The following is a 72,089-nucleotide window of genomic DNA, read 5'->3' as shown; positions in this document are numbered from 1 at the left end:
GAGGAGTTCTGTAGAACTGTGTAGTGTAATTTATTGAAATAATCATCACCCTTACCAATATATGTTTTCTTCCCTAGTGTCTCCTTTCCACTTAGTCTCCCCTCATGTCGCGATTTAGGAACACCAATCGGGTTAATATCATGAATGAAGCCAACACAGAACTCAATGACCTCCTCTGTTCCATAGCCCTTGGCGATACTTCCTTCTGGCCATGCACGGTTGTGAACATATTTCTTCAGGATTCCCATAAATCTCTCAAAGGGGAACATGTTGTGTAGGAACATAGGATCGAGAATAGTAATCTCCTTGACCCGATGAACTAGGAGGTGTGTCATGATATCAAAGAAGGAAGGAGGGAACACCAACTCAAAGCTGACAAGACATTGAACCACATCATTCTGTAGTTTTGCTAGATCCGTTGGATCGATTGCCTTCTGAGAAATTGCATTGAGGAATGCACATAGCTTCACGGTGGCTAGACGTACGTAGTGCTGGGCAATTCATTATCCTTCGGAAGCATCTTCTTTTGGATTTTTAGTAACTCCACGAATCCCTTGTCAGATACACCATTCTTTGCTTTCCATTGCAGCAATTCCAATGTGGTACCTAACTTTTTCTGCCCCGCATCACAAGTTGGGTATAGCAATTTCTTGTGATCCTCTAGCATGCGGTCGAACTTGATCTTCTCCTTTTCACTTTCACATTCTCTTTGTGCGTCACGAATGGCCTGACCAAGATCGTCAGTGGGCTCCTCCTCTGCCCCTACCTCTTCTTCAGCGAGCTTCTCCTCTGCACCCACCTCTTCTTCAGCGGGCTTCTCCTTTGCCCCCACCTCTTCTTTAGCTTCCCCCATTGCAGTATCATTGAAGGCACCATATTCAGCAAAAATGTCATCATCGCCCCATTGTTCTTCTTCACCTTCTTCCATTACAACTCCGGTTTCTCCGTGCTTCGTCCAACAAATATAGTTTGACATGAAACCCGACTTGAACAAGTGTGAATGAAGAGTCTTTGAGTTAGCATATTCCATCGTATTCTTACATACGGCACATGGGCAGCACATGAAACCATCGCGTTTGTTTGCCTCGGCCGCATGTAACAAAGAATGCACGCCGTCCATGAACTCTTGGGAGCGACGATCAGCATTGTACATCCAATGCCGACTCATCTGCATTACATGACATAAATACCGTATTAAAACCTAGAACATAATTAGTTAATTATACAACATGCATACCACCACAAAAGCTATAAATTTAAGAAAGCCTCGCTATAATGTAGACAATCCCAACTACTACTAAAAACACTAAAGCTAAAATATACTTCAGTAGCACAAGGATTTCGCGACCAATCCCAACTAAAACAGACAGATCCCCCGTTTGTTCAACATCTTTGGGCTTCTTCGGCTGGTTCACTGCCTCATTAGCCGCCAAATCTGCCTGTTGTGCAAGATATTTTTGCACGAGGTCAACATACTCTTCCTCCCAGTAGAAGCCTGAACATCCAGTGCCATCCCACTGAAATTAAAACAGAAAATTAGAACTTTAATCACAACCATCATGAAAATAGGTATAAACTAACCATAGTCATTAAATACGATAAAATAACTTACATTGCGATCCGGACACTTATAAAAAATGCGACCCTTGTTGGGACCATCATTCTTCACTCGGTACTCCATCACAATCTTCGTCTCATCACAACACTTGCCGCATGCAATGAGTGGGAGGCCCGGCCTAAGTCACTTTGGAAACCCATGAGAGGACGAGGACCCGGAAGCAGTTGCCATCTACTCTCTATACTCATTTTTTAATACACTATAAATTTCTCATTTTATAAACAAATAAAATTAAAAAAACTCTAAAATATCTATATCTCTAAACAATGAAGTGTGCTATGCATGCTACAAATGAACGGTGAATACTAGTTTTTAATAGCTACTTTAACCTTCCTTCATGTAAATATGCAAGCTTGAAGTGATTTTGAGCTCAAATTGCTTACAAATGAAAAAAAAACCCACAATAAAGAACCATATATATATAGTGAACAAAATGAGATAAGACAATGGTGAAACATGAGAGTATGAAGTTGGTAACCTTTAGAACCGAATAATCGATGGAGGAATCGAAGAAATCGATGGAGGAATCGAAGAATGGATGGAGAAAGAGTAAGAACACTGCTTAAATTTGAACTGAAGCTCTCGGGCGGGCTCGTGGAGGAAGAAGACGGCCAGCAGGATTTATAGGGGGGACCTTTAGTCCCGGTTGATGGATCCAACCGGGACTAAAGGTCAATTTCTAGTCCCGGGCCACGCCACTAGCCAGGACAAGAGCTTTACTCCCGGTTGGAGCCACCAACCGGGAGTAAAGGTCGACCTTTAGCCCCGGTTGGTGGCTCCAACCGGGACTAAAGGTCCCCTGACACAACGGTCTGGCGCAGGAGCCGTTGGGCAGGGACCTTTAGTCCCGGTTGGAGCCACCAACCAGGACTAAATGTCTCTCTAGTTTCGGGCGCAATATTTCCTAGGACTAGAGCCTGGTTTGGCCCTTGGATCAAAGGTCTGTTGTCTACTAGTGAACACTCGGCAAAGAGACGTTTGCCGTTACTATAGATGCCGTGTGTTGTTTGTCGAGTGTTACACTCGACAAATCCTTTGCCGAGTGTTTTTAGGCTTTGCCGTGTGCCTGTGGCACACGACAAAGCTACTGTTTCCGGTAGTGTTTGTTGAATGTGAGCTGCAGGAGTTCTACAAAGGTAGATAGTAACGGAGTCACAAATATTTTTTTTAGGGGCAAAAACTGTGGGGGAGATCCCCAGTGTTTAGAGCTTTTTTTATAAATTTAAAAGGGGTCCAAGGGACTTACATAGGGAATTAACTAAAATTATTAGTTAATTAGAGTCACAAAGATTGCTCAATAAATTATTAGTTACAACATTTCTACGAGTGAGAAGTATTATGGAGGCTGCACGGTAATCTTGCATGAAACGCTGCATTAACTTCACACCAAAAATGACGTGGTTTGATTTTCAAGAATAGTTTTAAAAAAAGCATAGGGTAAAGTTAAGTGGGAATTCTAACAACAAGCTTTAAAAATGAAAGTTTCGATCCTATTTGGTGCGAGTAATGTAGCGATAAAGGTAAATGGCCAATTGCGGTCATGTTTCCGAACCAAGAAGAGCCTAAGACAAGATGATCCACTATCCCCTACGCTATTCGATATAGCATTAGATATTCTGGCCATCATTGTGGCTAGAGCTAAGGAAGATGGTAAAGTGAAAGGGCCAGTGCCTCATTTAATTGAAGATGGCTTGTCTATTTTACAACATGCAAATGATACAGTTGTCTTTATGGATCATGGTATTGAACAAGACAAAAACATGAAGCTATTATCATTTTAACAATTATCTGGTCGTAAAATTAACTTTCATAAAAGCGAAATCATCTGATTTGCACTACAACACAAAATCTTTTGCACGACGTTTGGCTTTGGGCCTCCGAGGCGGGCGGGCCAGTTGCCCGCCTCCGTTATTCGGTGGCCGGGCAGCCGGCCCAGCGGCCGCCTCGGTTAATCATTAACGGAGGCGGGCACTGTAAAACGTTCGCCTCGGTTAATATCGATTAATCGAGGCGGTTGTCCTAATGCATCCGTCTCGGTTAATACATTAACCGAGGCGGTCGTCTAGAAACAACAGCCTCAGTTAATCGGTATTAACCGAGGCGAGCGCTTTACCTTGACCGCTTCCATAAATCCACTTTCGGAGGCGGGGTACAATAAAGCCCGCCTCCAAAAATGGAAGGCCCAGCTGAGACCCCGTATCCAATCCTCCTATATCGGGCTTATATATACGCTGGGTTAGGGTTTCACCTCTTCAATCCTCTACCTTACTTCTCCCTCCCTCAGCCGCACGCCGAGCTTCCTCTCTCTCGTTTGCCAGCCCGGCGCCCCTCCCTCCACTCTCTCTCCCCCCCTCCCTCGTTGCGGGCCGGCGCCCTAGCCCAGCGCCCCTCCCTCCCTCATCGTGGGCGACACGCCCCTTCCTCTCTCGCCGCGTGCGACCCATCGAGTGTGCGGCGCGGGACGCGGCGGCGAACGCGTTGCGCAGCCCCAGGAGCACGGCGGCGGCACAGGTCCCTATGGCCGGATCCGGCGAGGAGGCGGCGGCAGCGCGGCCCCTACTACTGGATCCGGCAAGCAGGCCATGGCGGTGGTGCTGGATCCGGCGGCGGCGTGCTCACTACGGCGGTGGCTCCTTCCCTTCCTCGCCCACGGCGTGCTCCACCACGGCGTGCCCCTACAGCTGTATCCGGCGACGGCACGGTGGGCGCCCTCACTGGCGGCCGGATCCGGCGGCAGGGTCCAGTGAGGTGGGCTCCATGGCGAGCAAGGCGGCAGCGGTGGGCTCCACGGCGAGCAACACTGCGGCAGCTCCTCCCGACGGATCCGGCTCGTGGTCTGTGAATGGGCTCATCGGTGGGCTCTGGAATGGGCTCATCGACGGGCTGGTGGATTTATTTTGTTTTTTAATCGATTAACCGAGGCGGACGTTCTAAGTGGTCCGCCTCTGTTAATTGATTAACCGAGGCGGGCAAAGCAACCGCCTCGATTAAGGTCCGATTTACCGTGACCTTTCGACCGAGGCTGTAGTGATGCCCGCCTCGATTAATCTGTTTTGCCCGTCTCGGTTAAAATTCGTGTAGTAGTGTTGATCAAGCAAGAGATTGTGAGTCACAATGCTCAAAGTTATTTGGCTACAAAATATTCTCTTATCCTTCTAGTTAGGTATTCCATTGCACTACAAGAAACTAATAACAAAGATTCGAAAACCGTAGAGGAGAGAACCGAGAACAGGTTAGGTGGTGGGAAGAAAATATCTTCTCAGTTGCTAGAAGACTTTCTAATTATTTTGATTTTGTCTAGTTTACTGTTGTCATCCTCTCTCTTTTTGTGGTCCCCCATGGAGTCCTTAATAAAATAGAGTACTACAGATCAAAGATTTTTGACAAAATGACCAACATAAAAAAAGAAATATCATTTGTTAAATGGGACATTCTATGTCAGCCAAAAGAACATGGAGGGCCAAGAGCATAGAACTTAGACATACAAATCAAATGTCTTTTAAGTAAATGACTTTTTAAGTTGCGCAATGTGGATGTCATGTGGCAAAATTTGCTCTAAAACAAATATCGTCTGAAACCTAATACTTCAAGAAAGTTAGTAAGAAAGCTGAGGACTCCCATGTTTAGTCGAGTCTCATGGGTGCGATGGATCATTTCCTAAACCAAAGGTGTTTCAGCCTGCGGATCAGTGGACAAAAGATTAGGTTCGCGAAGGCAAGTGGTTAGGTACCTAAGCTTTCAAATTCCAATAACCTTCATTATTTAATATTGTTTGTCGAAAACATGCAATAGTTGGAGAAGTGCTTAGTTCGAGTCATGTCAACGCCTCCTTAGGAGATCTTTACTGGGCAACAACATAACTCATAGGCACAACATCGTTGATAGTTTGTCTTTTATTAACCGGAATCAAGGTTTGGATCCTTTTGTGTGGAGTCTTCACAAAGATGGCATTTTCAGAGTCAAGTCTATATATATAGCTATGTTGTCAATAACATAAACAAAGTTAATGTTACACAGAACATTGGCATTTGAAATTACAACTCAAAAGAAAATGTGTTATGTTGTATTTTAAAAAGGGGTTATCCTTATCGAGGATAATTTAGCTACAAGAAATTAGAATGTTAATACGTAAACCGTGTTGCTTTTGTATTAAGTCTGAATCTATCTAAGACCTTTTTTTAGTGTCATTAGGACAAGCCTTATGGTGTGCTGTGCACTTTATTGTAGGCATTAAACCTCCACGGAGTATAAATCATCTCTATAATTCTTGGTCTAAGCAAAGGGGTGCTAAAATCTCAGATCTCTGTTATTGATAGGAACTACATTAGTTTGCTGAGCAAGTTGGCTTAGTAGGAATGATTTTGTGTTCATTAATGGCTAAACAAAAACATTTTTATGGGTTCGATTCTGGGCTTTGTTGCAGCATATTGATGACCATGTCGATTGATAAAGTTTGGCGTCCCAGCTTCTAGAAATGTCACTAAGCTGATCCATGCTCTTGCTGTTGGCGAGCGCGTGGGGGCATTGTCGTTGTGGCCGTCAGGTGCTCACTAAGCTGATCCATGCTCTTCCTGTTGGTGGAGTCCTTTGCTTTCAGCGATCAGATATTCATACATCTTCGAAGGGGAAATGTGATCCGAATGCTGTCTTGCTCTGGCTTTTAGGTTACTTTTGCTGCGAAATTGAGCTATCCACAGCAATGGCAAGATATGTTCAGAAAAAAAAATGTGCGTACGAAGCCACGAACAAAGACGCAAAAACAGAGAAGTGGAGAGAGTACTAACCTCTTTTTTTTTTATCGAGGAACGGCGGCAGTCGCTGGCTGTAGATGGCCCATCAGGAAAGGGATTTTGCAGCGACAGATCCGGACGGGGCTCTATATTTCTGCGGAAATGCTTACTTTCGAGCGCGCACGATCTGGCTGCTAGGAGCACACACCCGTCGCGGCCGTCCGATGCACGTTGCGCGCGTCGCGGCCGTCAGATCACAACGCCCGTGCCCACCAACTCACACGTCGTCGCCGCCGCCAATGAAGAAGGCACCACCCATGCCCCACCACACGTCCGCGCCGACGAAGAAGACGACGTCGGCTAGGTTTCCTGCGGCCCACACCATCCCCTTCTTCCCCCAACTCTGATGGGCTTAGAAGAGAAGGGAATTGAGGGAGGAGGCTGGTCAGACCGTGGGGACGGTTGAAGGACAGCTTTAGGGTCCTAGCGTCAGTGGAGAATGCCGGGCCACGTTGCGGCAGGGCGCCCATGGCCATGGCTAGGGCGGAAGGGCCGGGGAGGGGAAGAAGGAGGCCACCGCGGTACGGAGGTCCGGTGAAACCCTAGCGCGCCACGCCGTGACGGGGCGGTGGGTGGCGGGCGGTGGGCAATCCATCGGAGAAGAAGGGGAGAACGCTAGATCTAGAGGGCGTCGAGGGCGGCGGCGGAGATGACGTCACCGGAACCGGGCACAAAGAGGTGGGGAAGAGGCGAAAGGTCGGGAAGAGGCTGGCGTGCGGGTAGAAGAAGTCGCTACTCCGGCGCACGCGGGCGGTAGCAATATCCATATTTCTGTACACAAGAGCTAGAAAGAAAGCACCACGTGGCTGTAACAGGGCTTCCTTCTAGGCGGTGCTTCAGAGTTTAGCTATCAGCTGCTTGGAGCACCAGCGACGTTGACCTGGCGTTTTGTGATTCCGTTCCCGAGCCGAAATGGCTTTTTTTAGCAAATAGTCACCCTTCTTTATTTATCGTTATCTCTGTACACAAGAGTTAGAAAGAAAGCACCACGTGGCTATAACAACGCTTCCTTCTAGGCGGCGCTTCAGAGTTTAGCTATCAGCTGCTTGGAGCACCAGCGACGTTGACCTGGCGTTTTGTGATTCCGTTCCCGAGCCGAAATGGCTTTTTTTAGCAAATCGTCACCCTTCTTTATTTATCGTTATCTCTGTACACAAGAGTTAGAAAGAAAGCACCACGTGGCTGTAACAACGCTTCCTTCTAGGCGGCGCTTCAGAGTTTAGCTATCAGCTGCTTGGAGCACCAGCGACGTTGACCTGGCGTTTTGTGATTCCGTTCCCGAGCCGAAATGGCTTTTTTAGCAAATCGTCACCCTTCTTTATTTTATCGTTATCTCTGTACACAAGAGTTAGAAAGAAAGCACAACGTGGCTGTAACAACGCTTCCTTCTAGGCGGCGCTTCAGAGTTTTAGCTATCAGCTGCTTGGAGCACCAGCGACGTTGACCTGGCGTTTTGTGATTCCGTTCCCGAGCCGAAATGGCTTTTTTTAGCAAATCGTCACCCTTCTTTATTTATCGTTATCTCTGTACACAAGAGTTAGAAAGAAAGCACCACATGGCTGTAACAACGCTTTCTTCTAGGCGGCGCTTCAGAGTTTAGCTATCAGCTGCTTGGAGCACCAGCGACGTTGACCTGGCGTTTTGTGATTCCGTTCCCGAGCCGAAATGGCTTTTTTTTAGCAAATCGTCACCCTTCTTTATTATCGTTATCACTGTACACAAGAGTTAGAAAGAAAGCACCACGTGGCTGTAACAACGCTTCCTTCTAGGCGGCGCTTCAGAGTTAGCTATCAGCTGCTTGGAGCACCAGCGACGTTGACCTGGCGTTTTGTGATTCCGTTCCCGAGCCGAAATGGCTTTTTTTTAGCAAATCGTCACCCTTCTTTATTTATCGTTATCTCTGTACACAAGAGTTAGAAAGAAAGCACCACGTGGCTGTAACAACGCTTCCTTCTGGGCGGCGCTTCAGAGTTTAGCTATCAGCTGCTTGGAGCACCAGCGACGTTGACCTGGCGTTTTGTGATTCCGTTCCGAGCCGAAATGGCTTTCTTTCAGCAAAGTGTCACCCATTTTTATTCATCAGGATAACTAATACACACTCCATTAGGAGAAGCAACAAATCAAACATGCCTTTCTACCAAAAAATTTACAGAACTGCTAGGTAAACAACGAGCCGAAATGGCTGCAAGCGCCTGCCGGACTCTGCCATGGAAGACGGATCCAAATACACTCGGAATGGCCCAACACGACGCAACGACGTCGTCGGCACATCGAAAATACGCTGGCGGGCCCAACTGGATCCAGTTACGGCGGGCCTCGCACGAATGGCGCGGTGGCGCCACAATCTTCAATGGGCTTTGGTATTTGGATAGGAACGAGGGAACCGTCTTGCGATATAGTACAACACCTCAGCCTGGCTTGGACTGGGCTTGTGGTAGAGCTCTGGTCAAGCTGAGCGTACATGTCTTTGTGATTCCCCCCCCCCCCCCCCCCCCCCCCTCCTCTAAGTACAGTTGTAGTATCTGTTCAGATACAGACATACACCACCACACACACCTCACACACACGGTATACAAACAAATCTACAACTATACTTAGACAATGAACGCAGCTGAGAGATACTCGAAGATCATCAGACTCCGAGCGGGACGGTCACGTTACTTTACCATTGTGGCACATCTGTGCGAGGCAACTGAAATTATTAATAGAGAATAAATCTCCGAGGTGAGGCGCCTGGGTTGAATCCAGGAATCGAACCCAGGACCCGCCGCTCAAACCACAGCGAGCAAGCCAACTGAGCTACTGCTCGTCCTCATGTCTTTGTGATTTGGTTAGCTAGGGCGTGTTTGGATCTCTTGCTTGGCAGTGTGTAGCTTTGCTAGGCAAAGGTGTGAATGGGAGCAGCTTGTTTGGTTCATCAGCTAGAGAGCCTCGTGGCCTGTGATAGCAAGATTTTCCTTGCTAGCCCAGCCAAAATGTCTCACCTGGCCTGGCAAGGATGGGTGAGTAACGCAAGCGAGGTGAGGTAAAGCTGGTAACAAAACCAAACAGTGAATATGCCTTAGTTGTACTAAGAGCTTGCCCAAAGTTCCACCCAACTGTTGATTTACGGCTTCAGTCTCTTGTGTAATTTTTATGATTTTTTTCCTTTCTTTTTTTTGTTTCGTTAAACTTGTACTTGGCCTCATCTTTTTAATAAAGTTTTCCCAGTAGGGAGCAACCCCTCCTGTTACCATAAAAAAAACAAAACCAAACAGCCCCTTAGCCTTGCATGATCTTTCATAATTGAAAGCATGTGGGCTCCCTTTGTTCCTAAATAAATCAATTTCTAGAGTTGACTGAAGTAATTTTTTAATATTTGATCGAATTTCTAGAAAAGGGCATCAACATTTATGACACTAGATTAGTATTGTCGGTGTTTTTGGACCACCAACGAGTAAATTTGTATTTGTGCGTCTGGCTCGGATGGTGTGCTCGGAGAACACAAGGGTTTATACTGGTTCGGGCGGAACGTCCCTACGTCCAGTTCGCTGATGTTCGTGTTACCGACACTTGGTGTGTAGTAGGGGTTACAAACAGGTGAGAGATGAAGAGGATCTCAAGTCTCTGGTGGAAGGAGTGAACGGGTGCTGAGAGCTCGCTTGCCGCTCAGCCATGTGCTCGTGAAGTGCTCTTGTGTTTTTTTTCTCCTCCCGGTAGGGGCCCCCTGCTTCCCCTTTTATAGGCGAAGGGAAAGCGTGGGTTACAGAGAAGGAAAACTAGAAGAACGAGAGAGCGAAGAAGGCTTCCAGGGCTGTCGGGTCGTTCTTCTCCTTCATGCGGGTCCCACCGATCCTGTAGATGTCAACAGGGACGGCTCCACGTCGCGGCCATGTTCGTCACTGGCGCCATGCGCAGGCATCATCTGCCGGTCATGGCGTTCCACTCCGTCCCGAGAGACGTTGTGGTGAACTGACGCGCCTGTCAGCATCCGTACGAGGGATAGGCAGAACAGCACCGGCACGCCCGACACTGTTCTTGATGTGAATCCCCAGGTATGGCCCATCACGGCCACGGGTTACATCGAGGAGCGCCAGCCTCTTCCCTGGCGTCAGAGTTTTGATCCAGGCCTATATGCTTGGACCTGGAGTGGTTGGCGGTTGTATGGGTCCCCCATCAGACGAGACGGAAACCGCGTCCTTGGGGTCAGGCGAGACAGAGCCCGCACTCAAGGGGTCGAGTGACACGGAGCCTGCAGCCTTGGGCGAGACGAAATCCGCATCCTTGGAGTCGGGCGAGACAGAGCCCATGGCCTTGGGCGAGACGGAACCCGCACCCTTGGGGTCGGCGAGACGGAGCCCGTACCCAAGGGTCGGGCGAGATGGAGCCCATGGCCTCGAGGTTGGGCAAGACAAAGACCGCGGCCTCGAGGTCTAGCGATACGAAGCCCGCGGCCTTAGGTAAGACATAACCCGCGTCCTTGGGGTCGGACGAGACGGAGCCCGCACCCAAGGGGTTGGGCGAGACAGAGTCCGCGGCCTTGGGTTGGGCGAGACCTTTTAATATGTCTTAATCCATCCGGGGAAGTCAGCCTAGGCGCTAACTTCCTTGCTTTGGGTATCCCTAATATTGATACCCGACAGTAGCCCCCGAGCCTGCGGAGGAGTAGAATACTCCATTGGAGGCTTTTTTGGACGGGAGGACTCTGATGGCCTTGGCCTTCTTTTGTATCCCGTGGCATGTCCTAGTAGGATGGAGATTCTCTTTTGTCGTGATCGGTCTTCTAGGGGGCATGTAACCATAGGATTCGGGAGGTCGGAAAGATTGTTCCTGATTCCGGTCCCCTAGGATGCAATCGGTCCGTCGTCGTACTATGACTGTGCGTTCGGTCTCCTTGAGAGTCCAACTTCCCTCGAGCCCCCGTGTGTAGCATGGGTCCCGGTCGAGGGTCGGCTTGTCTTTGTGATCATCATCCCTCAAGCATTTTTTGATACAACGAAGGGGCTGAGCCATGGCCACGGTTTTCCTCGATGGAATGAAACATGGTGCTCGGTGAGCTATTAACGGGCTAGTTCGAGAGCAGCCTCAGCTTCCTGTTGTGGGGGTCCAGCATGGGTCAGCTGGTGACCGACTCCAGACTCTTGGCAGCCAATCCATATAGTTCTTAGGTCTGTTCGGCCTGGTCCTAAGGGCTCGTTGCCTTTCTTCAAGGAAAAAACCATGGACTAGGAACCGACTCAGACTCAAACATTGGCCAGGATTCCAGCGGTGATCGTGCTCCCGGGGTACTGGCTACTAGTGGGTCCATCCCTTTCCACCCCTCGCTCTAAGGGTGCCCTAGCGCGGCTATGAACCTGTCGGTGCGCTAGCCTTCGAAATCCAAGGCCTAAATGGGCCGTAGGAGGATTTTTAGCTCTGTATCCCTCCTTACCTATGATGGTTCTTGGCTCATCGACCGGGCGAACCGTCATCCGATGTGTCCTTCAAGGGTGCGGCCAGAGATGGCGTACGCACGATCTTCAGAAGGAGGTGACATGACACGGCGCAGTGGGCGCGTGAAAACTAGGCGGATGGTTTGCCTTCTCGCCTCGCTTTGTCCTATAAGTAGCGGCCCTCCCCCTTCACGTTTCTGCACACCAAAACCACAGCCTTACCTTCTCCATTTCTCCGCCACTGCCGTTCGGATCTACCATGCTTGCTAATCCACCACCGGAGCCCTAGATCCATAGCTTCCGCTTCTCCGCCACCGCCTTTGCTTCTCCATAGCCGCCTCCATCCTCCATGGATTTGTGGGTACCGCTCCGATGTTACCCATGCATGGATGTAGGGCCTTGTCAAGCGTGGTCTTCTCCACAGGAGGACCGATGTGGCAGAGTAGCTTGTGCCCAGCCGTGAGGATGCGCTGGCGTCGCCCGATGGCTATGTCGTCTCCTTCACGACCTTCCATGAGCACAGACTCACGGTTCCTCCCACACCCATTCTTCTGGGGTCTGCTGCACCACTATCAGATCGAGCTGTAGCACTTGTAACCCCAATGGATCTAGCACATCGTGGCCTTCATCGCAATGTGCGAGGGGTACTAGGGATCGAGCCTCACTTCGAGTTGTTGGAGATATTTTTTCTCTATCTCCTTGATCAAGAAGAAGGAGAGAGCCGGTAGACCCCGGTGCTTGTGGGATGCGTGGGCATCCACCTCTAGGGGCAGCGGGCAACCGAGTACATGCCCTGCCAGTTCCCTAGATCCAAACAGGGGTGGCACTCGCATTGGTTCTACCTAAGAACGACCCTGCCGCTCCCTTGCCGGTCTTCTCTGGCATTGATCGAAGAGGTACCACCGTCATGGCCGTGGGGGCCACCCGTTAAGGACAAGAAGAGGATGTGCAACCTCCTCGAGGCCATCCGCATTACTGAAGTCCCATGGCCTCCGTAGGGCCGGCGTCCATCGGGGTGGTATCACATGAGGAGGGTGGCGCCACTGATGGTGCGCATCCTACTGCTGTACGAGATGACGCCCAACGCCACAGCTCATTGGGACGACGCTTTTGCCCAGGGACTGCTCCACGACAGCGAGGTTTGCACAATGCATCAAGGAGGCACCAGGGGAGGCTGATGCCGTGTTTCTGATCCTAGGGCATCCCATGGTGTGGCTAGATGCGGGCTCATCGAGCTATCGGCGGGGGTCAGTCTTCTAGGACTCTGTCATGCCGCTGCCAGAGCACACAGCCATGAGGGCAGCGAAACCGTGCCGTAGATGAACAAAGGAAGAAGAAGAAGGAGGACAAGGAGAAGAAATGGCGGTCGACGCAATGAGCGACGCTATAGCGAGGGAAGTGGCGTCAAGGTTCATCGGAAGAAGAGGAGAAGAAGAAAAGGAAGAGGAGGAATAGGAGGTGACGGCTCCATATCGCCCATCTCGTGGATGATCTAGCTGCTGGGGATGAGGACCCGCCTTCGCCGTAGGTGGGACCCTTCCTATGGCATGCCATGGGGCAGGAGGGGGAGGACACGCCCCCAGAGCCGGCGGAATCAAACGCCCCGCCTCGTCCAAACCTTCGACGGCGGCCTCAGAACTGGTGGAGTCTAGCCACCTCGCCTCGTCTAGGCGTTCACCGGTGGCCCTAGAGCTAACAGAAATAGGTCACCTCCGAAGTCAGTGGGAGGCAACCGTTCTGATTCATCCTTGCCCTCCGAGCCAAGGAAGGGCTCCAAGCGGCAACGTGTCGACGACGAGCAACCGGGGTCGAGCAAGTCAGCCCCAAAACATCCTCGCATGATGGTGTCAGGGTGAGTCAAGAGTTTTTTCATCCTTTTGTCCTAACAAATTTTTGCCACGAACTGACCTTCATATCCCTTGCAGCGTTGGAGGACATGGGACTCTCCTACGGCTTGCTTAGAAAAAGATCCTCCTCTAGCAAATGCGCCAGGAGCCAGCTAGCGCCACGCCAGTGGTGAGCGTGAGTGGCGTCAGAGTGAGGCACAGCCGATGGCTACGTCCATGGAGAGCAGGCGGAGGAGGGCATGTCTGGGGTGCCCGTGGCGAGTGCGGCGTGGCTGGTCATGTCTTTGACATCGCGGGCGAAGGTGGCATGGCTAAAGCCATCGTCCGTGCATGTGGTCGTGTTCGTGGCAGGGCGAACGGGGGGGGCGCACCCGAGGCCTCCTTTGTGGATGTGGCGATAGGGCAGGCCTCCGTGTCCGCATCACCCGCCCCCTCTATCGCTAGAGGAGCCGCTCTGGAGGAGCTGCCATGGCCAGAGAGGTCAGCGTTGCTTGAGGTCGGTGCGGGGACATCATGGTCTATGGTCTGGGTGGCTGCCCTCGATGAAGCCGTAGAGGAGAGGGAATAGGGGAGCGTCCACACGAAGGTTGGGGATGTCGTTCGCACCTTGACCACTATGCTGAGCTCAATGCGCGACATTGTTGCCTCGGTTGGCCAGGTATGATATGACCGTGCTTTCGACCCTCATGTTCTCTTTCCACGCCTCTAAGTCTTGTCTTCTTCATAGATCCTTATGGCACGTAGCCGAGAGAAGTCCCAGTTCCTTGCTGAGGAGACGCAGTGGAGTGAGGGGCTGGTCGGACAGCTTGCTGCTGCTCGTCAAGAGGTGGCTGAGCTTGCCCCTGCCACCCGAGAGGTGGCCGACCTCCAAGTCAGGGAGAAGGACGCTTGCGATGATGCCTGCGAGGCTAAGGAGAAGTTATGGCCCTGATCGAGAGGGTGCGCATGGACGCCATAGAGCCGAGAGGCTATAGAAGGAGCAGGACAATTTGCTTTGGGCCATAGAGGAGCTCCGTACAGGGATTGACTTGGGTTGCAAGAGCGTCCCAACGCTCAGCGGTGGATCAACCACCTTGAGCATGAGCTTCAGAGGGAGAGGGACCTAAAGTTGGTAGCCGAGGTCGTGTCCACTGGGATCACCGCAGAGGTCGGTCAGCGCCAAGATGAGATCCGGTGCCTGGAGGCCGAGGTGACCCAGCAACGCGATGAGGTGCGCAAGCTTCAGGCGGATGTGAACGGTAAGTCTTCGGTTTCCCTTGTTGCCTTTCTCCCTGGAATTCATGGTAAGCCTTTTGACACAGTCGGTACGTGACTTGGGTAGGCCTCGATGACAGCTCAGGGCAGAGGTGGTGAAGAGCCATGGCCTATAGAAGGAGCTCAGCGAGGTGAAGGACACCCTCTAGAAGGAGAGCGGTGAACATGACAACCTACGCATTGCCTTCCAGCTGGTCTACGACGAGCTCAAGCTGGCCCCAGAGTAGGAGACAAGCTCGCTTGTGGTTCACGCCACCTGGATCATGGACTAGGCACGTGATATGGCAAGGGGCACGCTTCACTTTGGCGTTCACCAATCGTTCGTGATCGCCCATTCCATTATGAGAACATCATCTAAGGAACGATGAGCCAAGGCTTCGTGCCTGTCTATATCGACGCCGAGTTGGACAACATCGAGAAGGAGGTGCCCCCCCTAGCGCATGACCCTTATGCCAAGATAGAAGATGGAATCATCCCTTAGAGGGGTTAGTTTAGTCAGATAGGTTAGGCAGCGCATTGTAATAAGCGGACAGCTCCATCCCTTTTGTTTCGTTTAAACAAGTTTTGTTCTTTTGTTTCGGTTGAACAAGGGTTAATGCGTTCCGACCCTTCCTATGGTTAAGAATGTAGAGCTCGAGGTATGGACGAAAAACTCTGATCACACTAGTAAGCAAGAATGCCATAGCCGTTTTAGACTTAAGCAGTGTAGTTTACGTTTTCAAAACGAGAATGCGCATTCGGGGAACTACGCTTTGGGCTGCGGGTTCTATTCATCCAAAACAGAGGGTCTCTTTAGCTATTTGACCTCCGAAGAGGTATCTTCTAATCTCGACCGCAGATCGGAAAACGGACGGCTGGAATCGAAACCGGGGGAGAGAGAGAGAGAGGAGAGCCGGTGGCAAAGCACCGTGGCCGACGGTGTGGAGGTCTGGCGCGCGCGGTTAGGGAGCTAGGGTTCACCAAATGAAGAACCGGGAGCACCGGGGTAAGGGGGGAGTAGGAGGTCTCGGCCATGCCGATACGGTGGCCAGAGGACGAGGGTAGCGCGGTGGCCGCCATGGCCGGCGTCCAAGCGCATTCGGAGCTCGCGGCTACGGCGCTAGGAACCTTCTAACGCCAAAGAAAAGGGCCCGGGAGAAAGAGGAGAGCGAGGGGATTCTCACCGCGGGGAAAAAACGAGGAGGGAGGGCTCGGAGAAGGCGGCGACGCGGACGGCGAGGACGGTGGCCGGCGGAGCTCTTTCCGTGCGGCGTTTGTGGCCTCTGTGGCATGAGTGCGAGTGAGAAAACGGAGGGGGGAGCAGGGGAGCGCGGCGGGGGGGGCTCGGCTCCTATTTATTAAGGCGAGGAGCGAGGGGGGGGAACGCTCCCAGACGAAAGGAGAGGGGGAGGAGGTTGATAGAGAACGGGAGGGGGTGGGAAGAGCAGAGAGCGGGGAAGGGGAAGGCGAAGAAGGAGGGGCCACAGAGCGGAGGGCGGGAGAAGGGAACGGCGGCGGTTGCAGCCAGGCCATTCGGCTGGGCTAGGGGCAGGGGGTGAGTAGGCCGAGCAGCGCGCAAGGGGGAGGCGAGCTGGGCTGGCGCGGAGAGCAGTGGCCAGCTCGCCCGAGTGGGCCGGCCCAGGAAGGAAGCGGGGAAGAGGGGGAAAAGGAGGAGGCTTGCGGGCCGGCGGGAGAAAGGGCTTGCGGGCCAGATAGAAAGAGGGGAGGGAATGAGAAATGAAGAAGCCTTTTCTTTTCCAAATGAATTTTCCAATTCCATTTTCAAATAATTTTTGATCCTTTTGAGTTTAATCAAACCACTCAACATATTAAATACAATGCTCCAGCATGAGTGCATCAACATGTATCTATACTTATGATTGATTTTAATTTTAAAAAAAATTAATTTCCTATTTGAATGCACACAATATAACATAAATAAATCAAATTTACTATTTTAAAAGATTGCAAATTTTAGGGTGTTACAATTCTACCCCCTTAAGATGAATCTCGTCCTCGAGATTCGGAAGACGTCGACAAAAGAGATGCAGATTCTCTGCCTTTGGTTTCTTCTTTACTTCATCGTGTAGTTCCATCGTCTTGATAGGGATCCCACTTTACTTTGCATACATGTTGATCTTACTCCAAGTAACTTGCCCAATTAATTTCAAGATTCTGATAGGTACCTTGAACAACCCTTAGGTAACTCCAATCACTAAGCCACCCTTCCTATAATACCAATTCTCTTCAAAATATCCACCTTCCGACGAAATCCTGACGAATCTCTTGGCCAGAAGAAAATTCTTCTACCAATCTTCAAAACATTAATGCTTCTGGCTAAGTTGCTCGAACTGGGAATATAACTCTTAATCCTTGGTGTCACCCGAACCTTCTTAGCATAATTCTCCGTTGCTAAGGGCATCGGTCATGACTTTTGCTTCTCCAAGTGATAGCACTTTTCCAAGTCATAATCAATTTTCATTCCAACGAGGATATCACCAATTCAAGACCAACTTAGTGAAGATGTCCTGTAGATTCTTGATCCAAACTAACTTAAAAGCTTCTCCAGTAGCTCTACCAAAATCTTAATGATCTTGGATAAACCTTCGTTGAACCTTTAACCAAACCTCATTGAGACTCTGAGTTTCTCTCACATCTTTGGGTACCACCACGCTTCCGCTGCGCAAACAAGAACGTAGGACACTTCAGCTTGCAAATTCTTCAACTTGGCTACCCCCCTTAAGATAAGATAGACTAGGGGACACCAAAGTATAGCTTACATCTACTTCTTTTAGATGAGCTAACTTGTATCAAGATGTTCTGACATCCCAACGATACTCTTGTGTAAGGGCAAGAAACCTTCCACAACCTCCTTATATAACACTTTTCCAAATTCTGCAGTTAACTTGGTTGAAAACAGTACACACCAGAAACTACTCCAGATTCCAAACAGCACAGATGCATCGTCTTGTGATTTTCGTATCTCCATAATCAAAATAGCTATCAAGCTGATTCTTGCGCTCAGAGAAAGATATTGAAGTTTACTTTTGTCCAGAATTTGCTCATGATTTATGATCGTCCAAAATCAGAGATATAACCCGAAGAATGCAGACTGCTCCGAAAAGACAGGGTAGGGAAAACAGAAGAAAACAAAACCCGACTATTTATTTCATTAATCCTTAAACCTTAGGCCTATAAACTAAATGAAATTGTGGGAACACCCAACAAGATCATTGCAATCATTACAAAGATTCAAAACAATTATAAGCATAATGACAATTCGACAATCAATAAAGATGCAAAATTCAATCATTGACTCAACTTGCGATACAATCGTTTTTATTATGCTAGGGGTAACAATCTGAAGACTCATCTTAGGATTACGCAAGAAGGTGGTAAGGAGAAGTTCTAAAAGCATATCAGATCAAGGAGTGAAGATGAGAACAAAGACTTTAAAATAAGCACCAAGGTAGAGATGAATAGCCAAGGTAGAGATATAGTATAGAAGAAAATATCAAGGTTCATAGAGCAAGGGTTTTTATAGCAACATCTAAACCTTAAAACGGCCAGTTTCTACTAGGCTTGCATCCTACAGTCAACACGGCTTCGATACCAATTTGTCACACCCAATTTTAAGGATAAAATTAAATACACGAAACTCATGTGTGCCCAGGGATCAATCACACACACAAGCTGACAAATTATCATAATGTATCATCACGGTGTTCGTACATCAGATCCATAATATAACTTAGTCTTACATTACACAGCGGAATATAAAAAGATAATAAACTCTCGTGGGCTTCATCACAGGGAAGGTCAACTGGTTGACAACAAGCCTAAAAATCCTCCGGGAATTCCTCATACCCGTTGTCATCTGTTACCCATCCGGGATTTTTATCCAAATAAAGAAAATAAACAAGCGTAAGTACATCCCGTACTTAACAAGCTAACATGGGGTTATGTAGCTCAAAAAGGGTGACTCTGGTTTACTGCAGTTAGCATTTTTAGTACGACAAGCTTTATTATCAGATATTATCAAATTATGCTTAAGCTCCCATTTAATCCCATAAGAACATATATATCAAGGTCAAGTGTACCATATATCATCGTAGAACAACTTAAATGAGCATCATCAAGTATCCAGTTATTCTATGAGTTTTTCCGAGCCGCTCGTGACCGTGAGCACGGCTGTTATAACAGTTGTTACCCTTTGCAGAGGTGGTGCACATTCACCGCGAGTCGTGATCCCCATATGCCCGGGTTAATTACTCCCATGTCACTGCCAAGGTGAGCGGGCAGGGTACACTATGAAGCCATTTCATAGGTTTCACTAACAAGTTAGGGCCGCTAGGTTTCCTTGGCAGGCAGATGTAGGAACCCCCCTTTCCTATGGCACATATCCATCGCGGCTATACACATAGGAACAGAGGCAGCCCTATACCCAACGTGGCAAGCCCCATTTGCGCCAAAAAGGTAATCTCTAACTAGCTAGAAAAGTTCCTATTACTGAGCTAAAGTCAGAGCCATATGACTCTCCCGGTTGCACTGTCAGTCCCAGCTTTTGCCGATACATAAGTCCTTATGGAGGGCTGGGAGCAACATGAACAAAGGTCATTTGCACTTTCGCCCTATGGAACAGTTGTTATAAATCATGTTAAACTCTTAGTTCCATAGAATCATTCATCATCATGTATACCAAGTTCAGTTAGAGCACTAGCAATCTACCCATATGCATTTAACCCATAGGAGACAAGGAACAGGATAATCAATCACTAGGAATGTCCTTACGGGTATCAAAATTAGACACATGCGAATGAGTAATTGATTAAAGTGAAATAGGACATCAAGGTAGGCCCATGCTATACTTGCCTTGGTTCACAAACTCTTGCTGGTCCTGCTGGTCGTCGAAGAATTCTTGATCTCCAACGTTCTCCTCACCGTCTGAACGCGACCAACACGAGCAACATACAACATTCCAAAAGCATTCATGCAAAGCAAACATTCCTATCATTAGAACAGTACACCAACAGTATAGAAAACAAGATAAAATGTTTGTGAAAATAATCTACGTCTCGCTACGATCACGTCAACGCGAAGTTCACGAAAAACGGAGCTAAAATGCGAAAGTTATGATTTAAACGGGTATTTCCTATAGCAATATATTAATTAAATCTAACCAGGAAATTAAAATGTTCCAAACTTGACTAACAGTGATTCTAACATGTAGATTACGAAATTAAGAAGCTAACGCGATTTGAACGGATCAATTCGGAGCTAAAACGACAATTTTATACGCAAAACAGTTCAAATGGTATTTCTGTAAATACTGAAAACGTATTTTAGACTTAAGCAATGAAGTTTACGTTTTCAAAACGAGAATGCGCATTCGGGGAACTACGCTTTGGGCTGCGGGTTCTATTCATCCAAAACAGAGGGTCTCTTAGCTATTTGACCTACGAAGAGGTATCTTCTAATCTCGACTGCAGATCGGAAAACGGATGGCTGGAATCGAAACCGGGGGAGAGAAGAGAGAGGAGACCCGGCCGGCACAGTAACGCCGGTGGCAAAGCACCGTGCCGGCGGCGTGGAGGTCTTGGGCGCGCGCGTTAGGGGGCTAGGGTTCACCAAATGAAGAACCGGGAGCACCGGGGTAAGCGGGGGGAGAGGAGGTAGGCATGGAGCGATAGGGGCCGGAGAGACAGGGGTGGTAGCGCGGTGGCCGCCATGGCCGGCGTCCAAGTGCATTCGGAGCTCGCGGCTACGGCGCTGGGAACCTTCTAACGCCAAAGAAAAGGGCCCGGGAGAAAGAGGAGAGCGAGGGGATTCTCACCGCGGGGAAAAACGAGGACGGGGAGGCTCAGAGAAGGCGGCGACGCGGACGGCGAGGACGGTGGCCGGCGGAGCTCTTCCGTGCGGCGTTTGTGGCCTCTCTGGCGTGAGTGCGAGTGAGAAAACGGAGTGGGGGGCAGGGGAGCAGGGGAGCACGGGGGGGGGGGCTCGGCTCCTATTTATCAAGGCCGAGAAGCGAGGGGGGGGGACGCTCCCACGACGCACGGAAGCGAGGGGTGTGGCGGGTTGCTAGACGGGCCGGGGGGGTTGAGAGAAGAGAGGGGAAGGAAGAGAGAAGGGGGGGGGACCGAGGAGTAAGAGGCTGGAGAGAGAAGGAGAAGGAGGAGGTTGCTGCCAGGCGTGCGGCTGGGCTGGGCCGGCCGGCGGGGCTGGGCCGCGCAGCGCGCAAGGGAGAGGTGAGCTGGGCTGGCGCGGAGCAGTGGCCAGCTCGCCGAGTGGGCCGGCCCAGGAAGGAAGAAAGCGGGAAGAGGGGGAAAAGGAGGAGGCTTGCGGGCCGGCGGAGAAAGGGCTTGCGGGCCAGATAGAAAGAGGGGAGGGAATGAGAAATGAAGAAGCCTTTTCTTTTTCCAAATGAATTTTCCAATTCCATTTTCAAATAATTTTTTTGATCCTTTTGAGTTTAAATCAAACCACTCAACATATTAAATACAATGCTCCAGCATGAGTGCATCAACATGTATCTATACTTATGATTGATTTTAATTTTGAAAAAAAATATTAATTTCCTATATTTGAATGCACACAATATAACATAAATAAATCAAATTTACTATTTTAAAAGATTGCAAATTTTAGGGTGTTACACATACTCGATCTCCCCCTTTGGCGTCAAACACCAAAATCTAAGGGTCGTCGGCGGTGCTGTAGCGGACGAGTCGGGCGCTGAAGTACGAGGAGCAAGCTGAAACTGAGTGTCATCATCATCTGACCCTGAGCACTGAGCAGTCTGACCCTCTGTAGCTGGAAGTGATGCTGTAGCAGTCTGGGTTGGATCAGGAACTGGGGCTGTGTAGACTGAGCTTGTATGACAATAGTAGGCTCTGATGATGCCACTGAGGAAGGGAGCGTCTCTGTAGTCCCGGTAACAGGTGCAACTGTAGAAGATCCTGGGACATGTAGATATGGAGTAGTGGGCATCCCTGTGAACTCACTGAATGAAGCATCAAGGCTCTGGGACACGGTGGTCTCTGGCACAAGCAGCGAAGACGTCCCAGCCGGTGTGAAGCCCGTCTGAAAAGATATGGACTGCGGGGCTAGTGCTGGCGAAGCAAAGTACTGGGACACCTGCTCTGTAGGGGAAGCAAACGGCACTGGTGGCTGTCCCTGACTCTGAAGCCCACTGGACTGTAACGCTGGAATCATCAAAGTAGTGGCTGCCTAACCAAGCTGGGGCGAAGGTTGTGGCGGTGGAGCCCCAATGGCTGTCACTACATGCTGCATAAATTTAAGGAGCTGCTGCTGTTGGGAGTGGTCGAGTGCACGAGCCAATACTCCATCGTTTTTTTTATAAAGAACAAAGACTCCATGCATCGTGGCTGCCACAAGCCGCGCGTACGTACCGGCCGCGGCACACCAATGCTCCCTGCCTTCTTCAGCGTGGCATTTGCACGCCCACTCCTGCTGGCACATGCATGCATGTGTTCTTGTTAGCCTTGAGTAGACACATGCACTTCACCTACTAGGCGTTCACGATACAACGGCACAACGCTGCGTCGCTGCTGCTGCCTGATTCCCCGCCTGGTATACCGCATAGGAGTACGTACATGCAAGCACCCCCCCTGTCGCTCTCACCATCTCTCTCTCTCTCTCTCCCTCTCTCTCTCTCTCACCATCTCTCTCTCTCCTTCAATGGCAAACGGATGGCCCGCGCGTCACAAAACCGGGCAAAGTTACTACTGGTGGGGGCAAGTTAAGCCTTGTTTAGTTCCACCTCAAATTCCCAAAAAGTGCTACAGTTGTGGTCTGTGCATGGAGCATTAAATGTAGACGAAAAAAAATTAATTGCACAGTTTGGTGGGAAATACGAGACGAACGTTTTAAGCCTAATTCGTCCATGATTAAACATTAATTACCAAATAAAAAACGAAAGTGCTACAGTAGCCCCAAATTCCAAACTTCCCGAAACTAAACAGGCCTTATTACTATGGCAAAATAAAGCTCCAATTTGAATACTGGGAAAGCAACGTTTTCTGAAGGTGACAAGAGCAAAGGCCTAACGGTTCTTGACTGTTGGTTCAAGCAGGTACGTACACGTGTACCGTTGGTTAAACGATCCAGCCAGGGCGAGCCAGCAAGCAATCTTTTGGGCGACGAGTCCGCAAAGAGATCTCTCTTTCATTTAAAACCGCTTTCCTGAGCCTGTTTCGGCGTTTCTCCTTCCTCGTCACCTTTTGCGTGCGCTCATGGGAATGGGAATCAAAGATGTGAAAGGCAGTTACAGCTGCGCTGGGCAGGGGCTTTGGACATTTTGCTCGCAGTCGCAGCTCACATGTCACAAAGTGACGGGTCGATCGGACTGCATGCCGACTGAGAGAGTACACGTACACATGTTAGGCAGAGCGCGATGCCGATGCGTGCGTACAGACGTTCATCAGTCTTGTTTCCGGGCTGCCGCGGCCGCAGCACACACAGTACGGTACTCCTACTACTCCGATCCCACACAGTCATCAGCTCCTGGTAGCCCTAGCTTGCTATAGCTACCTGTAGTGTGCGGGAGAACCGAGAGAAGGGCAGGGCGTCATGATCAAGCCACTGCCGCCAGATCTTCAGAGCGAGGGTCTAATCCGGAGCCGGAAGCGTAAAGACCGGGCAAAGAGATCTCGGCCGGCTAGCTCTGGCAACAGCTTCACAAGAGGAGTCCCGGAATATGCGCTGACTGGAGCCGTTTCCTCCCCATCCGAAGCTGAAAAATGTGGCTTCAGCTGGCTCCGTCTGACTCCCATGGGCCCCCATGGCGGCTCTTGTCGGATTTGCCCATGGAGGTGGAGGCACGGTGGCTGGCGGGCGCGGGGAGGCCTGGCGTGGGACCGGCGATGGCCAGCGCGAGGAGAGGCGACGGAGGAGCAGTAGGGGAGGGACAGTGCGGTGGCGGGCCACGGGCTGGCGCAGTGGTTGGCGGGTGCACGGGAAGAGGCGTCACGGGGAGGGCCGGCGTGCGACCGGCAATGGGTGCGGCACTGGTGGCGCGGTGAAGAGAATAGCGATGCCAAGAGAGAGAAAGTGACGGGCGGCGCAAGAAGATAAGGCAATGACGATTGGGTGGAGGAGAGACAAACAAGAGATAAGGGGGGAGAAAATAAAATAACGATAATGCTCAATCGAGGACATCCCCGGACGGACAACGGCTTCCCACTCGCTATGGCGCGTCCGCTTGCTCTCGTCCGCGTCCATTTAAAAAATCTCTCTATCCAGCGGTGCTCGCTAGCTAGGGGTGCTTGCCCAGGAGGAGGTGCTCGCCAGGGTGTTCGTCGAGCAGGCCGTCCAGCTCGCCAGTTGCAGCCTCGCGCACGTGCTCGCCGAGGGTGCTCACGGCCTCGCCAGGTGCTAACCCAGGCCGCTTTGCTCACCCAAGGTGCGCAGTGCCTCTGCTGGGGCATCGGCGAGCTCCATGCGCCACCGTCGCGAGCTCCGCAACGACGAGGCCCTCCATTCATTCAAGAAGCCGGATGGTATTACGCTAAAAGCGCATGTTGCAACCGTATGTTTCAAATGTTTTCAGATGGGGCATGTTGCAAGTGTTTCACATCGATGTTGCAAAAGTAGATCGGGATGTTGCATATGTTGCAATGGTTATACACGCAAGTTGCAAGCGTGTGTTCCAAATGTTTCATCTATTTTTAGAAGCTTGTTGAAAGTGTGTTTATTTTGGGTGTTGCTATCTGTATGTTGCATATGTTTTACAATGGCCTTTCAAGTGTTTTTTCTTATGTTTTTGTAAATGTTTCAGACGCATGTTTAAGTGTTTCATTTGCCTTCAGACATATGTTACAAATGCTTCATCTAGATGTTTCAAAGTAGATTGGGGGTGTTGCAGATGTTGCAATGACGCCGTTGGCTGGCGGACAGTAGCTTTCCACATGGCTTCGGCTCCTACCATCGTGCCTTCCTAACGCGGCACGGCGTACCTCACCCTCCTCCTTTCCTCTCCCTCCCTCCCTTTCCCTCCATCTTGCCATGGCTCGGTGGGGAATGCTACCCAACGAGGCATCGTGAGCGTGAACGCTCGCGGAGGTGGTGGCCCAGGTGGGCCGATGGCTACGCAATGCCCGCGTGGTGACCCTAGGTCCGCGCCATCCGCTCGCTACGCGTAGGAAGCAGAGGAGCCATGGGTGTCCAGACGTCTAGGCGCTAGTCATGCCGATAAAATAAAGGAATAAGAGAGAGGAAAGAAAAAGGGTATTGTGGTCATTTTATCATTGTACCTATATGAGAAGTTGTTTTGCCAAATAGCCCACAGAAACAGTTTCAGCTCCCTAAGTGAATTTGCTCCATAGGTGAAGCCATGATGATGTTTTGGCTGGAGCCGGAGCTATACCAAACGGACCCTTAATAACGAGACCAAAGACCTACGTTGGGTGCTTTCGTATGCACGCACGTGCCGTTGGTTCAACGATCCCATGCATATGTTACACAAATTCACATCGAGATGGCGAGTTAAATTGGTTAAGAAATTAACCATCGATTTGCACGGTTGTTGACGATGAATTAAGTTAGGATTCATTCGTGCACAGGGAAGTAAATGATTTTTTTTCTGTAGTGTTGTCTTGTCGCGGCTCGTTGGTAGCTATTAACGGATGCACATGCACGGTATATCATTTTTGTAAGGGTGGCATGAGCCATGGTGCATGGACTTGCCGTTAATTGTTTGGTTAGAGTCGATTGGTGACTTTATTCCTGAGCCTAGGTGCTCGAAGTTTGCTGTGGGGTTACAAACGAGTGAGGAATGAAGTGTGGGGGGTGTAAAAGGGACCGGTTGGACTCTAGTTCGAGTGGAAGAGAGTGACGGGGGCTCAAACGAATGCTAAGTGTCGGAGCATGTGGCCCTGTGTGCGTCTCTATGTGCCCGAGCTTGCGAGCTATTGAGACTATTGAGACCATGTTCGGTAGCTTATGTAGCCGTTGAGTCGTCGAGTCCTCAAGTCCTCGGGTCATCGTCTTTTAGGAGAGAGCGCATCCCCTTTTATAGTTGAAGGGGATGGCCTTACAAGTCAGAGAGAAAGAGAGAGAGTGTATACGGGTGCTGCCTAGTCTTGTTGCCCATGCCATTAGGTACGGGATGGCCGTCGTCGCCCGCCATACTGTTTACGCCGCCATCGCCACCTTACTGTTCATGCTCTGTTGTATCTGGTAGGCTACACAATGTTCGTCTGGTACGGCAAACGACGGCGCCCATAATACTGTTTATGCTCTAACACGTCTAGCAGGCTATACAGTGTTCGCCTGGTATGGCAAACGACGACGCCCACAATCTATTTATGCTCTGACGCGTCTGACAGGCTGTATAGTGTTCCCCTGGTATGGCAAACGACGGTGCCCACAATACTGGTATGGCAAACGACCGTCCTGCAGGTGCGCAGGGCATGACAGGATGCAGTCCTCGGTATTGAGGTTGACTTGAGCGCCTTACCTTATCTGCTCCGACTACTCCCTGGGCCCACACCAAGCGGGCGTCCCCGGTCGGTCGTTCCTAGGTCGGCCCCGACCGTTTCGACCAGGAAAGAGCAGCGAGCAGAGGTCTGGCGTATCCTCGGTCGGAGAAAGGGGGTCGGAGTCGGACTGTGGTCGGACCACGGCCAGGCCTTCTGGTCGGGGACCGGATCGTGGTCTTGGCCTGTCATTGTGTATCTGGGCTGGCCCAGGCGCGTGTTATCACTGCGGCGCTTGCTGGGCTAAGTTTTTGTAGAGAAGCGATCCATTGGGGACCCCGGGTTTATGAACCCAACACAGATGTTTCAAAGTAGATTGGGGGGCGTTGCAGATGTTGCAATGACGCCATTGGCTGGCGGACAGCGGCTCTCCATAGGGCTTCGGCTCTTACCTCGCGCCTTCCCCACGCGGCGCGGCGCACCTCACCCTCTCCTCCCTTTCCTCTCCCTCCCTCCTTCCCTCCATCTCGCCATGGCTCGGTGGAGAATGCTACCCAACGAGGCATCGTGTGCAGACGAACGCCTGCGGCGGCGGTGGCCCAGGTGGGCGACGGCTAAGCAATGCACCGCGTGGTGACCCTAGGTCCCGCCATCCGGCTCGCTAGCGCAGGAAGCAGAGGAGCCGTGGGTGTCCGGACGTCTAGACGCTCGTCCATGCCGATAAAATAAAGGAAAAGAGAGAGGAAAGTTAAAAATCAAAAGGGTATTGTGGTCATTTTATCATTGTACCTATATGAGAAGTTGTTTTGCCAAATAGCCAAAGAAACTGTTTCAGCTCCTCTAAGTGAATCTGCTCAAAGGTGCAGCCCATGACGCTCTGTTTTGACTGGGAGACGGGAGCTATACCAAACGGACCCTAATAACGAGACTAAAGACCTCGTGGGTGCTTCCCGTATGCACGCACGTGCAGTTGGTTTCAACGATCCCATGCATATGCATGCATGTTACACAAAATTCACACGAGATGCGATTGGTGAGTTAAATTGGTAAGAAATTAACCATCGATTTGCGCGGTTGTTGACGATGAATTAAGCTAGGAATTCATTCGTGCATGCACATGGAAGTAAATGATTTTTTTTTCCTGTAGTGTTGTCTTCGTCACGGCTCGTTGGAAGCTATTTAACGGATGCACATGCACGGATTATCCCTTTTTTGTAAGGTTGGCCCGAGCCATGGGACCATGGTGCATAGGACTTGCCGTTAATTGTTTGGGTTAGAGTCGTTGAGCGGTGTTCTCTTTCTCCACAAAAGGGTGACACAACTTATTAATTTCGTGCTAAAGAGAAGCGATGGAAGCGGTACACGTACGTATACCCCATTGTATATGTACAGTAGGCTAGATGAACCAAGCCACTTGATCTATACTCCCTCAACAACGAATATGACCAGTGCATGTAGCTATTTGCTCGCTTTTGACCAGTACTCCTACACTGTATGGCAGGGGAGAGGGGACCCAGGAAGCAGGGGCCGATCCAACGGGTGGGCCGGAGGGGGGTTCGAGCCCTCCCTACCATACCGGAGCAGTGGAACCCCTGGAGCTCCTATGAATTTTTAGGCAACGTTCTATAATAGGGATGGAGATGAGCGTGAGACCTTAAGATAGAACAGCAGTCTGGAGGTATATATTGTTCAGCCCCCTAAACAATTTCCTAGATCCGCCGCTGCCAGGGAGTACTAGGAATAGTGGGATATTCCATCTCGTGTGTATGGCCATTCATACACATCGCAGGGGCAGGTGAACGAAAGCAAGGCGTTTGGTTGCTAGCTTCCAATCGCCGTGCTCAGAATCATGCGGGCCCAGCTGTACCTGCAGCTGTTGCCATATTAGGAAAGGTGAATGGGTGCTTGATGAGAGGGAAGGTGTGAGTGAAGCCTCTTCCCTCCCTGTGGCCGTGATCGTATAGACCTACTGTACCTTGGACAACATACATACAACAAGAAACTAATTGATTATTTATCTGTATGAAGAAACCGTAGCCAGAGAAGCAATATTCTCTTTTGGAGCCATTCGATACAAGAGTTACGAAATGAAACAAAAAAAAATAAATACAAGAGTTACGAATGGTAACAAATTTTATTCGCAATAAAAAAACAAATAAAAATCAAATAAATAAAATATCAGCACAAAATATATTATGAGATGCACTGCTCAGGTGTTTAAATATATTTATATGAATACAATCATTGCACGAGGACAATTCCAGGTCCTATCTATAAGGCTAACCCACGAACGAAGGCCCCCACCGCTCTATGCATATTTGTTTTTTTTTTACCTCGAGAGAGTAAGGCACGCTAACGCTGCTGCCTGATTGATTGATTCTCTCGTACACACCTGTATACATGCATTCACATTTCACGCCCTGTCATTTTCACCTTTTCTTCTCTCTACCTCCTTGCATGCAATCGCGAATTAAAGCAGCTACAGAGCTACTGGCACCGGTGCACAAGGCTTTTTGCTCCCGGTTGAGAAACCCCTTATAGTCCCGGTTTCTCAACCGGGAGCACCAATCCAGGATAAAGGTACCCTCTTTTAAGACCTTTAGTCCTGGTGGAAACACCAAACCGGGAGTAAAGGGGGCCTCTAGGCCTGGCCAGGGACTGCCAGGGGCAGGACATTGAGTCCCGGTTGGTATTACCAACTGAGACTAAATGTTCCTTTTTTTTTCCTTTTTCTGGTTCTATTTTTTGTTTCTTTTTTCATTTAATGATTAGTTTTGATATTAAAATACATTTTCGAATACGCTGCTAATAGTAATATATATGTGTACTTCGCACGCGTAAGTTTTCGTTCGAACTTTGTACATAAATAACAAACGAATATACGCGTACATGCATATATATATATGATGATATATATATACACACGTTATTTTATGTACATATAATATGTGCATACATATATATATATATATATATATTACAAATGTTTGACATATAAATTGTTTATGTCCTTAGCAATTCACTCCTCCAGATTTGGCATCCACGTTTCGTTTGGGTCATTGTAGAACTCGCCGTTGGGGTTGATGACCTGGTCATTTAGAAATCCTGCTATAGTCTCTCGAAACTTTAAGTTGGTCAAGTCGTAGGACTCTTTCCCTCAACCATTCAGTCTTCAATAAGTTAAAGGAAAAAAGTATTAAATATATATATATATATATGTATGTGTATTGCTCATGTAATTACTTATACAAATGAGAGCAATAAAGAAATTGTAAATATACGATCGAAATAATATAAAGGAAAAAGTATTTATATACGTACTTTGAGTCGCTCTTCAGAGTTCTCTTTGAGTACGCCATGATGAACTCGCAAACATAGTATCCGCAGTAGTTGTTACCCTGCTCCTGCCTTAGAACCCACTTTTACGACAAAAAATCAATTATGGTGAAATGAAATCATCATATGGTGTTAATTGAATATAAATGTGTAGTTATAGTACTTACTGTGTGTGCGATTACCCCAGGACGCTTTGCAATGTTTCATTTTTGTTTCTCAATGAACCTTTTCCAAACCCTGCTCTCAATAAAATAAAAAAAATAATTTAACCTTTAAAATTGTTGAGGAGATCGGCAGTCATGATATCTCTATGTGGTTATAGAAAGAAACCTAAAGAAATTAAATAACACCTGTAAGCAACTAGCGACAATAAATACTATATGCCTGTACTGAATCACTAGACCGTAATTGCGGTACTATGCAGTACAAACGACAGAATCTAAGAAATTGTTCAACTATTCTCTAAAGCTATATTTGGCCATATCGAGGACAAAAATCAGAATATAGTGTGTGTGAGAGAGAGGAGAGGGTAACTAGCTAGTAGGAAATATTGATGTCCCATATATATGATCGACATTAATTACTTATAATAACACTCACTTGAAGTTGTAGGGGAAGAGTATCTCCTTCTTGTCGCGTTGGTTCACTAAGAAATTCATGAGATTTCTCTCAGGTTGAGGCTTATAATCCTTCGTTGGGGGGTTAGGGTGTTTGTATACGACATACGGATCAACGAACCCAACATCATTATCCTTTCTCTTTCTAAGTTCTGTCATCTCATATCTGCATACATGAAAATTGTGAATATATATTGTGAATATATAATAAAGAAATTGTGAATATAGTAGAAAATAATCACACTTACAGACAATAGCAGCTAATGAGACTTTTGTCGAGAGAGTCCAGGTGGCATAGTTGGTGTAATTCTGGAAGCTCGACATAGATAATGTCATTGCCACGGAAGTAATGGTGGTTTCTAATTCTGACAGAAAGATAGATTTGTCCCGCATCAGACGCCGACATGTACCACCCGTTTAGCAGGTACATTTGCGTACCCAGTTCACCTAATTTCTCTGGGTTGTATAGACTCTGGCCTGGTACAAATTTCTTGTAAGGATCCACTTCCGGAGCAGATGGTCCTTCAGCGAGCACTTCGGCAAGGTTCAAACCAGTGTCCTCATAAAACCGAAGAAACGACTCATAGCCGCCTACCTCCTCCACTAAGTTTAAGTTTGAACCATATTCGTTAGGAACGACAAGGGGGGATTGATTGTTGCGATTGTTGTCCGAGTTGTGCAACACCTTTCCCTACTCTCTTCTTTTTTTGCGCCGCCTCATATGACTTGTGAGAGAGCGGTCATAGTCCGATATCGGTTGTTTCGCGCGCTCTTAAGAGAATCCCGTTTTTTTGTTCCAACTTCTTTCTTAGCTGATCTGGAGGTAGGAAGAAGTATGATGGCTCCGGGTTCTCCCTCGCTCGTCGTGCCTGTTTTGCACCTTCAAAGAAATCTGTCACTTTTTTTGTACTGCATCCTTTAATTCCTGTTCACTTTTCTCATAAGATAGTTTTTGGGGAATAACTGGATGAGTATTTGCTTTCTGCTTCTTTGCCGGCGGGCAGGGCAACGGCTTCGTTTGCGGCGGACCTCTTAGGGGCTGGCTTCCTTGGAGGGGGGGAGGCGTTGGAGACCGCCTTGGAGGCAGTGCAGACTTTGGAGGCGGCGGAGGCGTTGGAGACCTCGGCGGAGGAGTTGTGGACTTCCTTGGAGGCGGCGGAGGAGTTGGAGATGGTGGGGATGCAGCAGTGCCTTCGAAGGCGTCATCATTGCCCTGAGCACTATGATGGTCGGGAGAAGCAACAACTGGACTTTGGTTGGCGGAGGCCCTGCTTTGTGAGTACAAAAAATAATGAGATATAAGTAAATGCTTATTATTAGTCATGCCCATAGAAAATTATCAAAAAATTGTTTTGTTAACTTTTGTCCGCACCTAATGTCTGCTGGCGGTGGAGCAGACGCCCCAGGGATAATGATGTAGCGCTTGCGCCATAGTATATATGCCTTCTCTGCTTCTCCTAGAGTCTTCTCTCCATCACCTCCAGGAATGTCAAGAGCTAGATCCTCATAACCTTTGCTCACTTTATCCACTGCGACCCTAGCATATCCAGGTTGTATTGGTGCCCCATGGATTCTTGGTGTCTTGGTAGGGTCTGGAGGAGTAAAAACACCGACAGCGACCTTGATTGTGTCATTCCCCCTTGGAACATGTAGCTCAATTGATGTCATTGGAGTAGTGACATCATCCACGGGGAAGCGCAGCTGCGTCATCTTGCTTTGGCAGCTCAGTGGAAGCGCATGCTTTTCAACTGACCAGGGGGGCTAATATTAACATTCATTCCTGGCTCTGATGCCTGCCTCTGGGCACTCATTGCTATCTGCACTTGCTTTCTGATTTCTTCCTGCATTCTTGCTTCCATTGCTTTTTCTCGCTCCTTTGCTTCAAGCACCATTTCCTCCAACATTGTCACCCGCGCTGCTTGCTCCTCCTTGCTTCTCTGGCGGCTTCGGTAGGTTTCCCTGTCATTAGGGAAACCATGAACCCATGGAGTGTTGCGTCCTAAGCCTCTGGTTCGGCCAGTGTGTTCAGCAGTCCCGATGGCATACGTCAGCTCATCCTTCTCTCTATTGGGCTTGAACACACCAATCTCTTTAGCTTCTATAGCAAAAGCCAATCGGCGTGCTGCTGTTTCGAGTTTTTGCCCATACACTGCCAGACCGGTCTGTGGGTCGAGTCTTCCCCCATGACCAAAAACCAATTCTTCGAGCGTGGGGGCCACTTGGCTGATTCTGGTTCGATCCCCTTGGCAATAATGTCCGCTTCCATTTTTTGCCACTTCGGAATGGCAGTATCGTAGCCACCTGATCCCATGTCATGGTGGTATACCTTTTTTCGGGCATTCTCTTGGTTCCTTCTCACCCATGCCTCACCCTCTGCTGATGGTCTTGTACTGTACGAAATCATTCCAATAGGGCCTCTGTTTTGAGATCGGGCCCGTAGCAGTATTAAAATTTGGCGTTTCGTTCTTCTTGATGTATGTGTTGTATAGGTGTTTCTTCCAAGTCTGGAATTGTGTGGCCATCTTCTTCATAGCTCACGATCGAACTAGCTCCTTCAATTCATCATCGTTGATATCATCATAATCATCTGCTTGCAACGTGAAATGGACAAGGATATCATTTCAGAGCAAATTCTTGTCAACATCAGAGACAAAACTAACATCAGGCTCGTGATCTTTTTCTTCCATTCACGGATACTGATCGGAATTCTATCCCTTACAAGGTACCCACAGTGTTCCACGAATTTCCTTTTATGTGGACCAAGTGGTTCGCCTGTCTCGATGTTGAATTCCGATATTATGTACCGGCCCTCCAGTGGTTTCTTCGGTCCTCGAACATTTTTGCTCTTCGCCGTTGTGGTCGCCGATCCAGAGGGCTACATATAAAAAAATAATAAATAAATATCTTTTGTACACAGAAATATTTACAATATTCACATATAATATATATTTAGTATATATACCTCGCCTGTATTTTCTTGCAAAACATTTTCTTGCTTATTTTCAAGAGCTAGGTATTGACTTCCGTCATCAACATCCTGCTCACCAGCATTGGCAATAATATTCATCAATTTCTTCCTCCATATTGTCTCCCGGGGCAGCCATATCTAACAAATTTAACAAAAAATTAAGTCACATATATAAACAAGTCATATATATACAATAAGTCATATACAAATTTATCTAAGTCACATATATATAAACAAGTCATATATGTAAACAAGTCATATATGTATAATAAGTCATAAACAAAATAAATCTAAGTCACATATATAAACAAGTCATATAAACAAGTCATATATATAAACAATTCATATATGTAAACAAGTCATATATGTACAATAAGTCATATACAAAATAAATCTAAGTCACATATATAAACAAGTCATATAAACAAGTCATATATATAAACAATTCATATATGTAAACAATCATATATGTAAACAAGTCATATATGTAAACAAGTCATATATGTAAACAAGGCATATAAACAAGTCATATATACAAACAAGTCATATATGTAAACAAGTCATATAAACGACGAATTCGCCCTAGCGAGAACGACGAATTCGCCCTAGCGAGAATGACAATTCGCTCTAGCGAGAACGACGTGGCAAATTCATCGTTCTCGCTAGGTGAATTCGTCGTTCTCGCTAGGGCGAATTCGTCATTCTCGCTAGGGCGAATCGTCGTTCTCGCTAGGGCGAATCGTCGTTCTCGCTAGGGTATACAACAACGGGGCGGCGTTGCTCCGCATATACAACAACGGGGCGCGTTGCTCCGCATATACAACAACGGGGCGACGTTGCTCCGCATACAACACAACGAGGCGGCGTTGCTCCGCATACACACAACGAGGCGGCGTTGCTCCGCATACAACACAACGAGCGGCGTTGCTCCGCATACAACACACGACGGCGTTGCTCCGCATACAACACAACAAGGCGTTCCTCTGCATATATCACATACAAACACATATCGACGTACGTAGGGGTCGCGGGGGTTGATGGAGTGGAAGGAGGTGGGTGATGAAGAGGGGAGAGGGGATCCGTGGTGTGAGGTGCGATGGGAAGGCGTGGATCGGCGGAATAGGCCGCAGCGAGAGTACGGTGGACAAAGATAGAAGGGGGTGGGATGGAGGGAATAAGGGCCAACGAGAGCTCGGCCGGCAGTGCGGTTTGTGGTGTGGGCGACGGAGAACAGGTGGAGGCGGCCGGAGGCAGGGGCCGTCATGGAGCGAGCTTGATGGACAGGGGCGACGTGTGGAGGGGAGTGGAGCACGGGAAGTCAGGGCGGCAGTGGAGTCGGGAAAGGCAGTCGTGTGGATGTAAGCGGCCCGAGCATAGGGCCAGGGGGGCGTAGGGGGCGCCGGCCCGGGGGTGGTCGGTGGGCGGCGGCGAGTCGGCGAGGCGCTTAGTCGGGGCGTGCGACGCCGGGGCGGTGGGGCGCCGGTGTGCGTGCGGGCGCTCACGAGGTGCGGTGTCGGCGGCGGATCGGACGAGCGGCGACGAGTCTGTTAGGGCTTGGCTCGACAGTGGGGAGGAGGAAGAAGAGGGGCTGGGGCGGACGCAGAGGCTACATAAGGGAGATGACCTTTAGTCCCGAACGCCACCACCAGCCGGGACTAAAGGCCTTTAGTCCCGGGCCCTGTTAACGCCCGGGACTAAAGGTCGCACCTTTAGTCCCGGCTGGTGGTGGCGCCCGGGACTAAAGGTTTTTGGCTGGCAGCCAAACTGCAGTTTCGCTGCCCGCCAATTCATTAGGATTTTAATATATTTCTTTTTACACAAATGATAAAAGGATAGATAATTGCACAGAAAATTAAATAAAAGACATAAAATATTTAAAAAAAATATAGATTCTATTTTGCTTTATTGCACACAGGGAAATTATGTGACCTAAAGTTTTAATTTTTTTAACAAGTTTTAAAACACAATATAGTGTTTAAATTACTATTTCGATAATGCAAAATATAGTGTTTAATTAAATTCAGAAAAACTCTTGTGTTTCGACTGGAATTTGTTTTCACATCATTTGAACGTGACATAATCCCACCATCAAACATAAATTTGTTTTCACATTATTTCAACTTACATAATCCCAACATCAAACATAAATTTGTTTTCACATCATTTCAACGTGACATAATTCAACATCAAACATAAATTCATAATTATTACATAATATCTCTAATACACACTATTGAACATTAATATATATATCAATCGGGCATAGTAATGAACTTCTTCTTGACGTATGTCCCTTGGTTATGATTGTGCCATAACCATAGAGTGTCCTCATCGTTTAGCTGGATGCTAGGGTCTTTGTTCACTGTGAAGGGTGAAATTCGGTCATCATTTTCATAATCTTCTGACATGTCTGACTTGTCTTCGATTCCGACGATGTTTTCTTTTTCCTGAAAGAACTATGTGGCGCTTTGGCTCATCATTGATTGGGTGGTTGTCGTTTTCCCTCTCTTTGGTTTTGTAGACATGTCCTTGACATAGAACACCTGAGTCACATCCTTCGCAAGGACAAACGGTTCGCCTTTGTACCCAATATTGTTGAGGTCCACTGTTGTCATTCCATACTGGTTGTCGACTGCTACACACCGCCTCCAGTCGTCTTTACCCACTGGCAACTTGAACAAAGGTACCTTAAAATGAGACACATAGTCTAGTTCCCATATCTCCTCTATGTGGCCATAGTATGTTTGCTTGTTCCCACTAGGGGTCGGTGGCATCTATGCGAACACCACTGTTCTGGTTGGTGCTCCTTTTATCTTGTGCTACTGTGTAAAATGTATTCTCATTTATCTTGTACCCTTTGTATGTGAGGATATGCCACGATGGCTGCCTAGCCAACAAATACATCTCCTCATCAATACTCTCATCACCCTGACATTCTTTTCGCAACCAGTCGCTGAAAGTTTCCATGTGCTGACGCGTAATCCATGCTTCAGACTTCCCTGAGAACTCAGATCGGAGGAGGTTCTTGTGTGTCTTGATATACGGATCTACCAAGGAGGAGTTCTGTAGAACTGTGTAGTGTAATTTATTGAAATAATCATCACCCTTACCAATATATGTTTTCTTCCCTAGTGTCTCCTTTCCACTTAGTCTCCCCTCATGTCGCGATTTAGGAACACCAATCGGGTTAATATCATGAATGAAGCCAACACAGAACTCAATGACCTCCTCTGTTCCATAGCCCTTGGCGATACTTCCTTCTGGCCATGCACGGTTGTGAACATATTCTTCAGGATTCCCATAAATCTCTCAAAGGGGAACATGTTGTGTAGGAACATAGGATCGAGAATAGTAATCTCCTTGACCCGATGAACTAGGAGGTGTGTCATGATATCAAAGAAGGAAGGAGGGAACACCAACTCAAAGCTGACAAGACATTGAACCACATCATTCTGTAGTTTTGCTAGATCCGTTGGATCGATTGCCTTCTGAGAAATTGCATTGAGGAATGCACATAGCTTCACGGTGGCTAGACGTACGTAGTGCTGGGCAATTCATTATCCTTCGGAGCATCTTCTTTTGGATTTTTAGTAACTCCACGAATCCTTGTCAGATACACCATTCTTTGCTTTCCATTGCAGCAATTCCAATGTGGTACCTAACTTTTTCTGCCCCGCAATCACAAGTTGGGTATAGCAATTTCTTGTGATCCTCTAGCATGCGGTCGAACTTGATCTTCTCCTTTTCACTTTCACATTCTCTTTGTGCGTCACGAATGGCCTGACCAAGATCGTCAGTGGGCTCCTCCTCTGCCCCTAACCTCTTCTTCAGCGAGCTTCTCCTCTGCACCCACCTCTTCTTCAGCGGGCTTCTCCTTTGCCCCCACCTCTTCTTTAGCTTCCCCCATTGCAGTATCATTGAGGCACCATATTCAGCAAAAATGTCATCATCGCCCCATTGTTCTTCTTCACCTTCTTCCATTACAACTCCGGTTTCTCCGTGCTTCGTCCAACAAATATAGTTTGACATGAACCCGACTTGAACAAGTGTGAATGAAGAGTCTTTGAGTTAGCATATTCCATCGTATTCTTACATACGGCACATGGGCAGCACATGAAACCATCGCGTTTGTTTGCCTCGGCCGCATGTAACAAAGAATGCACGCCGTCCATGAACTCTTGGGAGCGACGATCAGCATTGTACATCCAATGCCGACTCATCTGCATTACATGACATAAATACCGTATTAAAAACCTAGAACATAATTAGTTAATTATACAACATGCATACCACCACAAAAGCTATAAATTTAAGAAAAGCCTCGCTATAATGTAGACAATCCCAACTACTACTAAAAACACTAAAGCTAAAATATACTTCAGTAGCACAAGGATTTCGCGACCAATCCCAACTAAAACAGACAGATCCCCCGTTTGTTCAACATCTTTGGGCTTCTTCGGCTGGTTCCACTGCCTCATTAGCCGCCAAATCTGCCTGTTGTGCAAGATATTTTTGCACGAGGTCAACATACTCTTCCTCCCAGTAGAAGCCTGAACATCCAGTGCCATCCCACTGAAATTAAAACAGAAAATTAGAACTTTAATCACAACCATCATGAAAATAGGTATAAACTAACCATAGTCATTAAATACGATAAAATAACTTACATTGCGATCCGGACACTTATAAAAAATGCGACCCTTGTTGGGACCATCATTCTTCACTCGGTACTCCATCACAATCTTCGTCTCATCACAACACTTGCCGCATGCAATGAGTGGAGGCCCGGCCTAAGTCACTTTGGAAACCCATGAGAGGACGAGGACCCGGAAGCAGTTGCCATCTACTCTCTATACTCATTTTTTAATACACTATAAATTTCTCATTTTATAAACAAATAAAATTAAAAAAACTCTAAAATATCTATATCTCTAAACAATGAAGTGTGCTATGCATGCTACAAATGAACGGTGAATACTAGTTTTTAATAGCTACTTTAACCTTCCTTCATGTAAATATGCAAGCTTGAAGTGATTTTGAGCTCAAATTGCTTACAAATGAAAAAAAAACCCACAATAAAGAACCATATATATATAGTGAACAAAATGAGATAAGACAATGGTGAAACATGAGAGTATGAAGTTGGTAACCTTTAGAACCGAATAATCGATGGAGGAATCGAAGAAATCGATGGAGGAATCGAAGAATGGATGGAGAAAGAGTAAGAACACTGCTTAAATTTGAACTGAAGCTCTCGGGCGGGCTCGTGGAGGAAGAAGACGGCCAGCAGGATTTATAGGGGGGACCTTTAGTCCCGGTTGATGGATCCAACCGGGACTAAAGGTCAATTTCTAGTCCCGGGCCACGCCACTAGCCAGGACAAGAGCTTTACTCCCGGTTGGAGCCACCAACCGGGAGTAAAGGTCGACCTTTAGCCCCGGTTGGTGGCTCCAACCGGGACTAAAGGTCCCCTGACACAACGGTCTGGCGCAGGAGCCGTTGGGCAGGGACCTTTAGTCCCGGTTGGAGCCACCAACCAGGACTAAATGTCTCTCTAGTTCGGGCGCAATATTTCCTAGGGACTAGAGCCTGGTTTGGCCCTTGGATCAAAGGTCTGTTGTCTACTAGTGAACACTCGGCAAAGAGACGTTTGCCGTTACTATAGATGCCGTGTGTTGTTTGTCGAGTGTTACACTCGACAAATCCTTTGCCGAGTGTTTTTTAGGCTTTGCCGTGTGCCTGTGGCACACGACAAAGCTACTGTTTCCGGTAGTGTTTGTTGAATGTGAGCTGCAGGAGTTCTACAAAGGTAGATAGTAACGGAGTCACAAATATTTTTTTAGGGGCAAAAACTGTGGGGGAGATCCCCAGTGTTTAGAGCTTTTTTATAAATTTAAAAGGGGTCCAAGGGACTTACATAGGGAATTAACTAAAATTATTAGTTAATTAGAGTCACAAAGATTGCTCAATAAATTATTAGTTACAACATTTCTACGAGTGAGAAGTATTATGGAGGCTGCACGGTAATCTTGCATGAAACGCTGCATTAACTTCACACCAAAAATGACGTGGTTTGATTTTCAAGAATAGTTTTAAAAAAAGCATAGGGTAAAGTTAAGTGGGAATTCTAACAACAAGCTTTAAAAATGAAAGTTTCGATCCTATTTGGTGCGAGTAATGTAGCGATAAAGGTAAATGGCCAATTGCGGTCATGTTTCCGAACCAAGAAGAGCCTAAGACAAGATGATCCACTATCCCCTACGCTATTCGATATAGCATTAGATATTCTGGCCATCATTGTGGCTAGAGCTAAGGAAGATGGTAAAGTGAAAGGGCCAGTGCCTCATTTAATTGAAGATGGCTTGTCTATTTTACAACATGCAAATGATACAGTTGTCTTTATGGATCATGGTATTGAACAAGACAAAAACATGAAGCTATTATCATTTTAACAATTATCTGGTCGTAAAATTAACTTTCATAAAAGCGAAATCATCTGATTTGCACTACAACACAAAATCTTTTGCACGACGTTTGGCTTTGGGCCTCCGAGGCGGGCGGGCCAGTTGCCCGCCTCCGTTATTCGGTGGCCGGGCAGCCGGCCCAGCGGCCGCCTCGGTTAATCATTAACGGAGGCGGGCACTGTAAAACGTTCGCCTCGGTTAATATCGATTAATCGAGGCGGTTGTCCTAATGCATCCGTCTCGGTTAATACATTAACCGAGGCGGTCGTCTAGAAACAACAGCCTCAGTTAATCGGTATTAACCGAGGCGAGCGCTTTACCTTGCCCGCTTCCATAAATCCACTTTCGGAGGCGGGGTACAATAAAGCCCGCCTCCAAAAATGGAAGGCCCAGCTGAGACCCTGTATCCAATCCTCCTATATCGGGCTTATATATACGCTGGGTTAGGGTTTCACCTCTTCAATCCTCTACCTTACTTCTCCCTCCCTCAGCCGCACGCCGAGCTTCCTCTCTCTCGTTTGCCTAGCCCGGCGCCCCTCCCTCCACTCTCTCTCTCCCCCCTCCCTCGTTGCGGGCCGGCGCCCTAGCCCAGGCGCCCCTCCCTCCCTCATCGTGGGCGACACGCCCCTTCCTCTCTCGCCGCGCGCGACCCATCGAGTGTGCGGCGCGGGACACGGCGGCGAACGCGTTGCGCAGCCCCAGGAGCACGGCGGCGGCACAGGTCCCTATGGCCGGATCCGGCTGAGGAGGCGGGCGGCAGCGCGGCCCCTACTACTGGATCCGGCAAGCAGGCCATGGCGGTGGTGCTGGATCCGGCGGCGGCGTGCTCACTACGGCGGTGGCTCCTTCCCTTCCTCTCCCACTGGCGTGCTCCACCACGGCGTGCCCCTACAGCTGTATCCGGCGACGGCACGGTGGGCGCCCTCACTGGCGGCCGGATCCGGCGGCAGGGTCCAGTGAGGTGGGCTCCATGGCGAGCCAAGGCGGCAGCGGTGGGCTCCACGGCGAGCAACACTGCGGCAGCTCCTCCCGACGGATCCGGCTCGTGGTCTGTGAATGGGCTCATCGGTGGGCTCTAGGAATGGGCTCATCGACGGGCTGGTGGATTTATTTTGTTTTTTAATCGATTAACCGAGGCGGACGTTCTAAGTGGTCCGCCTCTGTTAATTGATTAACCGAGGCGGGCAAAGCAACCGCCTCGATTAAGGTCCGATTTACCGTGACCTTTCGACCGAGGCTGTAGTGATGCCCGCCTCGATTAATCTGTTTTGCCCGTCTCGGTTAAAATTCGTGTAGTAGTGTTGATCAAGCAAGAGATTGTGAGTCACAATGCTCAAAGTTATTTGGCTACAAAATATTCTCTTATCCTTCTAGTTAGGTATTCCATTGCACTACAAGAAACTAAATAACAAAGATTCGAAAGACCGTAGAGGAGAGAACCTAGAACAGGTTAGGTGGTGGGAAGAAAATATCTTCTCAGTTGCTAGAAGACTTTCTAATTATTTTGATTTTGTCTAGTTTACTGTTGTCATCCTCTCTCTTTTTGTGGTCCCCCATGGAGTCCTTAATAAAATAGAGTACTACAGATCAAAGATTTTTGACAAAATGACCAACATAAAAAAAGAAATATCATTTGTTAAATGGGACATTCTATGTCAGCCAAAAGAACATGGAGGGCCAAGAGCATAGAACTTAGACATACAAATCAAATGTCTTTTAAGTAAATGACTTTTTAAGTTGCGCAATGTGGATGTCATGTGGCAAAATTTGCTCTAAAACAAATATCGTCTGAAACCTAATACTTCAAGAAAGTTAGTAAGAAAGCTGAGGACTCCCATGTTTAGTCGAGTCTCATGGGTGCGATGGATCATTTCCTAAACCAAAGGTGTTTCAGCCTGCGGATCAGTGGACAAAAGATTAGGTTCGCGAAGGCAAGTGGTTAGGTACCTAAGCTTTCAAATTCCAATAACCTTCATTATTTAATATTGTTTGTCGAAAACATGCAATAGTTGGAGAAGTGCTTAGTTCGAGTCATGTCAACGCCTCCTTAGGAGATCTTTACTGGGCAACAACATAACTCATAGGCACAACATCGTTGATAGTTTGTCTTTTATTAACCGGAATCAAGGTTTGGATCCTTTTGTGTGGAGTCTTCACAAAGATGGCATTTTCAGAGTCAAGTCTATATATATAGCTATGTTGTCAATAACATAAACAAAGTTAATGTTACACAGAACATTGGCATTTGAAATTACAACTCAAAAGAAAATGTGTTATGTTGTATTTTAAAAAAGGGGTTATCCTTATCGAGGATAATTTAGCTACAAGAAATTAGAATGTTAATACGTAAACCGTGTTGCTTTTGTATTAAGTCTGAATCTATCTAAGACCTTTTTTTAGTGTCATTAGGACAAGCCTTATGGTGTGCTGTGCACTTTATTGTAGGCATTAAACCTCCACGGAGTATAAATCATCTCTATAATTCTTGGTCTAAGCAAAGGGGTGCTAAAATCTCAGATCTCTGTTATTGATAGGAACTACATTAGTTTGCTGAGCAAGTTGGCTTAGTAGGAATGATTTGTGTTCATTAATGGCTAAACAAAAACATTTTTATGGGTTCGATTCTGGGCTTTGTTGCAGCATATTGATGACCATGTCGATTGATAAAGTTTGGCGTCCCAGCTTCTAGAAATGTCACTAAGCTGATCCATGCTCTTGCTGTTGGCGAGCGCGTGGGGGCATTGTCGTTGTGGCCGTCAGGTGCTCACTAAGCTGATCCATGCTCTTCCTGTTGGTGGAGTCCTTTGCTTTCAGCGATCAGATATTCATACATCTTCGAAGGGGAAATGTGATCCGAATGCTGTCTTGCTCTGGCTTTTAGGTTACTTTTGCTGCGAAATTGAGCTATCCACAGCAATGGCAAGATATGTTCAGAAAAAAAAATGTGCGTACGAAGCCACGAACAAAGACGCAAAAACAGAGAAGTGGAGAGAGTACTAACCTCTTTTTTTTTTATCGAGGAACGGCGGCAGTCGCTGGCTGTAGATGGCCCATCAGGAAAGGGATTTTGCAGCGACAGATCCGGACGGGGCTCTATATTTCTGCGGAAATGCTTACTTTCGAGCGCGCACGATCTGGCTGCTAGGAGCACACACCCGTCGCGGCCGTCCGATGCACGTTGCGCGCGTCGCGGCCGTCAGATCACAACGCCCGTGCCCACCAACTCACACGTCGTCGCCGCCGCCAATGAAGAAGGCACCACCCATGCCCCACCACACGTCCGCGCCGACGAAGAAGACGACGTCGGCTAGGTTTCCTGCGGCCCACACCATCCCTTCTTCCCCCAACTCTGATGGGCTTAGAAGAGAAGGGAATTGAGGGAGGAGGCTGGTCAGACCGTGGGGACGGTTGAAGGACAGCTTTAGGGTCCTAGCGTCAGTGGAGAATGCCGGGCCACGTTGCGGCAGGGGCGCCCATGGCCATGGCTAGGGCGGAAGGGCCGGGGAGGGGAAGAAGGAGGCCACCGCGGTACGGAGGTCCGGTGAAACCCTAGCGCGCCACGCCGTGACGGGGCGGTGGGTGGCGGGCGGTGGGCATCCATCGGAGAAGAAGGGGAGAACGCTAGATCTAGAGGGCGTCGAGGGGCGGCGGCGGAGATGACGTCACCGGAACCGGGCACAAAGAGGTGGGGAAGAGGCGAAAGGTCGGGAAGAGGCTGGCGTGCGGGTAGAAGAAGTCGCTACTTCCGGCGCACGCGGGCGGTAGCAATATCCATATTTCTGTACACAAGAGCTAGAAAGAAAGCACCACGTGGCTGTAACAGGGCTTCCTTCTAGGCGGTGCTTCAGAGTTTAGCTATCAGCTGCTTGGAGCACCAGCGACGTTGACCTGGCGTTTTGTGATTCCGTTCCCGAGCCGAAATGGCTTTTTTTTAGCAAATAGTCACCCTTCTTTATTTATCGTTATCTCTGTACACAAGAGTTAGAAAGAAAGCACCACGTGGCTATAACAACGCTTCCTTCTAGGCGGCGCTTCAGAGTTTAGCTATCAGCTGCTTGGAGCACCAGCGACGTTGACCTGGCGTTTTGTGATTCCGTTCCCGAGCCGAAATGGCTTTTTTTAGCAAATCGTCACCCTTCTTTATTTATCGTTATCTCTGTACACAAGAGTTAGAAAGAAAGCACCACGTGGCTGTAACAACGCTTCCTTCTAGGCGGCGCTTCAGAGTTTAGCTATCAGCTGCTTGGAGCACCAGCGACGTTGACCTGGCGTTTTGTGATTCCGTTCCCGAGCCGAAATGGCTTTTTTAGCAAATCGTCACCCTTCTTTATTTTATCGTTATCTCTGTACACAAGAGTTAGAAAGAAAGCACAACGTGGCTGTAACAACGCTTCCTTCTAGGCGGCGCTTCAGAGTTTAGCTATCAGCTGCTTGGAGCACCAGCGACGTTGACCTGGCGTTTTGTGATTCCGTTCCCGAGCCGAAATGGCTTTTTTAGCAAATCGTCACCCTTCTTTATTTATCGTTATCTCTGTACACAAGAGTTAGAAAGAAAGCACCACATGGCTGTAACAACGCTTTCTTCTAGGCGGCGCTTCAGAGTTTAGCTATCAGCTGCTTGGAGCACCAGCGACGTTGACCTGGCGTTTTGTGATTCCGTTCCCGAGCCGAAATGGCTTTTTTTAGCAAATCGTCACCCTTCTTTATTTATCGTTATCACTGTACACAAGAGTTAGAAAGAAAGCACCACGTGGCTGTAACAACGCTTCCTTCTAGGCGGCGCTTCAGAGTTTAGCTATCAGCTGCTTGGAGCACCAGCGACGTTGACCTGGCGTTTTGTGATTCCGTTCCCGAGCCGAAATGGCTTTTTTTTAGCAAATCGTCACCCTTCTTTATTTATCGTTATCTCTGTACACAAGAGTTAGAAAGAAAGCACCACGTGGCTGTAACAACGCTTCCTTCTGGGCGGCGCTTCAGAGTTTAGCTATCAGCTGCTTGGAGCACCAGCGACGTTGACCTGGCGTTTTGTGATTCCGTTCCGAGCCGAAATGGCTTTTCTTTCAGCAAAGTGTCACCCATTTTTATTCATCAGGATAACTAATACACACTCCATTAGGAGAAGCAACAAATCAAACATGCCTTTCTACCAAAAAATTTACAGAACTGCTAGGTAAACAACGAGCCGAAATGGCTGCAAGCGCCTGCCGGACTCTGCCATGGAAGACGGATCCAAATACACTCGGAATGGCCCAACACGACGCAACGACGTCGTCGGCACATCGAAAATACGCTGGCGGGCCCAACTGGATCCAGTTACGCGGGCCTCGCACGAATGGCGCGGTGGCGCCACAATCTTCAATGGGCTTTGGTATTTGGATAGGAACGAGGGAACCGTCTTGCGATATAGTACAACACCTCAGCCTGGCTTGGACTGGGCTTGTGGTAGAGCTCTGGTCAAGCTGAGCGTACATGTCTTTGTGATTCCCCCCCCCCCCCCCCCCCCCCCCCCCTCCTCTAAGTACAGTTGTAGTATCTGTTCAGATACAGACATACACCACCACACACACCTCACACACACGGTATACAAACAAATCTACAACTATACTTAGACAATGAACGCAGCTGAGAGATACTCGAAGATCATCAGACTCCGAGCGTGACGGTCACGTTACTTTACCATTGTGGCACATCTGTGCGAGGCAACTGAAATTATTAATAGAGAATAAATCTCCGAGGTGAGGCGCCTGGGTTGAATCCAGGAATCGAACCCAGGACCCGCCGCTCAAACCACAGCGAGCAAGCCAACTGAGCTACTGCTCGTCCTCATGTCTTTGTGATTTGGTTAGCTAGGGCGTGTTTGGATCTCTTGCTTGGCAGTGTGTAGCTTTGCTAGGCAAAGGTGTGAATGGGAGCAGCTTGTTTGGTTCATCAGCTAGAGAGCCTCGTGGCCTGTGATAGCAAGATTTTCCTTGCTAGCCCAGCCAAAATGTCTCACCTGGCCTGGCAAGGATGGGTGAGTAACGCAAGCGAGGTGAGGTAAAGCTGGTAACAAAACCAAACAGTGAATATGCCTTAGTTGTACTAAGAGCTTGCCCAAAGTTCCACCCAACTGTTGATTTACGGCTTCAGTCTCTTGTGTAATTTTTATGATTTTTTTCCTTTCTTTTTTTTGTTTCGTTAAACTTGTACTTGGCCTCATCTTTTTAATAAAGTTTTCCCAGTAGGGAGCAACCCCTCCTGTTACCATAAAAAAAACAAAACCAAACAGCCCCTTAGCCTTGCATGATCTTTCATAATTGAAAGCATGTGGGCTCCCTTTGTTCCTAAATAAATCAATTTCTAGAGTTGACTGAAGTAATTTTTTAATATTTGATCGAATTTCTAGAAAAGGGCATCAACATTTATGACACTAGATTAGTATTGTCGGTGTTTTTGGACCACCAACGAGTAAATTTGTATTTGTGCGTCTGGCTCGGATGGTGTGCTCGGAGAACACAAGGGTTTATACTGGTTCGGGCGGAACGTCCCTACGTCCAGTTCGCTGATGTTCGTGTTACCGACACTTGGTGTGTAGTAGGGGTTACAAACAGGTGAGAGATGAAGAGGATCTCAAGTCTCTGGTGGAAGGAGTGAACGGGTGCTGAGAGCTCGCTTGCCGCTCAGCCATGTGCTCGTGAAGTGCTCTTGTGTTTTTTTTCTCCTCCCGGTAGGGGCCCCCTGCTTCCCCTTTTATAGGCGAAGGGAAAGCGTGGGTTACAGAGAAGGAAAACTAGAAGAACGAGAGAGCGAAGAAGGCTTCCAGGGCTGTCGGGTCGTTCTTCTCCTTCATGCGGGTCCCACCGATCCTGTAGATGTCAACAGGGACGGCTCCACGTCGCGGCCATGTTCGTCACTGGCGCCATGCGCAGGCATCATCTGCCGGTCATGGCGTTCCACTCCGTCCCGAGAGACGTTGTGGTGAACTGACGCGCCTGTCAGCATCCGTACGAGGGATAGGCAGAACAGCACCGGCACGCCCGACACTGTTCTTGATGTGAATCCCCAGGTATGGCCCATCACGGCCACGGGTTACATCGAGGAGCGCCAGCCTCTTCCCTGGCGTCAGAGTTTTGATCCAGGCCTATATGCTTGGACCTGGAGTGGTTGGCGGTTGTATGGGTCCCCATCAGACGAGACGGAAACCGCGTCCTTGGGGTCAGGCGAGACAGAGCCCGCACTCAAGGGGTCGAGTGACACGGAGCCTGCAGCCTTGGGCGAGACGAAATCCGCATCCTTGGAGTCGGGCGAGACAGAGCCCATGGCCTTGGGCGAGACGGAACCCGCACCCTTGGGGTCGGCGAGACGGAGCCCGTACCCAAGGGGTCGGGCGAGATGGAGCCCATGGCCTCGAGGTTGGGCAAGACAAAGACCGCGGCCTCGAGGTCTAGCGATACGAAGCCCGCGGCCTTAGGTAAGACATAACCCGCGTCCTTGGGGTCGGACGAGACGGAGCCCGCACCCAAGGGGTTGGGCGAGACAGAGTCCGCGGCCTTGGGGTTGGGCGAGACCTTTTAATATGTCTTAATCCATCCGGGGAAGTCAGCCTAGGCGCTAACTTCCTTGCTTTGGGTATCCCTAATATTGATACCCGACAGTAGCCCCCGAGCCTGCGGAGGAGTAGAATACTCCATTGGAGGCTTTTTTGGACGGGAGGACTCTGATGGCCTTGGCCTTCTTTTTGTATCCCGTGGCATGTCCTAGTAGGATGGAGATTCTCTTTTGTCGTGATCGGTCTTCTAGGGGGCATGTAACCATAGGATTCGGGAGGTCGGAAAGATTGTTCCTGATTCCGGTCCCCTAGGATGCAATCGGTCCGTCGTCGTACTATGACTGTGCGTTCGGTCTCCTTGAGAGTCCAACTTCCCTCGAGCCCCCGTGTGTAGCATGGGTCCGGTCGAGGGTCGGCTTGTCTTTGTGATCATCATCCCTCAAGCATTTTTTGATACAACGAAGGGGCTGAGCCATGGCACGTTTTTCCTCGATGGATGAAACATGGTGCTCGGTGAGCTATTAACGGGCTAGTTCGAGAGCAGCCTCAGCTTCCTGTTTGTGGGGGTCCAGCATGGGTCAGCTGGTGACCGACTCCAGACTCTTGGCAGCCAATCCATATAGTTCTTAGGTCTGTTCGGCCGGTCCTAAGGGCTCGTTGCCTTTCTTCAAGGAAAAACCATGGACTAGGAACCGACTCAGACTCAAACATTGGCCAGGATTCCAGCGGTGATCGTGCTCCCGGGTACTGGCTACTAGTGGGTCCATCCCTTTCCACCCCTCGCTCTAAGGGTGCCCTAGCGCGGCTATGAACCTGTCGGTGCGCTAGCCTTCGAAATCCAAGGCCTAAATGGGCCGTAGGAGGATTTTTAGCTCTGTATCCCTCCTTACCTATGATGGTTCTTGGCTCATCGACCGGGCGAACCGTCATCCGATGTGTCCTTCAAGGGTGCGGCCAGAGATGGCGTACGCACGATCTTCAGAAGGAGGTGACATGACACGGCGCAGTGGGCGCGTGAAACTAGGCGGATGGTTTGCCTTCTCGCCTCGCTTTGTCCTATAAGTAGCGGCCTCCCCCTTCACGTTTCTGCACACCAAAACCACAGCCTTACCTTCTCCATTTCTCCGCCACTGCCGTTCGGATCTACCATGCTTGCTAATCCACCACCGGAGCCCTAGATCCATAGCTTCCGCTTCTCCGCCACCGCCTTTGCTTCTCCATAGCCGCCTCCATCCTCCATGGATTTGTGGTACCGCTCCGATGTTACCCATGCATGGATGTAGGGCCTTGTCAAGCGTGGTCTTCTCCACAGGAGGACCGATGTGGCAGAGTAGCTTGTGCCCAGCCGTGAGGATGCGCTGGCGTCGCCCGATGGCTATGTCGTCTCCTTCACGACCTTCCATGAGCACAGACTCACGGTTCCTCCCCACCCATTCTTCTGGGGTCTGCTGCACCACTATCAGATCGAGCTGTAGCACTTGAACCCCAATGGGATCTAGCACATCGTGGCCTTCATCGCAATGTGCGAGGGGTACTAGGGATCGAGCCTCACTTCGAGTTGTGGAGATATTTTTTCTCTATCTCCTTGATCAAGAAGAAGGAGAGAGGCCGGTAGACCCCGGTGCTTGTGGGATGCGTGGGCATCCACCTCTAGGGGCAGCGGGCAACCGAGTACATGCCCTGCCAGTTCCCTAGATCCAACAAGGGGTGGCACTCGCATTGGTTCTACCTAAAGAACGACCCTGCCGCTCCCTTGCCGGTCTTCTCTGGCATATGATCGAAGAGGTACCACCGTCATGGCCGTGGGGGCCACCCGTTAAGGACAAGAAGAGGATGTGCAACCTCCTCGAGGCCATCGCATTACTGAAGTCCCATGGCCTCCGTAGGGCCGGCGTCATCGGGGGGTATCACATGAGGAGGGTGGCGCCACTGATGGTGCGCATCCTACTGCTGTACGAGATGACGCCCAACGCACAGCTCATTGGGACGACGCTTGCCCAGGGACTGCTCCACGACAGCGAGGTTGCACAATGCATCAAGGAGGCACCAGGGGAGGCTGATGCCGTGTTTCTGATCCTAGGGCATCCCATGGTGTGGCTAGATGCGGGCTTCATCGAGCTATCGGCGGGGTCAGTCTTCTAGGACTCTGTCATGCCGCTGCCAGAGCACACAGCCATGAGGGCAGCGAACCGTGCCGTAGATGAACAAAGGAAGAAGAAGAAGGAGGACAAGGAGAAGAAATGGCGGTCGAAGCAATGAGCGAAGCTATAGCGAGGGAAGTGGCGTCAAGGTTCATCGGAAGAAGAGGAGGAAGAAGAAAAGGAAGAGGAGGAATAGGAGGATGACGGCTCCATATCGCCCATCTCGTGGGATGATCTAGCTGCTGGGGATGAGGACCCGCCTTCGCCGTAGGTGGGACCCTTCCTATGGCATGCCATGGGGCAGGAGGGGGAGGACACGCCCCCAGAGCCGGCGGAATCAAAACGCCCCGCCTCGTCCAAACCTTCGACGGCGGCCTCAGAACTGGTGGAGTCTAGCCACCTCGCCTCGTCTAGGCGTTCACCGGTGGCCCTAGAGCTAACAGAAATAGGTCACCTCCGAAGTCAGTGGGAGGCAACCGTTCTGATTCATCCTTGCCCTCCGAGCCAAGGAAGGGCTCCAAGCGGCAACGTGTCGACGACGAGCAACCGGGGTCGAGCAAGTCAGCCCCAAAACATCCTCGCATGATGGTGTCAGGGTGAGTCAAGAGTTTTTTCATCCTTTTGTCCTAACAAATTTTTGCCACGAACTGACCTTCATATCCCTTGCAGCGTTGGAGGACATGGGACTCTCCTACGGCTTGCTTAGAAAAAGATCCTCCTCTAGCAAATGCGCCAGGAGCCAGCTAGCGCCACGCCAGTGGTGAGCGTGAGTGGCGTCAGAGTGAGGCACAGCCGATGGCTACGTCCATGGGAGAGCAGGCGGAGGAGGGCATGTCTGGGGTGCCCGTGGCGAGTGCGGCGTGGCTGGTCATGTCTTTGACATCGCGGGCGAAGGTGGCATGGCTAAAGCCATCGTCCGTGCATGTGGTCGTGTTCGTGGCAGGGCGAACGGGAGGGGGCGCACCCGAGGCCTCCTTTGTGGATGTGGCGATAGGGCAGGCCTCCGTGTCCGCATCACCCGCCCCCTCTATCGCTAGAGGAGCCGCTCTGGAGGAGCTGCCATGGCCAGAGAGGTCAGCGTTGCTTGAGGTCGGTGCGGGGACATCATGGTCTATGGTCTGGGTGGCTGCCCTCGATGAAGCCGTAGAGGAGAGGGAATAGGGGAGCGTCCACACGAAGGTTGGGGATGTCGTTCGCACCTTGACCACTATGCTGAGCTCAATGCGCGACATTGTTGCCTCGGTTGGCCAGGTATGATATGACCGTGCTTTCGACCCTCATGTTCTCTTTCCACGCCTCTAAGTCTTGTCTTCTTCATAGATCCTTATGGCACGTAGCCGAGAGAAGTCCCAGTTCCTTGCTGAGGAGACGCAGTGGAGTGAGGGGCTGGTCGGACAGCTTGCTGCTGCTCGTCAAGAGGTGGCTGAGCTTGCCCCTGCCACCCGAGAGGTGGCCGACCTCCAAGTCAGGGAGAAGGACGCTTGCGATGATGCCTGCGAGGCTAAGGAGAAGTTATGGCCCTGATCGAGAGGGTGCGCATGGACGCCATAGAGCCGAGAGGCTATAGAAGGAGCAGGACAATTTGCTTTGGGCCATAGAGGAGCTCCGTACAGGGATTGACTTGGGTTGCAAGGAGCGTCCCAACGCTCAGCGGTGGATCAACCACCTTGAGCATGAGCTTCAGAGGGAGAGGGACCTAAAGTTGGTAGCCGAGGTCGTGTCCACTGGGATCACCGCAGAGGTCGGTCAGCGCCAAGATGAGATCCGGTGCCTGGAGGCCGAGGTGACCCAGCAACGCGATGAGGTGCGCAAGCTTCAGGCGGATGTGAACGGTAAGTCTTCGGTTTCCCTTGTTGCCTTTCTCCCTGGAATTCATGGTAAGCCTTTTGACACAGTCGGTACGTGACTTGGGTAGGCCTCGATGACAAGCTCAGGGCAGAGGTGGTGAAGAGCCATGGCCTATAGAAGGAGCTCAGCGAGGTGAAGGACACCCTCTAGAAGGAGAGCGGTGAACATGACAACCTACGCATTGCCTTCCAGCTGGTCTACGACGAGCTCAAGCTGGCCCCAGAGTAGGAGACAAGCTCGCTTGTGGTTCACGCCACCTGGATCATGGACTAGGCACGTGATATGGCAAGGGGCACGCTTCACTTTGGCGTTCACCAATCGTTCGTGATCGCCCATTCTCATTATGAGAACATCAATCTAGGAACGATGAGCCAAGGCTTCGTGCCTGTCTATATCGACGCCGAGTTGGACAACATCGAGAAGGAGGTGCCCCCCCTAGCGCATGACCCTTATGCCAAGATAGAAGATGGAATCATCCCTTAGAGGGGTTAGTTTAGTCAGATAGGTTAGGCAGCGCATTGTAATAAGCGGACAAGCTCCATCCCTTTTGTTTCGTTTAAACAAGTTTGTTCTTTTGTTTCGGTTGAACAAGGGTTAATGCGTTCCGACCCTTCCTATGGTTAAGAATGTAGAGCTCGAGGTATGGACGAAAAACTCTGATCACACTAGTAAGCAAGAATGCCATAGCCGTTGGGGCGTAGGTTTCTTGCAGTCCGACCAGCTTTACTCAGCATTCGTTTCCGCAAACCTTATCTCTAGTTTTTTAATGTGATAAAAGCTTCGTGCATGGTGACTGTTTCAGGAAGGATATTTATATACCCTTATTACCCCCCGAGTGAGGCTTGACCCCTTGCCATTGTCGGGGCCGGGTTTCACTAAAGATCGAGGAGACGATAGCGAAACTGGTAAGAGAAAGCATTTTTTTGTTTCAGAAATGTTTTTCTTAGTTTTTGTATGTACCCCTCCCTAGGTTCCATGCCATCGACCTATGACCGTGCATTCGGTCACCTTGCGAGTCAAACTTCCCTCGAGCCCCCGTGCGTTGTAGGGGTCTAGTCGAGGGTCGGCTCGTCTTTGTGATCATCATCCCTCAAGCATTCTTTTGATAAAACAGAGGGACTGAGCCGTGCCACGTTTTTCTTCGATGGACGAAACATGGTGCTCGGTGAGCTGTTAATGGGCTAGTCCGAGTGGGGCCCTGGCTTCCCATTCATGGCGCTCTGGCATGGGTCAGCTGGTGACCGACTCTAGATTCTCAGTGGCCAATCCATATAGTTCTTAGGTCCGTTTGACCGGTCCTAAGGGCTCATTGCCTTTCTTTGAAGAAAAACCATGGATTGGGAACCGACCAAGACTCGAACATAGGCCGAGATGCCCGTAGCGCTCATGCACCTGGGTACTGGCTGCTAGTGGCCCATCTTCCACCCCTCACTCTAAAGGCGCCCTAGAGTGCCTGTGAACTAGTCGGAGGGCTAGCCTTCGAACTCCTGGGCCTGAATGGGCCATAGGAGTATTTTCAGCTCTGTATCCCTCCTTACCTGTGACGGTTCTCGCGCCTGTCTACACCGACGTCGAGCTAGATCGTACTGCGACCACGTGTTCGGTCTCCTTGTGAGTCCAACTTCCTTTGAGCCCCCCCGCGTAGTAGGGGTCCGGTCGAGGGTTGGCTCATCTTTGTGATCATCATCCCTCAAGCATTTTTTTATAAAACGGAGGGGCTAAGCCGTGCCACGTTTTTCCTCAATGGACGAAACATGGTGCTTGGTGAGCTGTTAATGGGCTAGTCAGAGTGTGACCCCAGCGTCCCATTTGCGAGGGTCCGGCATGGGTCAGCTGGTGACTGACTCCAGATTCTCAGTGGCCAATCCATATAGTTCTCAGGTCCATTCGACCGGTCCAAAGTGCTCATTGCCTTTCTTCGAGGAAAAACCATGGACTAGGAACTGACCAAGACTCGAACATGGGCCAGGATGCCCACGGCGCTCGTGCACTCAGGTACTGGCCGCTAGTGGGCCCATACCTTTCCACCCCTCACTCTAAGGGCGCCCTGGAGTGGCTGTGAACCCATCAGAGGGCTAGCCTTCGAACTCCTGGGCCTGAATAGGTCGTAGGAGCATTTTCAGCTCTGTATCCCTCCTTAGATGTGATGGTTCTCGCACCTGTCTACATCGATGCTGAGCTAGACAACATCAAAAAGGAGGTGGTCCCTCTGGCATAGGACTTACCTGCCAAGATAGAGGATGAGATGATCCCCCAAGAATTTTTTTACATAGATAAGCCAGGCGGCGAACTTGTAATAAGTGGACAAGCTCTTAAATTTCGTTATGGCCAAACATATTTTTAGCTCTTCACCCCTTTTCGTATAAAATGCATTCCGACCCTTTTCGTCGTTAAGGCTGTAAAGCTCAGGGTGCAAGTGAAAAAACTCTGATCACACTGGTGAGCAAAAATGTCATAGCCGTTGGGGCGTAGGTTTCTTGCAGTCCGACCAGTTTTACTCAGCGTTCCTTTCCGCAACCCTTTCTTCTAGATCTTAATGTGAGAAAGGGTTGGGCATAGAGAATCTCTACCGGATAGATATACTCTTTAATGCATTCCAACTCTTTTCATAGTTAAGGCTAAAAAGCTCAGGGTGCGGGCAAAAAACTCTAATCACGCTGGTGAACAAAAATGTCATAGCCACTGGGGCGTAGGTTTCTTGCGGTTCGACCAGTTTTACTTAGTGTTTGTTTCCGCAACCCTTGCTTCTAGATCTTAACGTGAGAATGAGTTGGGCAAAGAGAATGTCTACTGGATCGATATGCTCTTATCAGCCCCTGAGTGAGGCCCGACCCCTTGCCGATGCCGAGGTCAGGTGTCACTAAAGTTTGAGGAGTCGATAGTGAAACCGATAAAAGAAAGCATGCATAAATTAAGGGTAAAAGCGACATAGTTGTTCGATGTTCTAGGTGTTGACGAAGACTTCACCGTCGATGGTCCTGAGCCCCTTGCCGTTGCTGGGTTGGGTGTCATTAAAGATTGAGGAGCCGATAGCAAAACCGATAAGAGAAAGCGTGCGTAAATTAAGGGTAAAACCGACGTTGTTGTTTGATGTTCCTAGCATTGACGAAGAGTTCACCGTTGATAGTCTTGAGCTTATAGGTGCCTGGTCAGAGCACCTCCGCAACGATGTATGATCCCTCCCACAGTGGAGAGAGCTCGTGGTGGTTCTTGTTGCTCTAGACGAGGTGGAGCACCAGGTCCCCAATGTTGAAGGCCTGACCCCGCACTCGACGGCTGTGGCACCGGCGCAATGCTTGCTGGTACTTGACCGAATGAAGGAGGGCAATGTCACATGCTTTATCTAGCTGGTCCATGGCATCCTCAAGGGACACCTCGGCTCCCTATTCATCGTACGCCCTAACCCTGGCGCTCGATAATCGAGGTCGGTCGGGAGGATAGCCTCAGAACCATAGACCATGAAGAATGACATGTAGCCGGTGGCCTGGCTGGGGGTTGTCCTTAGGCTCTAGAGCACCGTAGGAAGCTCCACGACCCTTCACAGGTGCACACAATATGTTCATCATCAACTACTATGGTCGACAAGTAGAAGCCTTGTCGGAACATGTTTCTGACCAAAGTCCTAGGTGCTGCATGGTGCCCATAGACCCCACCGTGGATATCACTTAGCAACTGCTTCCCTTGGGGTCGGATGCTTCTTTGACGACCTCCTCCCTGATGGCTGCAAGCTCTTTGGAGGCGACAATTGCTGCGGCGTGTTCGCAGCACTCAACCTCGCACTCGTAGGTGTGCTGGAAGGAGGTGCCGATGGTGATAACCCTCCATGGACCCGGCATCTTCAACTTTAGATAGGTGTAGTTGGGGACGGCCATGAACTTCGCGTAGCATGGACGTCCCAGGATGGTGTCGTAGGTCCTGTGGAACCCGACCACCTCAAAGGTAAGGGCCTCCATCCTACAATTGGTCAGATTCTCAAAGGTGATGGGCAGATCGATCTACCCAAGTGGCACGACCTGCTTTCCAGGCACGATGCCTCCATCCTACAATTGGGAGGATGCGTGATCGGTCGATGCCCATGGCATCGAGAGTTTCAGCGTACATGATGTTGAGGCCGCTGCCTCCATCCATCAGCATCTTAGTGAGCCGCTTTGTGTCGATAATCGGGTCGACCACGAGCGGGTATCTTCCTGGCTGTGGGACGCTTTTTAGGTGGTTGGTCTGATCAAAGGTTATGGTGGACTTCAACCATCGGAGGAAGGAAGGCACGGTCGGCTTAGCCATATAGACCTCATGGCGCACAAGCTTCTAGCGGTGCTTGGAGTCATAGGCCGCTGACCCTCCGAAGATCATGAGGCAGCCATCCAGCATTGGAAATCTGTCTTCCTTCCCCTCGGTGTCGTCTATGGCCATCTTGGGCTCCTTCCTATGGTCCCCCTTGTTGGAGCCTCTGTACAAGAATTGCTTCATGAGGACATAGTCCTTGTATAGGTGCTTAATGGGGAAAGCATGGTTCGGGCATGGCCCTTCGAGCAGCTTCTCGAAGTGGACCGGGGTACCCTTGGTGGGCTTCTGACCCCCCTTGCGGTCGGTAGTGGCCATGAGTGAGCCCTCACGCTGCTGCTTGTTCTTCTTCTTGTTGGGGCGGTTGGAGGCACCTTCGCCAGCGTCCTCGTCCCGTTTTGCCTTGCCCTTGGGGCGGTCGAAAATCGCCCTGACCGCCTCCTTGCCTGAGGTGTGGCTAGTGGTGATGTTGAGGAGCTCCTTGGTGGTTTGCGGGCCCTTACATCCCAGCTTGTGAACCAGGGACTCGTATGTGGTCCTGGATAGGAAAGCTCCTATGACGTCGGCGTCGGCGATGTCGGGAAGCTCGTTGCACTACCAGGAGAAGCGCCGGATGTACCCATGAAGAGTTTCCCTGGACTTCTATCGATAGTTTTTGAGATCCCATGGGTTCCCAGGATGCGCGTATGAGCCATAGAAGTTTATCACGAATATCTCTTTTAGGTCCGCCCAACTTTAGATTCGGTTGGGCGAAAGGTATTCCAACCACGCTCGCGCCGAATCGGCCAGGAACAATGGAAGGTTGCGGATAATAAAATTGTCACTATCCGCTCCATCGACTTGGCAAGCAAGCCAATAATCCTCGAGCCATAGTCCGGGATTTGTTTCCCCAAAGTATTTTAGGATGTTGGTCAATGGTCGGTACCACGATGGGAAGAGGGCGTTGAGGATGTGTCAGCCAAAGGCCTGAGGTCCTGGCAAGTCAGGGTTCGGGCTTCGATCCTCACCGCTGTCATAGCATCTACCACGACGAGGGTGGTAGCCACGGCTAGCCTCCTCCCTCTTATCGCTACGGGTAATCCTACGGGCATCCAGGCTGTTGCGCGCATCATGGTGGAGGCCGAGATGCTCGTGCACCAAGACCGCGGCACGTGGCTTGCTGCCTCCCTATGCCTGGTGGACTAACACATCCCTGTTGGGTCATTCTAAGGGCGCGCGCTAGCTGGCGTCGAGCTTGTGTCCTCAGGACAGCAAGCTCTCAGCCTGCTACGCTGCCGCACACTCGAGTAGCGTGCGAATATCATGATGGGCCCAACAATTCTCGGGTGTCGTGGTCTCTGAAAGCCCCCAAAGCAAGGCCGCCATGGCAGCGATGTTCTGGCTAGCCAGGGTGAAGTGTAGGAGGGCTTCATCATCCTCGATGATCCTCCGATTCATGTCACGGGCCACGGCGCGCGCACACCCACCATCTCCGTGGCGCTTGATCTCTGGCTCAAGCTCCGTGCGTTCCTGCTTGAGCTAGAGTCATGCTTCTTCAAGCTCTTAGTGCCACGCCCTCAGCTGCTCTATCCATAGGCGAGGTGGAGCCCTGCATCCCCCTTGACCTCGTCATCAAGGTTGTCTGTTGGGGTAGTGCCTCCATTGTGGATGCTTTCGATGTATCCCTTGGGTGTACCTGCCATGAAACATCCTCGCAAGGGTGATGGCTCCCCCTGCTGGAGTCAGAGTTGGAGGGCGACTCCGATTCTCCCACAAGAAGGTCATGGAAAGATTCCGTGATGTATTCGATCATCCCCATGAACTTGTCGTTCATAGGGAATGGGGGCGTGCGCTGCGCCACAAGGTGGCTGACGGTCTCTACGGCTTGCCCAGACCAAACGGGAGCGCTATCGGGGCACTCCGAATGAAGTATTCCGGGGAGAGCGGCTCTCCTTCAGCAAGCTAGATCATTACATTGGCGAATGAGAAGGTGAGACGGTGCAGGTCCTCCCATGATGGTCGGGGTCCTAGGAAGGCGCCGAGCTAGCACTCTAGTCTCCTGTAATCGAAGCTGAGGAGCTGGTCACTCCCGGGGGCGCGGGCCTCTGGTGCGTGCAGCTACAGCTCCTTAAGCGCCTCGGCGATCACATCGAGGGCGGCGGAGTGGAGAGGTTGGATGGCGACGAGAACCTACGCCAACTCTCCCTCCATCATAATGATGAAGTCTAGGTTTCCCGAAGCGCACGTGCGCGCCCGGGACCCAGCTGACGCCGTGACTAGCCATCCGAGGCCTGATGTTGGACGTCGAGACACGAAAAAAGCCCCTTCCTGATGCACCAACTATCGGTGTTTTTGAACCACCAATGAGTACATTTGTATTTGCGGGTCTGGCTCGGATGGTGTGCTCAGAGGACACAAGGGTTTATACTGGTTCGGGCGGAATATCCCTACGTCCAGTTCATTGTTGCTCGTGTTACCAGCACTTGGTTTGCAGTAGGGGTTACAAAACAGGTGAGAGAGGGAGAGGATCCCAAGTCTCTGGTGGAAGGAGTAAACGGGTACTGAGAGCTCGCTTGCCGCTCAGCTGTGTGCTCGTGTCATGCTCTTGTGTTTTTTCTCCTCCTGGTAGGGGCGCCCTGCTTCCCCTTTTATAGGCGAAGGGAAAGTGTGGGTTACAGAGGAGGAAAAGTAGAAGAACGAGAGAGAGAAGAAGGCTTTCAGGGCTATCGGGTCCTTCTTCTCCTTCATGTGGGTCCTACCGATCCTGTAGATGTCAACAGGGATGGCTCCACATCGTGGCCATGTTCGTCATTGGCGCCATGCGCAGGCATCAGCTGCCGGTCATGGCGTTCCACTTCGTCCCAGCGGACGTCATGATGAACTAACGCGCCTGTCAGCATCCGTACGAGGGTTAGGCAGAACATCAACGACACGTCCAACACTGTTCTTGATGTGAATCCCTAGGTATGGCCCCTCATGGCCACAGGTTACATCGAGGCATGCCAGCCTCATCCCTGGTGTTAGAGTTTTGACCCAGACCAATACACTTAGAACTGGAGTGGTTGACGGTGGTATGGGTCCCCGTCGGACGAGGCGGAAACCATGTCCTTGGGGTCGGGCAAGACGGAGCCCATGGCTTTGGGCGAGACGGAACTCGCATCCTTGGGGTCTGACGAGACGGAGCCTGCACCTAAGGGGTCACCTAAGACGGAGCCTGTGGCCTTGGGCGAGACGGAACCCACACCCTTAGGGTCAGGCGAGATGGAGCCTGTACCCAAGGGGTCGGGCGAGACGGAGCCCACGGCCTCGAGGTCGGGCAAGACGGAGCCCGCGACCTTGGGCGAGACAGAACCCGCGTCCTTGGGTCGGGCGAGACGGAACCCGCACCCAACGGGTCGGGCGAGACCGAGCCCGCGGTCTTGGGGTCGGGCGAGATGGAGCCTGCGGCCTTAGGGTCGGGCGAGACCTTTTGATACGCCTTGATCCATCCGAGGAAGTCAGTGTGGGCGCTAACATCCTTGCTTTGGGTATCCCTAATATCGATACCCGACAAGTATCATTGGATAAAATGTGAACTATATATATATATATATATAAACATTTATGACCAAATTTTCATATGTGCTGAATTTATGTCACAAATATTTATATATATTTTTTGTAAATTTAGTCAAAGATAAAAAGGTTTGATTTAAGATGACTCCAGGAATAGATTTATTCAAGGACCGAGGGGGTAATTTATAAAAAAGCTATTAGGTGTTTAATTGAAATGATTTTCGTAATACCAGAGGTGGTTAATTTAGATACAAAGTTAGGGGTTATTTTGAATTATCTTCCACAATGACAGAGGTGAGTAATTCAAAGGGGTTATGTATTTTTTATAATAGTAGTGGGGTAATTTTTATAAAACAGAATAAATTCAATGGATATTATTGATGATTATTATTATAGTGTACGAAATCAAAGGCTAGATGCACAAGATAAGTGTGAGAATTTCTAGAATTTACTTTTTCTCAAGCTATTTAATTTAATGAGGTTAACGTGGAGTCTTAGTTGGAGCCTCTAATTAGTACTCCTCCATTCCAAACTATAACACATTCCAATTTTCATGAGAGTCAAAGCTATCTCAAGTTTGACTAAAATTATAGAGAAAATTACCAAGATTTATGGCATCAAATAGGTATTTCTATAAAAAGTATAATTAATGGAATAATGTAATGATACTCATTTGGTATCATAAATGTCAGTATTTTATTATGTAAATTTGGTCAAGCTTGAGATGGTTTGACTCTCAAAAAAGTTCAAATGACTTATAATTTGGAATGGAGTGAGTAGTACTAAGATGAGATGACACATAACACATTTAGGGCCTGTTTGGTTGGAGGCCTGGGCACCTTGCCTAGCAAAAACTGATGCCTGAAAGTTGTCTGAAAAATTGATGTTTTTTGTCTGGCCAGGCAAGTGTAAAGAAGATGTGTTTGGTTTATGCCTGGACCGAGAAACTAATATGATGATAAAATATGATTTCTAGTATAATATAAATTTAACAATTATGATTAAATAATGCAAGGATAAATAAAAATTTTAAATAAGAAATATAAATAATCATAATCTAGATTGCGAAATAAACTTTAATTCTAATGAACAATAAAATATCTGTTCTATGCGTTGGTAAATAAACAGTAATATGATTATAATTTTTTAGCAGCAACATGTACGTCATTTGTGGCAATAAAAAAGGACAGTAGTTAATTAAAAGTGCAAAATCTACACAGTAATTAATTAACTTGAACTAACTTTGATGTTTTACCCAGCCAAGAAAGTGTTGCTAGCTCTAGGCGCTCGTTTTTGGAGTCCTGGGCCTGCCCTCCGATGCCTGGATCAGGCAGGTGGCCAGGCTACACCCAAATGGAACCTAGGCAAGACACGGGCAGCCATCCACCTAGGCAGATGGACTCCAGGGCACCATCCAAACATATGGCTCCATTCGGCTAGAAGAATTTTGGCTGAAACTGATTGAAAACACTGTTCTGGTTGAATTTAGTAGCACTGTGTCTAAGCGTCGGTTTGAATGTATAGTAGGCTTCTTTGACACCGTTTTGTCGAACCCACTTCAACTCAAACCTGAAGCACGTCTTCATTCTTTCATCCACATCAACTAATAATTACGAAGTACCATATTCCAGATGGTTCGCGCACGTACGTACGGACATCACCCATCGTCTTGCACTGCACAAGGCGCCTCGCCACACATGCTCATTTGCATTTGCCACCGTGCTGCTTAATAGTAATATTAGCCGGCCCTGGTTGGTCATCTCCTTTGCATCCATTCATCTTCCAAAGCTATGTATTCCTATGTATGTGCCCTCCGTCCCCAAGAAATATAAATCTCGCTTTACGAGGAGTCCAAGAATGTTAAGTTTGACTAAATTTATATAATATATTATCTACATTTATATCTCTAATTAGGTTCGTTAGGTCAGTCTCATTGGAGGTTTCGTGACCAAGTATTCAACGCACCCATATTTTGGAAACAGTGCGGAAGAGTTTCATCCCCATAAAACTCTCTCTACTCCCATAAAACTCTCATCTCTGTCTTCATTAATATAGTGCTATGTCAGCATATTTAATGCCCATGAAACTCTATGAAACCTCCATTGAGATTGGTCTTATGAAAATATATTTAATAATTAATCTAATGATACTTTTTACGCATCATAAAAATCAATACTTTTATATATATATATATATATATATATATTTGGTCAAAATTAAGAATATTTAACTCCTCGGGAAAGCGAGATTTATATTCTTTTTGGATGCAGGAGTAAATTAATATAAATTAGCGGCTAAGTGCACTCAAAATGCAGAAATCATCGGTGGTTTCTATAGTCTAGGAAACTGTATCAAGAAACTACTCTTCACAATGCAACTTTTCTTCCATTAGGTCTTGATAAAAATCTGAAGAATCATTCACATGATCCTCTGCTCCATCCACTCTGCACCACGGACAGGTACCTGTGCCAGTTGATGCATTTGTGGGGAGCATGCGATGGCGTCAGACAGGCAAACGAAGGCACGAGGCCGCCTGCGAGCACTTGGGTAACTCTGTGCTCTGATGTACTACTCCAGATAGTCTCCAGGGATGACGCTCTGATGAGCGCGACGCCCGGATGCAGATGGAGGGTAGGCAAGGGGAGGGATACACGTGAGTTGGTGGCGCTGGGCAGACGCGCAGCAAGCTCCACTGAGCGGCCACGCGGGCGGTGGCGCGCGAGCTCCGCGGACGGCTACGTGGGAAGGGAGGACGCGATCAGATGAGCGCGCGAGGGGAAGGAAGTTTGGGGGCGGTGCACTGGATCTAGACGAAGGCGGATGAAACTAGTTTGTTTCGCCCAACGTGGTAACGAATGGTTTCCACCTTCTCGGTGGATGTGAACACGTCATTTCTTCTTAATACGTCGTTTCTTTCTTTTCTCCTCTCTCTCTTATAATTATCTTGCCATATCAGTAAAAATGTTAGATGCAGTCTAATTAATGCCTATAAAAACTATGATAGTTATGCATTATGAGTGCTACGAGGGCATTCGCCTCACGCGCGTACATACTACATAGTATGTGTCGCACGTGCTGCATGCATACTTTAGGATGATGGTTCCATGGAGACACCACCGTAGCAGCCAATACGGCGGGCCACGCAAGGAACAAGGAGCCAAAGGACTGCACACATGATTCATGAAGCATGATGGAATACAGTATGTCGCTAGCTCTGTCAAGCGACCTTTGCACGGTCCCGTCGCCTGGACATGTCCACGTCCCACGTTCAGTACATGCCACATGTATACATGCACGCAAGCGTTCGATATCGTAAGAATAGTCGTACCACACGTGTGTCACGGCTGATCTATGTGCAATGCACTTTTCTTCTGTATTAATACAAGTCTGGAAAACCTCCCGCCAGCCTTACGTTAACAAAAATATGCACTCCGCTGTGCTCTGTTCAGGGATGAAAACGGATCGGATATGAAGGGATATCGCTGATATTATATTTGTTTTCATATTTTTATTCGGATTTGGATTCGAATACGGATAATATTAGATATGTCGGATAAGATACGAATAGATATCGACATCATGAATATGTGATTTGAGTATTCGGATACAGATACGGTATCGGATGTTGACTACTCGGACTCGGATATGGACAAATTTGAACTCCTCTAAATGAATTCGGTGTTGGATACGGTCGGAAAATATCCGTACCATTTTCATCCCTAGCTCTGTGGAGCGGGAGAGTCCCTTCTTAATTTTTTATACAACTCTTTAATTTATTTTCTCTGTTCCATCTTTGTTATGCGATAGAACCACTAGCGTGTGCCGAAATCCTCGAGCACGAACCATATACAAGTGTGAGGTGAATCTATGAAAAAGTATTATTTTCAGCTTCATTCCATCTCATTCCATCTGCACATAGTTGCCACCTGTTATAATAAGTCATCTCCAACTAAATTCAGTCCATTTTATGAATTTTTTATGGTGTGAACGTGAGGTTTTTTATTTTAGGGCCCAGCTTTTGACGTGGGGCCCATATTTAAATCTAGTTGCACCAGTCTGCACAAAGTAGCTTGATGTCATTACCTGACTGATCTCAAAATAGTTTCGATCAATTTTGATAAAAAATTTACGTGTGAACGCGAGGTTTTTAAAATTTTAAGATCTGGGTTTCTAGGTGGGTCACATATACAGATCTAATCTTGTTAATTTGCACAAAGTTGCATAGTATTATAATGAGTTACTCTACCAAGTTTCAGTTAATTTCACTAAAATTTTATGTGTGAACGCGAGATTCAATTCAGGGTCCAGCTTTGATATGGAGCTCACATTAATATATATCATGTATATATGTAAAATCTTAATAGAAACTAGTAGTTCAACTCAAAACAATGAGCATGGATAAAATTAGTTGTTATCCAATGGGTATGGATAAAATTGGGGAGGGTGAAAAATGAATAATGATGATATGGATTTGGACATAAACAAGCATGGATTTGTCCATACCCTCCCCAGTGGCAGGTATAGATATATCTAACTGCAGTGGTGAAAGTGGCGTGGATAATTCTCGGAACCGATCCGATCCGAATCCGAATTTTGAGGATATGGAGAAGCACTTTTAATATCCATACGGATACGGATAATCCGAATCTGATTGTGTGCGGATACAGGGTAGGATAGGGAATAGGTAAAATCTAGGTGGATATGGATTATATGCAAATTTTGTGTGGGTTATCCAATGTTCAAAATAGGATATCCAAAACTTTCTCTCCCTAGACTAAAGAATTTGGGATTTAAAAACGTTTGTTAGTTGAGAACTTTTATCTTGTGATGTGGTTGTTTGATGATCTAATTTTTGAATCAAGGAATTTGCTAGATGTTATTATTTATTGATAAATAACTTATCATTTTTAGTGAAGATATCATGTTAAGTGTTAATTGTCAGTGTGATTGTGAAAATGTTAACACACATACACATGGTGGTGTTGGCACATTTACAAAGGAGAAGAAGTTGGAGTTGAAACGGATCAACTCGGTGAAGAAACGGAGGACGAAACAAGGTCACTGTGAATGACCAAACGATGGCCTCAACTAGATCGGCGCGTCCGGTCAGTGGCAGCAGTGAAGGTGTAGGCGTCGGTCTTTGACCAGAAGCTAGGGTCACTTCGTGACCTGACGCTGGGAGGGTGCGTCCGGTCCCGCTGATGTGGCGGCACAGAGAAAAGGAGAAGGACCGGACACTGATGCTGCGTCTGATCATGATCGACCAGATGCATCCGGTCGCAGTTGAGCAGCTCTAGGAGCTCTCTGGACTCGACCGGATGCTGCCCATCCTGCGTCCGGTCGTGAATGGAACCTCTCTAGAAACGATCGGACTCGGTAGAGGTGGGTCCGGTCTTGGCACTGTGCTGCGTCTGGTCATCCCTAGACCATTGAGATCAAGTGACTGAGGTTGAACAAAGGCGACACATGGCGTACATCCATTGACCGGACGCTGGATCGGGTGCGTTCGGTCGATCTGACCGGAGCGTCTGGTCACCCCGAGCTGTGCCCAGTGAAGGGGTACAACGGCTCTATTTTCATAGGGGCTATAAATAGAAGGGAGTCTCGGCCTTGGGCTGGTAGCTGAGCACACTAGAGCCTTGGTGGCTTATGTGGTAGTGCTTGGGAGCCCTCTAACTCACTCTAGCCTGATAGTGTTCATCCGATTGAGTGAGTGAGCGCGATTCTAGTGCGATTGCATTGTGAGGTTGCATCGAGTGGCACTAGGTGGTCGTCTTGCAAGCCGGTGGTGCTTGTTACTCTTGGAGGTTGCCACCTCCTAGACGGCTTGGTGGCGGTCTCCATCGAAGCCTGCAAGAAGCTTGTGCGGTGCTCCGAAGAAGAGCTTTGTGAGGGGCATTGTGGTCGCCCCACTGGAGCCGCAAAGAGAGCTACCCTCACTTTCAGGGTAGGTTCTTGCAGTGCCCGACATGCAGGCTTGGCGGGTGATGCCAATTAGCTGCCGAACTGCCAAGTGAGTGGTCGACACAATGGGGACGTAGCGTGTTGGCAAGCACGTGAACCTCGAGAGAAAATCACCGTATCAACATTGTTCTTCCCATTGTTTTGCAATCCCCTTACACAAGCTTGTGATTACTTTCATATACATTGTGCTTGTGTAGTTGCTCTTGTAATTAGCTAGCTTGTGTAGCTCACTAGTTACCTTCTTGCTTGAGTAGGCATAGAAGTAGCTCCCTTGCGTGGCTAATTTGGTTTGTGTAACCATTGTTAGTCATATTGCTTAGTTTGTGTAACTAAGTATTTGCGCTTTCTAATTTGGCATTGGTTGCCTTGTTATTGAGCAGTGCTAGTTAGCTTAGGAGCTTTGTGCTTTTGCTTACTAGAGTTGTGTAGGAGCTCCCCGGTGTTCAAAATACTAGTGGCATAGGTTTGTGTGACCTTGCTCTAGAATTGGTTAGGTGAGCTCTAGCTAGCCCAGCACATTTGTTGCCAAAATTAGGATCTTTATAAGGTGTTTGTGAACTTTGATAGAGGGGTGTAGTCTTGGCTAGACCGAATTGTTTTAATTCCGCATTTGTTTTGGTTAGCCGACGCGATTAAATTTTGAAACGACTATTCAGCCCCCCTCTAGTCACCATCTCGACCTTACGCCTTCTTCAGGATATAAGGGGAAGGTCGGCTCCTATAGGAGAGAAGGTTGAGACCTAGAGATCAGACATTCGATTCGGCCAGAACAGAACACCAAGTGAACCGAGATTCCCTTACTCGCTGGGGAAGAGAGAGGGCCGATTCCCTTACTCGCTGGGGAAGAAACCTCACCGCCAATGAGCCAGTAGGATGGCTCTGAGCGATCCCCTACCAAACTCTCATTCTCCTTCATTGTAACCCCTAGATTTGAGTGCTCTTGAACACGAAGAACATTTCACTGCTAGACGTAGGGCCTCGATAGCTCGAACCAGGATAAACTGTTGTGTCTTTTGTGTTTTTGAGTGCCCGAGCCACTGGAGACCCACACTTCCGACATCGGACGAACAACAACAATGCTTACCGCGGTTACGAACCCATGACACTTGGATAAAAAATCCTCTATATATGATGATGTATGTATTTATATATGTGAATAAAACATATATTTTTGCCTCTGTACCTAACAATATGGACATACAGAGCCGTTCTACATATCCTCACACATTAATAAAAAATTTGCCATCAACTCATATATAATTATGGCAAGGATATATTATCCCCATCATTACATATTTTTCATACAATACTTATTTAGTATATACACAAACCTTTTTCAAGAACTACAAATATTGTTTGATACTAATATCCAGAAATTGTTTAATGTATTAAAGCTTTTGGCTGTCTCGTTTTAACTATTTGATGTACGTTGTTGTGAAATCAGTGAAAGCTATTCTAGGACATTGATATGGACATTATCCCTGATAATCTCTATGAGTTGCTTGGATAGAGATGGGGATACAGAACTATTTTCATCTTTCATGAGGAAGTAGCTTGGGTACCAGCCATATGACATCTTGATTAACAAAATACAAATCACATGATTTTGCTCCATGATGGGTATATTTTGAGAATAACTAATTAAGTTTTTACATCAGACAAGAAGACAATTAATGAAACATGTACATGCAACCTTAATAAGAACACAAAAGAATAGTGAATTACATAAAAAGAGTAAACGACCTTAAAGTTAAAATAAATCTAATGTCACAAGTGTTGTACATGCATCACATAGGTATAATTTGCTTGCTATTCCTAATATAATACCTCTCAGGTACTAATACCATGGAAACATCCTTATTTTGTTACAGATTCTTAAACTTTATTAATGGAAAATTTGAGATACAAAGTGTAGTAGCGGATCATGAGAATGCCCATGAGGTAACTAAGGATATAGAGTGTGGGATTGTTCTAAAAACTGACAAAGTAAAGCCTCATGATGATATACTTTGCTGGGAACTTTTAGAGATAGATGTTGACATCTCAGGAATTTAAGAATAAATGTTGTCTCTTATGCGTAAGATTGTTACTGAAATATACAGACGATGCGGACAATAATTAATTTAAGTTGACTGCAATGCTTTGGCCAATTGTTAGTATCTAAAAATTAGCCTTCGCTAATCCAAACAACTAGACCTAGGCCAGTCTCAGTAGGAGTTTTATGTCTCAGTTTCCAAGACTCACGTGTGTTGAAAACAATCTAGACTAATTTCATCCTCATGAAACTCATTGTACTCCCATGAAACTGATAATCTCTCTCTTCATTACTAATAATTTGCCATGTCAGCATATTTGCTAAGCTGGTGGATTATTAGCCCATGAAACTTGACTAATGGTTTCCTAACCACCATGCTAGTTGTTACCCCATTCACTAAGCAAATAAGCTAAAAGAAGGTAATAGCAGCCAACGGATTGAAAAAAAGACAGAGCTGACCCTAGCTATCACTAACCATATCCTTGTGCATTTGGCTATAGGTCACAACAACATTTATTTTATTAATTTTTTAGATCTGAGAATAGAGAAGGTGGGAAAATGTTGTTTTAGCCCTCTATTAAAGTGGGATCTTCGCTATATCTTCTTTCTCACGCACATGAACAGCTCGGTGAAGGAGGCTACAGCGAGGCATGGATCGACTGTTCCAGCTTCTCTTGATTTGGCTGATGTTAGGACCTTAGTCTTTCCTTTGAGTAGCCTAGCATCAACCATGTTTCTGATCTCCTGGGAAAGGATTATCATCCAACTTTCATTTTTCGAGGCGTATCAAATTTGAGCCTTCCTTGTTGAATAGCCCTCTGTATATGCTGCCGGAAGATTCTGCATTCATTAGTGGAATGAGAAGTAGCGTTATGGAACTTGCAGAACTTCTTATTCTTCAACTGATCAGAGGGCAACATAACATGACCATCGGGCAACTTGATCTGTCCCCTTCTCAAGTAAGAAATCGAAGAGCTTGTCTGATTTTGTGACATCAAAGTCATAGCTCTCCTCGACTCCTCTTCCCCAAGGATTCGAAACCATTACTGTTTTCTTGCCCCAATTCCATTCAGTCGTAGCAACCTCTTCTTCTTCATCTTCATAGCCGTCATCAACTGAGTATGGATTATAAGCTGCGGCCACTGTGGTACTCTTCTAGAATCGGGTATCTCTGCGCATACTATGGAATTGGCTATTGAGCGTTGCCACTCATTGAGTCAATTGACCTAAGTTGTCAAATTCTTGTTCTAGCAGCTTTTCTTTCCACATTGGCAGCATTCCTTGAACAGCTAAAGCAACTAGTTGATCATTAGTCAAGTTTAATGAGAAGCACAAGTTCCTAGTTTCTCAGAACCTCTGAAGAAATTCAGTGCCCGATTCATTAGTCTTCTGTCTTATAGTTGTCAGATCAGTAATCTTCTTTTCTCTAGTCCTGGTGTAAAAATATGTATGAAACTTCTTCTCTAGGTCAGCCCAATTGGCAATGGAATTGGCTAGTAGTGATGAAAACCAAGTGAAGGCTGGCCCTGACAGGGACAAGGAGAAGAAACAAACTCGATGGACATCCTCAACTAATGCTTCGCCCAACTGTGTATGGTACCGACTGACATGTTCTATCGTCCTTGTACTGTCTTGGCCAGTGAACTTAGCGAACTCTGGGAGCCTATAATTTGTGGGAAGAGCGACCAAATCATACCATTCTGGATATGGGCGTTTATACGAGAAGGTCAACCCTTTTGGCTTCAGACCGAACTGGTTCTTCATCATCTCAGTCACCTTCGGCAGCAACTCATTAGCATTTGAATTTAGATTTCTCTGTACTTGTTGACCCATATGTGGATTAAAATCCCATGTGCCTTGATACCCTGAATTTGGAATCATGTGAAGGGTGTTATAGTCTGATCTATAGTGATATCCTTGTGGAACCTCTATCTGCTAGTTCCTTTGCAGGCTTGCTGTTTGAAGTATCTGATTATAGACATAATGATCTATATTTCTATGGATCCTTTGAATTGATGGTGCTACTTTTTGAGTCAACGACGGTATGTGGCCTGATGTGCCAAAATTGATCACCTGGTTCTGACCTTGCCCTGCCGGTTGTTGCACATGCTGTACTGACGGTTTAGGATTATACTGTATCTAATTCGTAGTAATTCCTTGAGCCTAGTTCAGATGAACCTTGAACTGCCTGGACATCACCACTACCTAGCTGGTGCTACTTCTTGATGGCTGGTACCGACTTGATTCGTCCCTTGGATCAACAGATCTAGGAACATTGTAATAAGCCGGCCCAACTTGACCAACCTGGAAACCCATGAATCGCTTCTTTCATGGCGTTGTGGAATGCATTCAAGAAAGCTTCATTTTGGCTTGATATGGCATCACGAACAGATTTATCTACAACTTTCAGTAATGAAAAGTCTGTCTTCAGCTTCAGTTGTATCTGTCTGCTCGTGTAATAGAATCTCTAGGTAGTGAAAATTTCTGAACAATTATGTGGTCACGTGTTTTGGTATAGGACAACAAACACTTATTCTAAAACTCTTCTGTAGCTTTGCTGATGACACCTTTATCTCGATCAGGTAGATCTTCATAATGTATCATAAGGATGTCGTTGTTGTTGTGAACCGCCATGACGATTGTGGTGTCCCACCGGGCGTGCTAGAAACGTGTGTCGACACAGAATTTTGTCCCGTGCCGAGGACACACGAGCAAGCCGGAAGGGTCCACTCGATGGAGCTAGAGATCCGCTTAGCTTCAACATAGGGATGGTCGATCCTGCGCACTCCTCCCAAGACATGCCAGTCAATTTGACCCTACAATTGATAAGGAGAGAAATTTTATTAGTAATTAAGGGCGGAACATGCCTGTGTTGCCAGACAGTCCCGAATGTGCGGCTCTGAGAGCCGATATGAAAGGAGATCGACTAAATAGTCAATTTCAGCATATTCATAAGAATAAGTCAGTTAAAGCTCATGGGGTTGTGTAAGAAGAATCGGTTATCATTCTGGATGAATATCATTGTTTAGATAAATATTGGTCACTGGCAAAAGGATATCAACAGTAATTAGTTCATGCTAAGACAATGACTGCAAGTAATCGAACCCCTTTTTATGAAAGAAACAGTTCATCATCATTCAACCATTTAATAGAGATAAATCTAATGAACATATTAGATCTCATCTATTGCTATGACCAGTGGGGCATGAGGTAGAATTATGCAGGCCATAGAAATAACAATAGACTCGACGACCCTAACTTATTACTAATATCAGTGGGGCATGAGGCAGAATCATACATGCTGTAATACAATAACAAGATCATGTGGCTAACACATCTTTCAATCTATCCCTACTTCAACGATCTTGTGATGCAAACTATTCATGAAAGTGCTCGATATCGGCTAAAACAGCCGATTCAGGCATAGCGTATAGTTAAGGTCAAGCCCTCTCAGGAATAGATCTACCAAATAACGATCCTCACTCCACGGTGCTAACAGTGGGGTGTGAGGCAGAATCACACAGGCCGTGATAACGGTCATGGAACAGTTTTTGCTAACCAATAGATCTACTCAAGATCAAGCATGCCTTAACCGCACGCTATGCACAATCAAGATTGATGTAAAACAGCCGATAAAACGTAACTCATCGTTTAAAGTGTAGATTATATCAATTTAGATTAACAAACAATGAGTTAAAAAGATATAAGACCGATCTAGATCAATCTCAATCGGGCGAAGTGATATTGTTGTAATTAAATAAATAATGGAAGCAATAAGCAATATCGGTAATTTAATGAATCTATCCGAAGGAATGCCACCCTTAGATAGAGCCGATAACTTGACCTTAATCTAGTTCGAGCAGTGGAGGTCGACTGGATCGATGCAGCCATACGAATAGAGGTATAAGCCATGACGGTACTTATAGACAAGCAGTAAAGGTAGTGAAGGTCCACCGGATCGATGCAGCCATACTTGCTGAAGAACTAGTCGAGATCTACTCTACTCCTGCTCCTAAGGGGTGGCCGGAGCCAAAAAAAAAGTAAATAACTTGTATTGGATTGATTGTGTGTCTTTTTTTTTACAATAGCCGGGGTTTGATATTTATACCTGGGACCTACGCATGACTCCTATCTAAGTACGACTCATCACAATCTTTGGCCCTAAGAGAAAACATTCCTAATTTAAGATAACTTGGACTCTAATCTTTCCCTTTTTGTAGAGTCCAACATGTTTTGTCCCGGCGCCGATCGTAGCCTTTGTCGTTATCTGCTGGCGCTACCTGAAGAAAGTCGATTCCATTGCTATATTCGAATCAGTTGGTTCCGATCTGCATGCAATTGATTCCTTGATGACATGATCTTGGGAGCTTTCAAGTTCATGTGACTCTTCTTCTAAATTTTGGTGTAAATAGAGGGTTCCTACATCTGCTTGCCATTGAAACCTAGCGGCCACTAACTTGTTAGACGAACCTTTGAAAGACTTCATAATGAACCCTGTCGATCTTCCTTGGAAGTGGGTCAAGAGGCTAGCTACCTCGGGCGAAAGGGCAAATCACGGCTCATGGGTAAAGTTGTATAACATCTGTAGAGTGTAAAACTGTTATAACAGCCGTGCTCACGGTCACGAGCGGCCTAGACTCCTTATTTAATAACAAATGATCGTCGATGTTTTTATATGCTATTTCATTATTCATGTTATCAGTTTCACGTGATTAATTGGGGCATTGCTAATATGTTGCTACTCAATTGCTAAAATTGTGATATACTAAAAGCCAATTGTAGTTAAAACAGTGTCAGCCTTTTGAGCCCCATAAACCCCATGTTATAATTGTTATGCTCGTTTATTTTTATTATTTGGACAAAAATCCCGGATAGGTAAAAGATTATGGTGGTTATGATGAGTTTTCGGAGGATTACTAGACTTGTGGTTCACTAGTCAACCGTCCATGTGGAGTTTACTTGAAGATTAGAGTTTCAGTTTCCGCTACGTTGATAAACATTTGTTCCATGTATGGATTATTATGCGATATGTAATA

This window comes from Miscanthus floridulus, chromosome 9 (assembly GCF_019320115.1).
Source record: "Miscanthus floridulus cultivar M001 chromosome 9, ASM1932011v1, whole genome shotgun sequence".
Taxonomy (NCBI): domain Eukaryota; kingdom Viridiplantae; phylum Streptophyta; class Magnoliopsida; order Poales; family Poaceae; genus Miscanthus; species Miscanthus floridulus.
The sequence above is the reverse complement of the archived record's forward strand: the minus strand, read 5'-3'. Positions refer to the sequence as shown.